Raw genomic sequence first — 71208 nt, 5'->3', positions numbered from 1 at the left:
TAGCTACAATGAACTTGACATAAAGTGGACAGTGGTTAATATTTTTTTATTATGTATTGATGTGTTATAACTGCTTTTGACACACAATGGTTATATATAATTATATTGGGACTACATAGGGAGCTGTATCTGCAGGGAAATGTTATTTTAACATATAAGGTACCATGTCGGTCGGGTACCGACGGAAAATTTCTCAAAACCGCCACCGACTGAGTTAGACCGTTTAAAACTGGTTTATTTCATAGGAATGACCTGATATCCGATCCGACCCACCCGTTGACACACAGAAATTCGGGTTTTTCGGTTTTCGGGCGGGTGACGGGTTGGTGGACACCCCTAGTGGAATCCTAATGCAGAATGGAGTGATGTTTAAGCATATGGTTTCACTAGAAGAATGAACCTGGACATGATTCTCTAAAGAAGGAAGTGGCTTCACCAAGAACTTGACCAAAGTTAGATGAATGTGTTTTCCACATAGTTAAGTTTCTGGTATTAATTTTTGTAGTACTTTTCACTTACTTTATGTCACTCACGGAAATGGGTTCTGAAATCATGTACATTTTTCTGAGTTCAGGTTGGAGTGTTTAACTGACTTGAGAACATTTGGTTTTCTGGGGTGTTTTATGTGTGCTTAAGTAACATATTTAGTTTTGGGGCAGCCAAATTAGTTTAAAGTTCATATTGTTTCTTTTATGTATTATCTCTTATGGTAACTCATTTCCTTCATGAATTGTTATACGGTGGTAGTATGGCTTATATGTTGGCTGCCATTTTCATTTACTGGTTTGATTACATCTGGTACTTGAAATTGACAATGGGTTTGATGTATAATTTTAGGGAACTATTTATGCTATGCACATGGTTCAAATTGCTTTGTTTGTAGTGCTGGAATCTCTTTTCTACAGTAAAAGAAGTGTCTTTGTTGGATGGCAGAAGCTGAAGTTGGAGCTGGATTTCAATTGTATTTGTACTGATTCCAAGAATAAATTAGAGAATTTTGTCAGATTTTTGTAAAATAATTGTGTGATGAACCTGAAATTCCTTTTTTTTTATAGCAAAAATAGCTTTTCAATTGAAGGTCCTAAATATCATAGATAGTTTTTTTTTGGAGTCCTTAAATGAACAAAACTTTGTATTTGTCAACATACATAGTGTACTACCTAAGTTTAATACAATCTACATCTACATGACTGTGAATCAGCTCATCTCCTCCCAGCCTGGACAATGGCACACTCAGAAATTGCTCTCCACGTTTCAAAGGGACCAGGTCCTCTCCATCCTTCAACTCCCCTTGAGCTTGACCCAGGAAAAAGACAAGTTTTGTTGGCCCTATAACTCTGAAGGAATCTACACGGTGAAGGCGGGCTATCAAGTAGCTCACATCATGTCCACCCCCCTCTGCCTAGATGCAGAAGACCCTTTCAACAAGGCAGAGTTCTGGAACCTCCTCTGGAGTATCAAGGTCCCAGAAAAAATATAGGTGTTTCTTTGGAAATGCTCCCTAGATGCACTCCCAGTAAAAGTTGATCTGTATAGGAGGACCCTTGCCTCTGATCCCATATGTGTCCTCTGCAGTCAAAGCCATGAAAGTGTAGCTCATGCGCTCCTCCAATGCTTCTGGACGAGGCCAGTTTGGTATGCATCCAATTTACAGATTAGACCAGGCCAGGATGTCATCAATACCTTCCAAGAATGGTTCATGAGTACTATGGAGAGGTTTAAATTGGACAAGCAGACGCTGGAAGAAAACTTGAGGAGAATAGCATTCACCCTGTGGAATATTTGGAAGGAGAGGAATGAGAGCCTTTTCCAAACCAGAAGACCAGATCCTCGAGCAACGATGATCCGAATCAACTTAGCTTGTGAGGAGCTTACCCATCCTCTGCCTAGGGACCCTGGCTGTTCTGCAGTCCAGGCGAGCGGTTATTCCCGCACTCACTCCTCTAACTTCCATGGAGAGAGGCCTGCTCATCCTGGAACCGTTTTTATCAATGTAGATGCTGCATTCAGAGCACCACCGATGAGAAGTGCCATTGGAATCATCCTTAAGGACTTGTCCAACAGAAGGATCTTCTCCCATGTGATCAAGGTGTTTGCTCCCTCCCCTATCTGTGCAGAATCCCTCGCAATTAGAGAAGCCATGTCCTTGGCCCACAATCTTCACATCGACAACATCCATATTTTGACAGATTGCAAAAAGCTAGTAGATTTAATCTTAAAGGGCAGGAATTCTTGGCCTATCAACCCGATACTCTGGGATATCCAAGCGCTAAGAAGAGAGTTTGCAGATTGTGATTTCAGTTGGATCCCAAGGGAACGAAATCAGGAAGCTCATGGACTGGCTGCTACAGGTGTTGGTTGAGTATCCCCTGCCCTCCGTCGGTGCTTTGTGCAGTTTTTGTTGTACTTGCTCAGTTATGAGCCTTTTTTTTCGCTTCTTCTGCCCCTATAGCTAGTGTACCTAATTTGCTAAACTTGCCCTCAATGTCTCTCTTCTTTGGTTTAGCGTTCAATTAGGATTATGGGCCTGTCCCAACTCTTACTTTGCCTTGTATTGGTTGGGCCTTTGCCCATTTTCTATGAATGGAGTAACAATCATTGACAAAAAAAAAAGATTACTAAGAGAGCAGCAATTTGTATAACAATCCATTGGTATGAGAAAATAAAACACTACTATGATTTAAGTATTTAAATTATATATAGGGTTTAGGTATGCACATATATTATATTTACTTAGTCTTAAATTAGAAAATAAATAACTTCTACGTGAAGGAACATATTATATAAAAATATTTAAATTTAATAGAAATTAATTACAAATTAATAGAAATTAATTTTTATATAACGTTAGTACTTTTTTCATAATTAAAAAAATATTTAAAAAGTAATAATTTAAATATGTTTTTCATAATTTTATAAATTATATTATGAGTAAATATGTGTAAAGGTTGTGTGAATTTTTTTTTTTTGAAATATAAAGGATTATATATTAATAACCACAAAAAAAACCCTTAAGGAGAGAAAACAACCCCAAAAAAAACGAGGCAGCTTGACAGAAAATAAAAAAAGCAATTCAGACCAAGCCAAGAGATACAAGCCAAAAAGAAGACCCTAAGACTATACAAGCATAACCCTATAGGAACAAAATAAATCAAGACATAAAGTGTTCCTCGTAAACCTTTTTCAGACCTCGAATAGCATCAATGTCATTCCCCTCAAACTCAAGCCCCAAGACTTTACCAACAAGCCAGGTCTTTTTCGATCGCGTGAAGTAACGCCCTCCACTAGCTTGATCTGGAGCCTCCGACGCCAAGGGTGTAGAGGCGAGAAGATCCTCTTGAACCTCCTCAAGTACCGAAGGCAGAACAAAAGGTCTCTGACTAGGGGGAAACTTTTTAGGACGCCCCCGCCGGCGAGGTTGCTGAACTGGAGCCTTTGCTGAAGGCCCCTCCTCAAGAGAAGAACTCGCATCTTCCGCACCCCCAACCACAGAAACCAAACTCGAAGAGAGGTGAGACTCCGGCATAACCAGCGGGTCTACCTGAAGCGGCAGAGAAGCTTCATCGACAGCTGCACTAAAACCAGAAGCGACCAACTCAGAAGACTCGACGCTCTCCAAAAGCCCACACCCAAACCTCACACCCGCAGAAGGGGAGGTCCTCGGAAAAACCGAATTCCTTAATCCCACCATCAACGACAGAATAGATGGGGCAACACGAAAACTAAAGCGTAGGTGCGGGACAACAGCGCAATGGAGGCATCTGCTCCACCTTCCAGCCGAGGGACCCTGAAAAAGGAAAGAAAGCAACCCTTTTTCCAAGATCCCCTGCCCCACTGAAAGAACAGCAGAAGGAGACCCACCATTCTGCACTACCACCGCATCTACCGCTTCAGCCGCTACTAACACACCACTAAACCCTCGAGCCTTCCTAGCAGAATCCATGAGCTGACCATCTTGCACTCCATCGCTCCCTTTAATCTCTCTCACATCACTATCCAAACCTGAACCCGAAATCTCTGGAAAGAGGACCAAATCCGGAACTCTAAAATTCTGAGCAGCAAAACTCCCAGTATTTTCAAACATCCTCAACTCATCCTTGGAGAAGGAAAATGAGTTGCTCACCTTTTTAATCCCCAAGACAGTATCACGACAGGACAGAAGGGTAGAAGGAGTGCCTACCTTCCATTGTTGCCCCAACGCAGAGGATCTCTTCCCCTGTTCTGAAATGCTCTGAGAATCAGCCCGATTCTTGACTGAAACAGAATTATCAACCCTAGGAAACCTGGCCATAGAAGCTGATAGATAAGTTTTGCCCAATTTAAGCCCATCGAGCCCCTCAATCGCCTTCAAAGCCTGCTCACGAACCCCATATCTGACGAAGCCAAAGCGCCAATTTCTTCCAACCTTTCTCTGTCGTTGAACAAAGAGGTTGATAACCTTACCATATTTGGAGCAAAGATCACGGAGCTGAAGGTAATCGCTCTTCTCTGCTAACCCATCGATGAACACCGAAAAGCACCTCCTCCTTCTCCTGTGATTACCGTCTGAGCCACCATCAGCATCGCCGTCTAGCTCCCTACCGTCCGCCTCTCCCTCCACGTTGCTGTCGCCGCGGGCCGCCGTCGAGCCCATTCGATTCGCCGCCGCCGTCTTCTCATCACATGGTCCAGAAACCCTAGCAGAGGGGTTCAAACGCATTTGGACGCATCACATGTTCTCTACCTCTTTATTATGATTGTTCTTTTATTTTTCTTAAATTATTTATAATTAAAATAATTATTAATTTATCAAATGCAATAAAAAAAACTTCGTCGTGCAGTGCACGGGTAAAAACACTAGTTGACTTATAAATGGGGACAGAGAGATTAACAATTCCCCCCCCCCCCCCAATTTTTCTCTCTTCAAAAATTAAAAGTAAGAAAAAGTTGAAATTCAATTCAAACATTGTACGGATCAAAAAGTATCAAACATTGCAGCAAATTCCATTTTCTGACCAAATCAACCAGTTCCGACCAATCAAAATCCTCATCTCTGACATCTCTATGTACTGAGAAAATGACGAAGCTTAAACCCTCACCCAATCTCCCAAACCCCCTCCTCCTCAACAGGTTCTTCTCGTTTCACTCTCCAATGGAAACCAACCTCAACGACTTCATCAATCTCAAACTGGTTGAACCCAAATTGATGGAACCCTCTTTCTTCTCGGACGAAGGCTTTCGCTTCCAAGAACATCTGCAATTTCAAGGACTCAACACCTTCGTCTCTCTCAACGCCAACTACCTGATCGAACTCATCAAGGTTTTCTACTGCAATTTGAAGTTGGTGGATGGTGATCTTGTCACCGAAGTGAAGGGAACACCCATCAGGATCACTCCCTCTGACTGGCTCACAGTGACTGGGTTGCGCCACGAAGGGGTCACATTCAGCACTACTTCAGAGATTTCAAACTGGAAGGGGTATGATAGGACCATCGCTGTTAAGGGAATGCTGAAGGACCCATCAGTGGTTCCTGCTTCTAAAATCATGGCTGGGAAGTTAACTGTGGAGGATAGGATGCTGCATTATGTTTTTGCTTGGATTCTGATTCCGAGGGGAAGCAACTATGCTCAGTTGCGGGAGGAGGATGTGTTTGTGATGTGGTTGATGAAGCAGAGACTTCTGATCAACTGGCCCTGTTACATGTCTAACCACATGATGAAGGTCAAGAACCGCCACATGAAGGACCTGCCTTATGCTTTTCTCATCACCAAGTTTTTGGAACATTTCCAAATTGATACAACAAGTGAGGCTGAGGTGGTGCCCAAGGGGTTCAACAAGTTTGCGCGGGGAGCTATGAACCACATGAAGCTCAAGAGAGTTAATGGAGTTTGGGTCACCACTGGTGATCCGGCTGCGGCGGCCGGGGATCTGGTCCAAGCAGCTAGGGAAGATGAGGCTCATGACATGGATGCTGAGGAGACACAGCATCCACTTTCACCTGCTGCTCCTGATGAGGCCCATGGCATTGATGTTGAGGAGACACAGCATCCACCTGCACCTGCTGCTCCGGATGACCGGTTTGATTTGCTGATTGCACAAATGCAGGACTTGAAAAAATTTGTAGGCGAACGCTTTGATCATCTTGATTCCACTATGGCATCCCTGGATGCACGTCTGAAGGTTCTTGAGAATCGCAAACGCTTGGACAATCTTGCTTCCTTCAGTGTCTCTGGATGCACGTATAAAGGCTCTTGAGGATCGTATTCTCAATGCAAATTAGTTTTAGGTTTCATTGAGAGCTTTGGTTGGTTCTGCAGTTAGAAGCCCCATAATCATTTCTATGCAGAAATCACAAAATATAGCTTTTAGGTTGTCGTGGTTTGAATTGTGTGCTTACCACTAATCCATTCTATCCACGTTATGAAACTTTTTTGGTTTGTATTTATTTAGTTTGAGCATTTTGTGGTTAGTTAGTAATTGCTACTTAGTAGTTGGTTGTCTCTATTTTGAATCTTATTGGACAAATTTGGTGGTTGATACAATATTTATGAATAAAAGTGCAAATGTTAATTCCTTGAATTTGCTGCTTAATGTTCTTATATGCGTGTGAATTGTGAAGTTTTGGATGCCTGTGTCATGTGAAGTTATTGAAATCAAATGATAAGAACTTGCAAGTTATTGTGCATTTTGATCATGCAAAAAGTGGAGAAAGTTAAAAGAAATAGGAAAATGTAAATTCTGTTGGTATGAATCTTGAGAAAGATCAAATGAAATGAGATACTGCTGCACATGCTGAAGACATATACTAAGGGGTAGAAATGTTATTTTTGCTTTCTCTATTGCATTGTTAATTAATTCATTGTTTCCATTTCTCATATTGTTTGTAATCAGAATGTGAATAAAAATGCCCATTGAAGGATGAAGATCTGATGATGTAAAACAAAGTAATTGGCAAGATAAAGTTTTAAGGCTTGAAAGAAATTCATAGACAGGAATTTAACATGTCGAAAAATATATGTAACATATTGGCTCATTTAAGAAAATTTAATAAAATGCTATGTTAAAGTTTGTCAGTTATATGCAACCCTATATATTTGTTATTTGTTACTTAGAATTGCAATAGTATATGCAGATAATTTAATTCATAATTATTAGTATCATGACATAATGGGAATTTTACTCATATAACGGGATGACTGTATGAGAAATCTGTTTTCATTTGTATATGTTGGTTAAAACTAACTGATACTGGATGAACATCACTGTCCACTTGTGGACCATCTTATGCCAAACCATCAGAAAGCTTCGTGACAGGAATGTTCTGAGGACTTGAAGATAAAGGTGTCTGAGGCAATGCAAGCCCTTGGCTCAATGTATATATATATCATGAGTCATTTATTAATGCTCAATGAGCTTTCATTGTTTCTGGGGCCATATGGCAGCTCCAGATTTTTTTCAGGATCTTTTTTCCTTCTTGCCGGATTTTTAACTTGTGAGTCAGTAATGAGGGATTCAGTGATTACTTTATAAATTTATTTCAATTTTTAATTGGCAGTAAATGATGTAGTTTATATGGCCATTGACAGTAATTAATGTTTGTTTAGACTTATATTAGTTGAATTGGGATTTTGATGGACATCCCCTTCCATGGTTTAAATTAATTTTTCTCCACATCTGCATCTAATTTGTGTTGGGGAATTAAACCCGAGTGGATTAGCTCTAAACATTTCGGGGGGAAATGCAACCCTAGTTTATAGAAGTTTTCTAATTGTTTATGGATTGCTAAATTATTTTGGGTCTGAAATTATTATTATTTTGCTAAGTGCAACTGATAATATTGACCGATAATTCCCTCATAGGTTATGTTTGGATTGTGGTACATAATGGAACAGAAGGGAATATAATATAATGGAATGGAATGGAACAAAAATCTCATTCCATTGTTTGGTATTTTATGATGGAACATAACAAAGTTACAACTTACAACTTCATTGTTTGGATAATGAAACAGTTCATTTTAGTGTGTAAATATTGAATGTGTATTTATTTATGGTTGATAAAAATGAAGGCACTGCGACATATGCAATTCCTGCAGAGACAGATATTCGGTTTTAGATATAATAGATTATAGACATGATTATTCCCTTGTCACCAAAACAAGTTTGGAGAATATTGTTCAATCATAATCCCTTTCACTTGGATGCAAACCCTGAAGGGATTATGCTTGAATGCACCTTTGTAGAAACTAGAAAGTACTAGGAAGAGGAATGTCTCTGGAGAATTGGTGAGCCTACTACAACTCAAAGTTCCAAGGAATATTGGAGGTGGTCTATTTTGGAAGGAAGATCAACTTTACAATGGAAAGATGTTTGCGTTTCTGGAGAAAGACCTCTTCAATTGAATTTCTGGCGAGTCTAGGTGTGAATGTTACAGGCTGAGATGTGGGTTAAACAAGAGAAGATCTGCCTCCTAATTATACCTGCTTTTTGTGGTGAAAATCATACTAATTAGTAATTATAATATAAAGATCACCCAGAGTCCCAGATACCCCATCAAAGTAATTGGTTTTGCTTTGGGATAAATTGCTAACTTTTGGAATATAGGAAACTATGATCTATGAATAGCACGCTAGTGTCCAAGCAACAAGTCATTCTTCTTCAAAATAATTGACAGCTAGCCTCAAAGCTCCTTTGAAGGTTTAGATCATATCTTTGCTCATTGACCATCATTCTGGCCGAGCTCTACATGTGTGAGTGTGGCTCTCCTATTATCTGACCTTTTCCATTAACTTCACTCACGGGCCATGAGTGAAGTTATCATGGGCATCAAGTTTCATAACGAAGGTTTTATATATGATTGTCCACACAAGATGAGGTTTACAGGGATATTTGGCTGTCAATACACCAGAACTTTACAGAAAAAAGAAAAAAAAAAAAAAAAAAAAAAAAAAAAAAGAGAAATTGTGTGAAGTACTGTTTATACTCATTTGGTGAATGAAAGTTTTACTCTAATTAGGCTCGTCTGCAGATAAACATAGGCACTCAATGGTCTATGATACAATTTACATAAAATCTGGATGAATATCATCTTCTACCCTTTGCTCACCAGTCATGGCCTCTAAGACATTATTACTAGTATTACACAGACCTGAATGATCCTTGAATTTAAAGCCTCCCTTCCATCCAAATTCCAAGCAGTCATTGACATTGTCCTCAGCTAAGTAATCGTTCCATTTGGAGGTACCCTTGGTGATTGCTGGTTTGCATTTCTGAGTCCTCGTAGTGTCTGGTGTCACTTTATTAATTTTCTCTGTATTGCTTTCCGTCAATAATTCAATTCTTCGCTTATCTTTCATTGGCTCCTCTGCATCAATGTGTCCAGATACTGTTAATGCAAATCAACCCATTTATAAAACAAAATTCTTATTTCTTATTATATTTTCTGCTGTTACAACATCACAAAGCAATCTGTAGTCTTAAGCAAGAAAAACACTGGTAAGAATTTATTTATCTTCAGAATCAACACTTAGTCCCTTACCACTCATCCATCTGAACCACAAGTCCAGATTGGCTTTAAGAGAATTGCTGATAACATTAAAAGCATCAGGTTATTTGACTTTGGTTTCTCCCAAAAGCTCAAGTAGATTAAAGTGCATAACAAATTTAACAAGGCAATGATTTTCATTCATTTTTTGTCTCCAGCTAACTACAATTCATAAAACCTGTTTTCTTTGCTGAGAACCGTCAAAACAATTTGAGCTACAAGTTATCCCCACACACACACACACAATAAAGGAATATTCACCTTGATTGTTTGAGAGACATGGCCTTTCGAAAAGCCTGTCTCCTCCTGCAGTTGAATTTTCCACCGATCTACGCTTCTTGGACATACTCTTTGGCAACTCAGTCAGAACCAGTGGTTCAAAATCCTCTCCTGTCCAACACAATGGTGAAAATAAACTAGTAGTACAATTACCCTTTTCTCATCATACAAAGATTATGACCATCCATCTTTAGACCTCTACTTTATCACTATCTTCTCTTCACATCCTTCATGTGTCAAACAAACATTACTCTATACTAGAAAGCATAGTTATCAATAGCGGCGCTATAGCGCTGTCGCGTGGCGTAGCAGACCCCTGCCACGACGGGATCGTGGCCGCGAAATCCCGCTATTTGCGGCCAATAGCGGCCTTCCCTTGTATGGGATTTCATTTTTTGGGGGGGTCATCCGCGGCAGTCCGCAATTGACTACTATGCTAGAAAGGCTTAAACCAGTTTATATCCATTTTTATTTCATAAATGGCCATATCTGTTACACTAGAATTTAACCATAACAAGATCACACACTACAATTCTATAGTATATTGTATAATTGATCTTAAAATAAATCAAGTTCTTGTTCGCCTCCATAATCAAAACCTAATCAATCCAAATTAAACTACTACAAATATCAGTATAATTAGGTTGTTACCTTTCTTATCAAAAGCATGCAATTATTATATAATCATCCATGTGCTTAAACACCTAAATTTAGTTATCACAAATTATAATTCTAGAGTTATACCATGTTGTTGTTGTTCGCCTCCTTTGCCAGCATGATCATCGTCTCGGTCGAGGTACGCGGCCCAATCAGTCCGCTTCTTTTCCTGGCTGGTTGAGAAGTCGTGTTCCGGCGGCGGAGCTAGGGTTTCAGCGACGGTCCACTGGGCGTTCTCATCGAGAGATTTGCGGGACATGTTGAAGGTCTGGACGAATTTGCGGATGTCGCTGGCGAGGTATCCCTGGGCGAAGACTTTGCGAAGGGATTGCTTCTGGTTGCAGACCGCGCAGGTCCATTTGTTGCTGCTCTTCTTCTTCTGCTTCACCTGAAATGCGATTGTCAATGAAACGGGATCAGAAATTCAGAAACGACGCAGATAATGAGAGAGAATGGGAGAGTGTGTGAGAGAGAGAGTGCCTGCATGGTGGAGCATTGGCAGCATTGGAGGGCGATGAAGACAATTGAAGACGACGACATTTGGTCTGCGAATTGCGATGCGATGGAAAGTCTCTGTTATCAGTAGGGAGAAAATAAAAATTGAAAGGGGACGATGGAAATTTCGACAGAAATTTTGAAGGCTTTTCTGTATGGCGCCAAGTTTTGAAATAGTTTGGGTGAAGAATTTCAAATTTTTTAGGTGTAATTTTGGTTTCTAAAATAACATCATCGTTTAATTTTTGGTCTAATTTATTTAGGGTTAATCGTCTACTTGGTCCCTGTCTTTGTCTCATCGTCTGAAATTAGTCCCTCTCCGAAAAATTTGTAAATTTGGGTCCTCTCGTTTGCAATAAGTCTGGAGCTCCGGCGAGTCATGAATAGGCATGCTGACTCAATTAAGTGAGCTGACATAGATTTTAAAAAAAATAAAAAAATTACATGTCAAATAATTTAACCCAATTAACCAAAATAAAACCTTTTAACAAATCAAATCCAAACCTAATTAACAAAATCAATTCCCCCTCCCCAAATTAACCCCAATTCCCCCAAATCTTAAATCACCTATTCAGAAATACACCAATTCCAAACCCTAATTCTTCTGGAACCTTCCTCTTCATCTTTCACCCACCGCCATGGACGCTCTTCTTCTTCTTGAACCTTCCTCTTCATCTCTCATGAACCACTTCTTCACCCCACCACAGCCGCGTCTTCACCTTTCTTCTCCACCCCACCACCGCAATGTTAAAGAGATGGGCAAGGAAGAAGGGCTCACAAGCTGGAAAGAAAGGAAGAGGGGCTTGAGGCCACGGACGACGACGGCGTCTTCTGCAACGACGCCGTTTTCCCGCTCTTCAACCGCGACCGCCTGAAGAACAACCGGAGCAGCACACGACCGCGTTGACACTTCGCCGGAGCCAACGCGGTCCTCTTGTTCTCTCGATTTGCCCTTTGTTCTTGTTTTGCTTCTTCTTCTTCTTTCTTTGTCAATGTCTCTTTGGCGTTGGTGGTATGAAAGGGAAGAAAATGGTTGCTGGGTTGTTGAGGTTGCAGGAGGTGGGGGTGGGTTTCAGGGTGGTGGTGGCGACTGGCGAGTCTGGCTGGGTTTGGGTGGTGGTTTCTCGGTGGCTGGGTATAGGTGGGGTTGGTGGGTTGTTGAGCTTGCTGGAGGTGGGGGTGGGTTTCTGGGTTCGTAGGTGAAGATGAAAAGGGACCTTGATCGAAGAAAGAAGGGACCTGGGTCAAGAGTGAAGTCCCATGAGTTGAGACATGATCCTGGATTCAAAGAAGAAACCCCATCTAAAGGAGAGTATTGATGGATGAAAGAGTAGTGATGTGAAGGGAGTGCAGATGGGGTTTAGTGAATTCTTCTTGCCTGCAGTGAAGATGAAGATGGAAGAACAATATTAGGAATTGTGATTGATTTAGGGTTAGGAATTGAAACTGGAATTGCAGAATATGAAACCTAATTTGGGGAATTTGAATTAATTTGGGGGAATTGATTCTGTTTAGAATTAATTTGGGGAATTGGTTTTGTTAATTAATTTAGGGTTTATTTGGGTAATTAATTTGACATGTAATTTTTAATTTTTTTTTCTCTTTCCACGTAAGCCTCATTTATCTAGTCAGCATGCCTATTCATCACTCGCCGGAGCTCCGGGCTCCGGCGAGGACCTGCTCCAAACTTATTGCAAACGAGAGGACCCAGATTTGCAAATTTTCCGGGGAGGGACTAATTTCAGACGGCGAGACAAAGACAGGGACCAAGTAGACGATTAACCCATTTATTTACGGGTAAATGGTCACATTGGTCCCGGGATGTTCGCACCGACTTCAGAATCGTCCCTGGATGAATTTTATTAGGCTCGCGGTCCCCAGATGTGGCAAAAAATAGTCATATTAGTCTCTGACGTTAAAATCCCCTAACATACGTTAACCCAATTAATAAAAGTCAACATTATCTTTCTAATTTTCTTTCACTTTGGTCCCTTTCTTCTTTCTTCCACCCTCTTCACCCCCTTCTTCCATCATTTTCACCAAAACCCACCCCCCATCTTGCTTCAGAAACCCAGAAAGTTGGGTTTGTGGGTTTACGTTCTGGGTTTCCGACCCTAACAACATTGCCGCCGCATTCTCTTGTTCCCACCGACCACAATCCAGATTTTGTTCTTTCTCTCTACCCGTGAAGCAAATTCAATGTTACTCTAAAAAAAAGCAAAAACAAATTCAAATTTGGTTTGCTACTAAATCCACAGCTTCCTTCAACACAGCCTCCAACACTTCAGGCTTCTCCGCCTCCGCCATGGTCAACCAGTTCCTCCGCCTCTACCTCCCTCAACTGATTCCTCTCACGCTGCAAAACATATATATGGACGAGGTCACCTCCCTGATCTTCAAACCTACAACCCAGATCCTACTCTCAACCGGAGAACTCGCCGGCGACACCGTCACCAGAACCAAAATCAAAACCCGGGCACAAAGCAGAGAGAGAGACATAGAGAGAGCGAGAGACACGCAGATGTGGACGAGGTCCTGCTCGGTGGCTGTGGTTGAGCCTGGGAAGTCGAGGAGAGAGTTGATGCAGAGAATATGTTTTGAAGAGAAAATTAGTTTTGTGGGTGGAGAAGAGAAGAAGCAGATCTGGGTTTTGTGAAGTGAAGAAGCTCAAGGCAGTTTTTGATTTTAATTATTGATTGAGCTCCACATGTTAGGGTGAATTGTAACAGTGAAACAACCCATGCATCGTCTAATATTTTAATGTTACTCACAAACCCAACTTGGGAGAGAATGAGGGTAAATTTGGTGTTAAATCTGAGTTGGGTTTGTGTTAAATCTGGGAGAGAAGGTTTGGGCATGGTTGGTTGAAGAAGGAGAAGAAGAGTGTTGATGATGATGATATGAAAAAAAAGAAAAAAAAAAGGGGAATGGGTTGATGAAGAAGGGGAGGAGTTTTTGGTGAAGATGATGGAAGAAGGGGATGAAGATGAATAAAGTGAAGATGAACAAGATGAAGATGAAGGAAGTGAAGATTGTGGCTTTACGTTCTGGGTTTCTGAAGCATGATGGGGGGTGGGTTTTGGTGAAAATGATGGAAGAAGGGGGTGAAGAGGGTGGAAGAAAGAAGAAAGGGACCAAAGTGAAAGAAAATTAGAAATACAATGTTGACTTTTATTAATTGGGTTAACGGACGTTATGGGATTTTAACGTGAGGGACTAATATGACTATTTTTTTCCACATCTGGGGACTGCGAGTCTAATAAAATTCATCCAGGGACGATTCTGAAGTCGGTGCGAACATCCAGGGACCAATGTGACCATTTACCCATTTATTTACAATGAGCGATTTTAGACTTTTATCTCACACGATTGTTTAATTTTGGTCATGCCATCAATTTGGCCTACATGAGCTGACCAAGTTAGCTTACGTGGTGGCACATATTAATAATGTTGTTCTGACGCTTTTATCAATGAAAATATGAAATGCCAAGTAAGTAAATAAATAAAAATTAGCTCAAATTTAAAATAAAAACATGGAGAACAATCTTGATCGAACTCAGCATCCTTCAAGCCTCTATTAACGAAAAAACTCAGATTCAACAACACAGCAGCACAAAACTCAGATTTCAAAACCCTTTAAAAATAAAATAAATAAATACAAATACAAATTCAAGAACACAACAACACAAATCCCAAATTTCAGTATCATCTTCTTCCACAAGCCTCCTCAACAACAACCAAAAAACATGAGATTCCAGAACCCACTAGCATTATAAAAAATATATATTAAATGAAAAGTTAAGAGATCTAGATATATTTTAAAAGTGTAAGAAAAACACTCAATGTTTTCTCAATTTAATACGGAGGAGGGTAATAGAATGCTCAGGGGAGACTCAGTTCAAAAGTCGTCATATTACATGTATGTTAGGGCGACCCTCTCTAGTTGCCTTTATTGGGTTTTGGAAGGCGGAGGATCCACTGAGACGTTCAGAGCTACCGACTACTTCATTATCCATCAAGCGACCACTCACGAGCGACTCCTTCATTTTACGAGTGACCACTAGTCAGTGACCTCCTCATCTTGTGAGCAATCTTCTCATTCCATTAGCGTCTTTATGGACAACTTCATCACCGCGGGCGATTTCTCCCTTATGTATGTCACCCCACACCTTTTATGTATACTAGTTGTGCATTTGCGATTTATGTATTTTTGTGAGAGTCTTGGGCGACCTCACTTCCTTTTGGGAGGATTATGTATGAGCTATTTTTGGAATGAAACCCAAATTAGGTCTTTAGGGTTAGACACCTCTATAAAAGGGGAGATTACCAATTGTAATAAACATGTTTATGATAATGCCAAAAGGTTTAGGTTTTATCTTCTTTGGAAATTATGAATCTGACTTCTTGGTTCACTAACGTGAACAGGTAAAGTAGGAGAATATGGATCAAAATTCTCTTTCTCAAATAGTGCCTCATTCTATATAGCACCATTAATATTATGTCATGTTAATTTAAAATTACTTATTTTTTGGAAGAGATTATTTGAGTTTATTTGAGAGTATAAGCTCTTATGCTAGTGTTTGAGAGATCTTATACAAACAGCTTATTTTGAGCTTATTTTCATAAACTACTCATAATAGTTTATGAAAAAAAGCTTATACTTATATATAGCTTCGTTTTCGATTTATTTCAAACAAAAAATTAAAATAGCTTATGAGTAAACGCTTATGGCACTTATACCATAAGCGCTTAATTAAACTGTGTATCCAAACGGAGCCTAAATTGGCGTGACACAACTTCAACAAGAAATGAGACACCATTTAGAATATAAAAAAGAATGTTTTTTTTTTTTTTGATAAGCAAAGAAGATATATTGATAAGCACAAGGGGTGCTAACCCAATACAAAGAAGGGAAAAGAAAAACAAATTACATAAAACAAAAGAAATTATCCTCCACTGTGTATAGCAGCCCCCACTTTAATTTCAAAGGACACACATAATGTGCAATCAGGGAGTGAATTATAAACCAGAAACGGTTGCAGCCCCACCCACCCATCAGCAATGAGAAAACATGAAAATGTTAAATAATGGCTAATAGACACAGAACCTTCAAATGAAAAAACCCAAGCACTAGAGAGAGTGTATGCAAGCATTTGGACAATTTTTCCATTCAAAGAATGAGAAGCCAGCACCCTTCATCTTATGACGGATCCAATGCCACGAACGAAATTGGATAACATCCACCAAAGCCTCCTTGTCAAACTCAGCAGATCCAAATATAGTTTCATTTCAGTGTAGCCAAATAGACCAAACGACAGCAAGCCAAACAGAAATCTCACCCATCTTTTGAGTCTGAGTCCGACCATGACAAGGGAAATTCAGCAAATGATCACGAGGAGAGACATGCGAGACATTCGGAATCACGAGCCAAGCACTACATGCATCCCAAACACCACGCAGCAGCGGACATGAGGACATTAGATGAGCAGTAGTTTCGACCTCCACATGACAGAAAGCGCAAGACACATCATCGTGAGCATGTAACACCCCTCTTCTCAATAGTTGTTGTCTATTCTGCAAACGGTCCAACAACAGCCGCCAAGCAAACGCCTTTACATGGGATGGTACCGGAGCAGCCCAAATGAGTTTAAGAGCCTGATCAGCTTCACCTTGATCACAAACCTGCAAAAAAGAGTAAGTACTGTTAACTGTATAAATCCCCTCGTGGTTCAGCGACCACCGCCACTTATCAGACTGGTTTTGCCTGAAGTTGAACACACTCACTTCCTCTCTCATTTTATGGACCCACCCCATCTCCCTCTTACTCAACACCCTCCGCCATCGAAAGTTCCACCTCCATTCCCCATTTGACCAGCCTCCCATCTCTGCTATTGTAGCATATTTTTGTCGAGACAGATTATAGAGTCTATGGAAACGCACATCCAACAATCCATCCCCCGTCCAATTCTCAGTCCAAAACCGTGTAGCATCCCCGTTCCGAACTTCTTTTTGGAGACCAGATTCAAACCAATCGTCGTGATTGTGATCAAGGCAAGCCGCCTTAATATCCCTCCACCAAGATGATTCAGAAGCTTGACCTCTATTCCTATACTTTGCTCGAATAACCCGGCACCACATGCTATTTGGTTCAGTCAAGAAGCGCCACCTCCATTTTCCAAGCAATGCTTTGTTGAAAGAAGACCAATCTTTCAATCCTAACCCACCCAACTCCTTAGGTTTGCATATCCGATCCCAGCTTACCCAAGATATCTTCTGGTCACCCTCTGAGCCTCCCCACAGGAATCTCCGCATTAAATTCCTACACTCCTTCTCAACTCCCACTGGTAACTTAAAATAAGACAGAAAGAACAATGGAAGTGATGACAATACACTCTGAATCAAGCAAATACGACCGGCAAAGGAGATATGCCTGCGTCTCCAAGGTGTCAGCTTTGCTTTCATCTTATAGAGAATTGGATCCCATGTAGAAGAGGCTCGAGCCCTGCTGCCCACCGGAATACCAAGATAAACAAACGGGATGGACATAACCTTACAATGAAGCAATGATGCAAACCTGTTTGTAGTATTCTCATCTACCTCAATTGTTGCCAACTTACTCTTGTGGAAGTTAACTTTCAATCCGGATGCCAACTCAAAGCATCTCAAAATGCACTTCACAACTTTGACATTCTGAACTGTAGCTTCCCCAAGGAAAATAGTATCATCTGCAAACTGGAGAATTGGTACTTCCAATTGATCACTACCGATTTTAAATCCCCTAAAACTGCCCATATGAGTTGCCTGCTTAAGAAGACCATTCAACCCTTCAGCTACTATCAAGAAAAGAAATGACGCAAGAGGATCACCTTGTCTAAGGCCTTTAGCCATTTTGAACTCTGCGATTGGGCTCCCATTAACCAAAACAGATACTGCTGCTGAATCTAGACAACTCTTCACCCATTGCACCCATTTAGGGCTAAAATGCATCCTCTCCATCATATAGATTAGAAAGTCCCATTCCACTGAGTCATATGCCTTTTCATAGTCTACTTTAAACACTAGTGTAGGCTTCTTTAAATACTTCGCCTCATGAAGGATTTCATTTATTATGACCACACTATCTAGCATATTCCTTCCACGAAGAAAAGCAAACTGGTTCTCGTCAATAAGCTTGCCCAAAACCAATCTGATTCTATTTGCAAGAAGCTTGGAGATCACTTTGTAGATACAACCAATCAACGAAATTGGTCTGAAATCATTTAACTGCTGCGGAGACTCAACCTTAGGCACAAGAGCAATGAAAGAAGCATTACACCCTCTAGGCAATAACCCACTGCGCCAAAAATCTGCCATGACTTGAACAAAATCAGTTTCCAACAAATGCCAGAACTTTTGAAAATATATCCTTTGTTTTTTGGTCAATGTGGAAAATATATCCTTAATTTATGTTAAATTAATTTGTGCAATTTGTTAAGCCCAACAAGCCCAACCGGATCAAAGTTATTTCACCATTGCTGTCTACGGCACCGAATCCCCAACTCGCATTTGAAGTAGTGAAGAAACGATTCAAAAACCAGAGAAGAGAAGAGAAGCCATGAGAAGACGAGTCAGAGAGCTTCTGAGCTTCTCGTATTTTCTGCACTCTCCAGGGAAGCGTAACCCACTCTCAAAACCAGCACCACCACCATCACACAATGCTAGTTTTCAAGGCTCCACCAGTACTTTCTCAACATCTTCCAAGTCCCAAAGGGATTCACTGCTTTTGGAACAGTTCAAGCAAAGGAAACTCAAAGGGTCCTCCTCAAAAGACCTAAAGGTGGATACTGCTGTTACTGCTGGTGAGAAGAAGGTGGTCCAAAAGGGTTTGCAGAATGAGAGTGAACCCACAATGGTGGTTGCAAATTTTAAGGAGTTGGGTGTGAGTGAGGAGCTTGTTGAGGTCATGGATGGGATTGGTGAATTTGTTCCTAGTGAGATACAGTGTGTGGTTATTCCAGCTATTTTGGAAGGAAAAAGTGTGCTCTTGAGTTCACCCTCTGATCATGACAGGACTTTGGCCTACTTGTTGCCCCTTATTCAGGTTAGTTTTATTCTCTGCTCTTTTTTATTTCAAGGGTTTTGAGATTGTTGGATATTTTGAGTTTAACATGTCATCCTAGTTCTGTTTATTAGAGACTATCTATTTATGAGCCACTTGCAGATGTTTATTCCTACAAATTTCACGCTCCAAATGTTTAGTCCTAAGCGTGTGTTGCGAAGTCTGCGGCCAAAATAGTCATTTTAAAAGATAGAGCACCCTTCACCCAAAGTTAGTTTTTGAGGTTGAGTAAGATCTTAGCCCAAATTCTAAGAGATACAAAAGATAGTAGAATTTAGGAAATGCAAGCTGGCATTAAATTCCATGGTTTGTTTATTTTTATTTGTTATTTATTTGGTATGGGTTTCACTTTGATAGTAAAACTCGATATGTAATTCATAAGAAAAGATGTCAACTGGTAATGGTGTTCTTAACCATATTTATTCCTGTCAAATGGATGGTTTCTCAGCGTCAAATCCCGAATTCCTTTTGCTTCTTGGTTGTTTAATCTATTTGAACTCTGCTATAGAGCATTGTTTGTATTCTTTAGTAAATCAGAAAAAAAGGATCAGTATCTCAGTATTTAGAAATTTCTCATTTAGTAAATATGAATTTGTCCTTATTTTCAATTTCAAGACATCCAGGCAAGAGAGAACAGGTTTCTATTTGTAGTTGTGTTCCTTCTATGTTCATTGTTTACTGTGAATAATTGGATTAACTCTGTTAACTTGTATAGCTGCTAAGACGGGATAGAGAGTTGCTTAGTTCAAATTCAAAGCATCCTCGAGCCATTGTGCTTTGTGCTTCGGAGGAGAAAGCTGCACAGGTGACTATCATTACTATCTACTATCATCATCTTCTCTGTTTATTTGTGTAGAGTATGCGCCTAGAAATAATGAATTGATTTTGACACTGGCAAATTTTACTTCATTTGCAGTGCTATAATGCTGCACAATACATCATCCATGATGCAGAATTGAAGTCTGCAAAGAACTGTGCTTCAGCGACCAGCGAGCAATCAAATTCCTCAATCGGACTCATGATTGGAACTCCTTGTGAGGTTCTTCAATACATTCAAGAGGGGAATGTTGTTCCTGCTGAATTAAGATACTTGGTTAGTATCACTTATAACATAGTGTCAGAATCTATGTAAAGTCTCTCAGTTTACCTGTCCTTTGGTGCTTCTAGCATTTATCTCATCTGCATTCATGTTTCTTAAATAGGTATTGGATGGCATGGATTGCTTGCTTAATAGTGGCCATAGTCCTGAAATCCATAAAATTCTCAAACCATTACAAGATCATGGATCAACATCTACTGTCAAAAGATTGCAAACTATTTTGGCAATTTCAACCATTGCTGAGGTATGATGACCATTTATGTTGTTTTAGTATTTGGACTGTTGCATAACCGTAATGTACTTATGCCTCCATTTCGGTTTCTGGGTTTATCTTTTGTCATATGGGCAGGTTTTGGGTGAAGAATCCCCCCTTGTAAAGCGTCTAGAGCGTGATCATGCAGGAAATATTTCAGCGATGTCTTTAGAAATGGAGCCAACAGAAGTCTTTGATTTCTCTGAGTCTTTGGAAGCTCTTAGAAAAAAAGTGGCGGAGGCCATGAATTCCCTTTTGAAATAACAGTGCATCTTTTTCTAATGGTGCCTAAAATATGGCTAAAGAAAGTCAAAATAGGTTTTAAGATCTTTCTGATAGCAAGAGAAATGAGTTGATTGTTTTTGTAAATATTTTATATGTGTTCTTTTAATTACAATATTTTCTTTTGTTTGTGACTGGTGTATCGGGAAACTGTGGCAGTCAATTCAAACAGAAGACCTTTTCAGGGGTTAAACTTGTGTCATCATCCTTATGAATAACTAACTATCCTTATGAATAACTAACTTGTGGATCAACACCCTATGAGTAGTGTACAATATTAACAAAGCCAGATTACATTGACCTCCCCTGAGGCTGAGGCTGAGGCTGAGGCTGAGGCTGAGGTTTATCATTGTTGCACTAACATTCTCTCTATTATTTAGCAAGATACCAATCATCCATATTGTATTGGGAATATTGCACTAACCTCCCTTAAGATTTATCTAGGAGTGCAATATAGGTTTGGCCTATTGGGCCAGCTGTTTAACCCACTTTTTTGGTGGGTTGGGTTGGGATATTCAGCCCAACAATCAACTTTGAAACCCACTTTCATATGGGTTTAAGCGGGGGGTTAGCACATGTTTTTTACCTAAAAATTAAATATAATGTATTTTTACATATTGTCAGATATTAAAAAAAAATAAACTTAGGAGACTAGGTTTCATTTTCAACTTTTTAGACCCACTTTCACTTCATCGGTCACGATATACTTCTGTTGTTCTTCTTCACATCACGTCTTACTTTTTCCTGGCTTCCCCTTCAACCTTCTGTGTGACGTGCTTCACCCATCACCTTTGTTGTTCATCTCGTTGCTAGATCCGCCCATGATCGTTGCCGCCTGGCATGCCCGCCTATCATCGCCTCTATTCCTCTCGTCAGCCTCTGCATCCCCATCGCTGCTAATGTTGGCTTGTTGCTTCTTCAGGATATCATTCTTATTCTCTACCTCAACCTTCTTCTTTTTTTTTTTGAAGAGGAAAATTTCTACCCATTTATTAAGAATATTCATATCACCTAATGCAAAGAAAAACCAAGAGAAAGAAACTTGTAAAAAAATTCCATATCACTTTTTCTATGGGTTTATACGGGGCGGGTGCCAGGCCAACACGTGTTTTTTTACTTAAAATTTTAAATATAATATTTTTTTTACAAATGGCCAGATATTAAAAAAATAAACTTAGGAAACTATGTTTCATTTTCAACTTCTGACCCACTTTCACTTTACCAGTAATGATATACTTTTGCGGTTCTTCTTCTTCACTTCATGTTTTCACTTTTTCCTGCCTTCACCTTCCACCTTGTGTGCTGCGCGCTTCACCCAACTTTTGTTGTTCTTCTCATCTCTAGATCCGCCCACGATCTTCGGCACACGGTAGGCCTATCATCGCCTCCATTTGTCTTGTCGGGCCTCTGCATTGACCATCGCCGCCATTGTTGACTTCTTGCTGCTTCTGGATATCATTCTTATTCTCTACCTCAACCTTCTTGTTTTTTTAAGAGAAAATTTTCTACCCATTTATTAAAAATATGCATATCAACTAATGCAAAGAGAAACCAAGAGAAAGAAAACTGTAAAATATTGTTCCATATAACTTTTTCTATGGTTTATGTGCGGCGGGCGCAGGGCCAACACATGTGATTTTTACTTAAAAATTTAAATTTAATATTCTTTCACAAATTGTCAGATAATATAAAAATTAAACTTAGGAGACTAGGTTTGATTTTCAACTTTAAACTCACTTTCACTTCACCGGTCACGATATACTTCCGCGATTCTTCTTCTTCACTTTTTCTTGGCTTCACCTTCCACCATCTGTGCGACACGCTTCACCCATCACTTTTGTCGTTCTTCCCGCCGCTTAGTATGCCCATCATCGTCGCTGCTCGATCCACCTAACATCACCTCTGTTCCTCTCATCGGCCTCTTCATCCCCCATCGTCGCTGATGTTGACTTGTTGCTTCTTTTGGATATCATTCTTATTCTCTACCTCAACCTTCTTACTTTTTTGAAGAGGAAAATTTCTACCAATTTTAAAAAAATATATCTATATCACCTAATTCAAAGAGAAATGAAGAGAAAGAATACTGTAAAAATATTGTTCCATATCATTTTTTCTATTGGTTTTGGCGGGCAGGCGCAGGGCCAACACATGTTTTTTTGTTTCTTAAAAATTTAAATATAATTTTTTTTCACAGAGTGTCACATATTAAAATAATAAACTTAGGAGAACATGTTTCATTTTCAGCTTCAGGCCCAGTTTCACTTCACTAGTCACGATATACTTCTGCGGTTCTTCTTCTTCACTTCACGTCTTCACTTTTTCCTGGCTTCACCTTCCATATTTTGTATCACTTTTTTATTGGTTTAGGTGGGGTAGCCAGCCCGCGCGAGCCACTTCATGTTTTTTTACTTAAAAATTTAAACATAATAACTTTTTATGTACACATGCTCAAATATAAAAAAGATAGACATAGGAGACAGTGTTTCATTTCAACCTTAGACCAACTTTCACTTCACCGGTCACGATATACTTTTGTCGTTCTTTCACTTCACGTCTTCACTTTTTCCTCCATCTTATGTGCAGCGTGCTTCACCCATCACATTTGTTGTTTATCATGTTGCTACATCCGCCCATGATCATTGCCACTTTGTACGGATATCATCGTCTTTGTTCCTCTCGTCGGCCTCTACATCCCCCATCGCCGCTAATGTTGACTTCTTGCTTCTTCAGGATATCATTCTTCTTTACATCAACCTTATTATTTTTTTTAAGAGGAAATTTTCTACCCATTTAATAAAATATCCATATCACATAATGCAAAGAAAAACCAAGAAAAAGAAAACTGGAAAAAAATTGTTCCATATCACTTTTTCTATGAGTATATGCGAGGCGTGCGCCGGGCATATACATGTTTTTTTTTACCTAAAATTTTAAATAAAATATTTTTTCACAGATTAAAAAAAGTAAACTTAGGAGAGGTTTCATTTTCAACTTCTGGCTCACTTTCACTTTACCAGTCACGATACACTTCCGCGGTTCTTCTTCTTCACTTTAGTTTTCACTTTTTCCTAGCTTCACCATCCACCTTCTGTCCGACGCGCTTCACTCATCACCTTGGTCGTTCTTCCCGTCTCTAGATCTGCCCATGCTCGTCGCCGCTCGGTAGGCCTATCATCGCCTTTATTTGTCTTGTTGACCTCAACATTGATCATCGCCGCCATTGTTGACCTTTTGCTGCTTCTGGATATCATTCTTATTCTCTACCTCAACCTTCTTGTTTTCTTTTTTTGAAGAGAAAAATTTCTACACATTTATTAAAAATATCCATATCACCTAATGCAAAGAGAAACCAAGAGAAAAAAAACTCTAAAAAATGGTTCCATATCACTTTTTGTATGGGTTTATGCGGGGCGGGTGCCGGGCCAACATATGTTTTTTTTTTTTTACAAAAATTTAAAGGCTAAAAAGCACTTTTGGCCCTTGATGTTTTAAGTTTGTGCATATTCTGCCCCTACTTTATTTTTGTCGATGTTTTTACCCATCATGTTTTCAAACAGTGCACCGTCAACCCCTCCGTCAGTCAAACGTTAAAAAACTAACGGAATGAGCTGATTTGGTTTTTTTATTAATATTTTTTGGACCTGTCACGTGGAAATTACAAGTGAAATTGGAAAAAGGGGGCATGGGATTCAAACTCCAGACCTGTAAGTAGCAAAACATGCATTTAACCAGTTCAGTTACATACATAATTGATATATACATCAAGCAAATTTAATTTATATCATTTTCTTGATCATCATCAACTTCATATACTCCTTTTGATCTCTCCAATCCACTCAGGAACCTCTCTTGAGAAAGTCTGACTGACGGAGGGGTAGACGGTGCACTGTTTGAAAACATTAGGGGTAGAAACGTCGACAACAATAGAGTAGGGGCAGAATTTGCACAAACTTGAAACATTAGGGGCCAAAAATGTTTTTTAACCAAATTTAAATATAATATTTTTTCACAGATTGTCAGATAATTAAAAAAAACTTAGGAGACTAGGTTTAATTTTCAACTTCAGACCCACTTTCACTTCACCAGTCACGATATACTTCTACGGTTCTTCTTCTTCACTTCACGTCTTCACTTTTTCTTGGCTTCACCTTCCACCCTCTGTGCTGCGTGCTTCACCCTTCACCTTTGTCGTTCTTCCCGTCGCTTAATCTTCCCATCATCGTCGTTGCTCGATCCACCTATCATCGCCCCTGTTCCTCTCGTCGGCCTCCGCATCCCCCATCGCCGCTGATGTTAACTTGTTGCTTCTTCTAGATATCATTCTTATTCTCTTTTTTTTCGGTACTGCGGAAAATCATTCATTCTTATTCTCTACCTCAAGCTTCTTATTTATTTTTTGAAGAGGAAAATTTCTACTCATTTATAAAAAGAAAAAAATCTATAGCACTTAAAGCAAAGAAAAATCAAGAGAAAGAAAACTGTAAAAATATTGTTCCATATTATTTTTTCTATGGGTTTATGCGGGGCGGGTGTCGGGCCAACACATTTTTTTTACCTAAAAATTTAAAAATATATATTTTTCCAAAGATTGTCAGATATTAAAAAAAAATAAACTTAGGAGATGTAAGACCCGGATTTGCAGAACTGGATTTAAAGTTTAATTTCCGACTCACGTGTAGAATCAGTGTAAGCGTGACAGGAGTTTACAGTTTGGGAAAGTTCAATGAAGAAGAAAGTTCAGGAATTGCTTGAGGATAGTACCATAGTTGTTTTAGGAGTTAGTGCGAGCCGTCTGCACACCCGCCTTATGGCGAGAGTGTCCAGAATAGGCTAATTCCGCTCTTAAAGCAATGTTTAAGCGAAATTCTAAATCCTTGGAAAAATAAGAAGTTCTCTTTATTTTTCCTTCGACCAGTGTTTCATTTCGGAACCCTGGACTGTACGCACGATAGGATTCACTTCTCGGAAGTCCGACGACGATAATTTCTTTGCTTTAAAAACCCTAAATTCAATCACTGAATGATGACTTTTTCTATTCGGAGCTTTTAACAAAGTTTCCATCCGCGCTGCCAGATTTATTTCGACGTTTCCAATCTTTCTTCAGAACGAAGTTTTGTCATCCGACCTTCACAGCAAAAAGTAGTTTTTCGGGGCAAATTAACTTACACCGCTTTTGGATCGTTTTTCTCAAATTCATGAAACCTGTTTTGAGTTCTGGAATTCTGTCGCCAGAATCTCGCTTAGAATTCACCGATGAACGTGCTGCAAAAATCTGAATCGCGAAATATTCATTTTCCCGCGATTTCACTCTCCTATAAATAGTAAAAAAATCAAAATATCCCACCCATTCCCATTTTGAGGCCGCGAGCAAGGAGGAGAAAGGAGAGGAGAAGAACTTTGTCGTTTCTCGACCGATCTTCGAGCAGTTTGTCTCTATTTCACGGCATCGAGGTAACTTGCTTGATTCTTACCTTTGATCATTCTTTTTGTCGCGTTTCTTTAGCTATTTCTGTGCTCAAAGTTTCGAGCTTTTCGTAAAACTGTCCGATTTTCTTGATTTTTCTGTTGAACTACCTTCTATGCTTGCCCAACAACCTAGAACACTCGCCGTTGTTCGCTGATTTCGATCGAGTTGTCAAAGATCTGAAAAACTGTGTAAAAACCCTTTTTGCGCACATATTGAAACTTTAATGTCGAAAAGTCATAATCCGACTTAGTGCCTTTAGGATTAGTTGCTACAAATGTCGTTGTGAACGTTCCCATCAAATTTGTTTTCCGAAGTTTTAACTTTGAGTTTTTGAGCTTTAATTTTGGACCAAAATGCCCCTAGCTAGTCGTATTTTGACCCGGTCGTTCTAAAATTTTTCCGACGGTTTCTTTACCCTAGTTTTACCCTAAAACTACCTAGGAATTAATTTAGATCGAAGAAAAAGCGCCGGAACCCTTTTCTCCTTAGGGCCGTGAGCATGTTTGGGGGGGGGGAGGTTTTCGTTTTTTCGATAACTCGTCCTCTCGTGTTCGATTGTTGTACTCTGAAGCTTTAAATGCTTTGTCTATCATTAATTAGTTGTGTTGTGATCGAGCTAATCGATTTTGTATGGATTTCTGCTTTGTTTTCTCCGAGGTTCAGTTGAAGGAACTTTGGGTTCTACGGAGCAGCTTTGTGAGGAGAACCTATACCGCGAGGCTGGAACAACTCGAGGTTAGGGCAACTTACCTATTAGCTAAGATTGCATAATAGGCGTCGATAAATTCGACTTATGTATGATTTTGATATTGGTTATGATGATGATGATGATTTATTGTTATGTTGTTTTCATAACTTATGAGATTCATGTTGTATTAAACTATGCGTATTGACGCGATTTCGGAGCGAAGAATCACTGAATTGATTCCTTTTGATCTTTAGGGTTGAATGAACAACCCTAGGCAAGTCCAAACACGGGGTTTGAGACTTAGCCATTCGTTTGTATACTTAGACTTTCCCCGGGATTTACGTTTGGTGGATTTTTGGCAAACTTAGAAAGAATAGAATCTTGGAAACTAGAGACTTTAGGAAACTTAGACTTCGAGAATTAAACTCATAACTTGACTAATTCAATTCGAAACGTTTTCATTAACGAATAAACCATAGGGAATCTAAATGGGAAAATGATTGCGAAAGACGGGGAAAAGTCGACTTTGTCGTGGGTTCTGGAGAATTGGTGGACATCACGGGGGTGAGCCACGGTGACGAGTGAAAGTCACTAAGTACTCTGGTACTCTTGTTGTTGGAGTTATGTCGTAGGGTCGACATTAAACTCTTGAGTTTTGAATTTGAGAATTAAGCTAAACACTTGCGTTGTGAGGACGATTCGATGTTTGGCTAACCATATTGCATCATGCATACATTCGAGGTTTGTACGATCGAAAGATTGGGCCTCGGTGAAGTTGGGACGGCTTCACGAAGGTTGGGACGGCCTTCATCGAAGAACACATGGATGTATCTTCGGCATAGCGGGCAGAGTGGTACGACCTAGGGTGGTTGAGACTGATCTGACTATGCATGGGTTTGTAAGTGACACCCGAGCGGAAATGGTTAAACACTAGGCCGGTGTTAGAACTGACTCGATGGTGCCCATCCCAATTGAACTATCCGGATCATATTGAATTGCATTTCACGCATACATTCACCCTGACTGGAATTGTATGCTATTTGAATTATCGAAGCATTGTTAGAGCCGATAACATGCTAGGATTATTTTTATATATATATATATATATATATATATATCTATACCCCGATCACATGTTGTATGTATAAATTACTTTATTCCGTGAGTTGACCCTAGCGCCTTGGCTTTGGTTTCATGTTTGTGTTTGGGCGGTCGGCCTACTGCCAGATGTCGATGGCGGACTGGTTTTCGATGGTCTCTCCCTCGGGGGGATCAGGTTTGAGTTGGTTGACCGACATGCCCCCACCGCTTGGGTGATCGACGCTGTGGATCATCGGGCGACGTACCGGGGAAGGGTCATGGAGGACCGTACTGACGAGCGTGGACGTCTGACGAGGGGAGTTCTACGACGCATGGAGCTGAGCTTCAACTTGCCGCCTTCAGTTCGCTGTGGACCGGGTACTGGTCGAGGACCACCTGCACCACCTTCATCTTCATCTGATGACGAGGACCCATCCGAGATCGAGGCTGATGTTGACGCACCTGTCGCGCCACTTCCTGCTACTGTTGTCGATCCTACCGATGTTGCGTCGTCCTCGAGGCTCGTGGAGCCGAAGAGGGAGCCTGTTGTTCCATCTGCCTCTCGCCGTTTTCCGTTTACTCCACCGCACGGCTACCGCGTGGAACCCCTGGTTCGTGTGGTGGAGGAGGATGTCCTTACTGAGGAAGTAGATGTTGAGATGGGCTCGACTAGGGTTGTTCGCAGGACAGTTAGGAAGGAGGTCGTGGACTTGGATACCGAGATGATCACGGTGGACTCTGACTCCGACACCGACGTTGACAGCTACTCGTCGAGCGACGAGGAGGATGAGGAGGAGCTTTGAGCGGTACTGGGAGGGTAGGTCAGGCAGGCGTCATATTTTGTGTAGAGCTCTGATTCGTTTTGCTTTTGGGACAGGGTAGGTTCCCGACGCATGGCTTTTTGTGTGGTTCTCTTACTGAGGGATCACAGTGAGTCAGTCGGACCATAGGGGTCTTTACTTAGGCCATTTTGAGGCTGGCTTTCTCTTGGAGGATTGTATTTATGACTTTTTACTCACACTTCTGGATCTGTACGTATTTGCCTACGGGCACACTACTTTGGAGTCACTGCGAGTGCGCGTGACGTTGGAGTTCAGCTGAGGCTGTGCATGTTTATATGATGTACATCGGTTAGTTTAGTTTGCTGGGTTATGTCTTTATTTTTTTTATTACCATAACTAATTAAAAAAAAAATATATATACCTGTTTTCCGCGTAAAGTTTATTTTTGAGTTAGTAAAGTGACACCTGGAAATCGGGGTGTTACAGGAGACTAGGTTTAATTTTTAACTTCTGACCCACTTTCACTTCACCAGTCACGATATACTTCAACAATTTTTCTTCTTCACTTCATGTTTGCACTTTTTCCTAGCTTCACCTTCCACCTTCTATGTGGCGCGCTTCACCCATCACTTTTGTCGTTCTTCCCATCTCTAGATCCCCCATGATCATCGTTGCTCGGTAGGCCTATCATCACCTTTGTTTGTCTTGTCGACCTCTGCATTGACCATCGCAGCCATTGTTGACTTGTTGCTGCTTCTGGATATCATTCATATTCTCTACCTCAACCTTCTTGTTTTTTATTTGTCGAGAACATTTTCTACCCATTTATTAAAAATATTCATATGGTGAATGCAAAGAGAAAACAAGAGAAAGAAAACTGTAAAAAATTGTTCCATATAACTTTTTCTATGGGTTTATGCGGGGCAGGCGCCAAACTTACACATGTTTTTTTTTAAATATAATATTTTTCACAGATTGTCAGATAATAAAAAAATAAACTTAGGAGACTAGGTTTCATTTTCACTTCATTAGTCACGATATACTTCCGCGATTCTTCTTCTTCACTTGGTGTCTTCACTTTTTCTTGGCTTCACCTTCCACCATTTGTGCGGCGCGCTTCACACATCACCTTTGTCGTTCTTCTCGCCGCTTAATATGCCCATCATCGTCACTGCTCAATCCACCTATCATCACCTTTGTTCCTCTCATCGGCCTCTACATCCCCATCGTCGCTGATGTTGACTTGTTGTTGCTTCTGGATATCATTCTTATTCTCTACCTCAACCTTCTTGTTTTTTTAAGAGAAAAATTTCTACCCATTTATTAAAAATATACATATCACCCAATGCAAAGAGAAAACAAGAGAAAAAATTGTTCCATATCTTTTTTTCTATGGGTTTATGCGGGGCGGGCGCGCAGGCCAACACATGTTTTATTTAAATATAAATATTTTTCACAGATTGTTGATGACCTTATTTTAGTAGTGTTTTTAGGGTCATTTCCTTGAGAGTTTTGGTCTTTTTCTTTGTTTCATGTAGTGTTTCATGCATTCTCATGCATTTTTATCTTTATTTGAGTTTTGGTTTGGTTTTAGTAATTTTGTAGTTTTATAAGGGTCTTTCTTGCATTTCTATAGAGTTTAGGACTTGCATTAGTTTTGCCATGGTTTTGTGAGGACTAAGGTGATTAAAAACCCTTTGAATTTCTTGATATTTCTCCTTGTCTTGATCCTTAAGTGCTTCAGCAGGTAACTCATGAAGAGGGAAGACCAAATGCTTGAAGAATTGATGGAATCATTCATAGGGGGGGGGTTAGAAAAGCCAAAAAGTCACAAGAAACGAGTGTCTGGCGCCCAAGCGCCCATGCCTGGCGCCAGCCTTCCAGATGGGGAATTTCAGCTTCTGCCTTATGGGCGCTCAAGCGCCCCAGGGCAGCCCTTGAGCGCCCCTGCTCGACCATTTTGCCTATAAATAAGGCCTTAGGCCATTTTGTTCAGAACTTATGACTTTTTCTTAGAATTTTACAAAGTATTGAAGCTTAGGAAGTGCTTTTGGGGCTTGAGGAAAGCTTCCACCTTGTATTTTCCAGGTTTTCTTTACATTTCTTGCATGGATTTCCTAGCCATGAGTGGCTAGTTCTCTTTATGCTTTGGGTTTTAAGTGATTTCATGAATCTCTAGTTGTTAATTCCTATTCCTATGCTTGTTCTTGAATCCACTCTGTATTTCAATTCTAGATTGCATGATTAGCTTGGGTGCACTCTTGCTAAAGGCTAAACTATAATCATATCGGAAGATTATTGTGGTTTAGGGACTTGGGTTGAAATTGATCCTTCTAAGCTTGCTTCTAGGAATAGAGTGATGGTTGAGTTTTGGTGGCCTGAATTGCATGATTTAAAACCTCATATAAATGACTAAGTACACAATGAATTGGGCTTAGCTTTTAGTATGAGAGAATTGCTCATGTGAGGAATCAATGAGTGAGTAACTAGGCTAGAACAACAAGGGATTGATTCAAGGTTCCATTTGCATAGGGTAGGTTGATTAGAGAGGATTGGATGAACGTTAACCCAAAGCATCTTTATCAATTGATATTTTCATCTCTTTACTTTTGCTATTTTTGCAAACTCTTTGTTACATACAATCAAATCAAAATCTGAATTTTACTTGCTTTCAAAACTCACAAGCTTCAAGCTTAAACCATAATTCTCACTAACGGTCCCTGTAGATTCGATATTAAAACCCGGAGATATGTGTGCACTTGCAGATTGTCCAACAATTTTCAGTTATTAAAATAATAAATTCATTCATAACTTTTACTTCGCCATGAAGTTTATTACTAATCTAAGAAGAAAATAGATTCTCTTTAAACACCATCATCCAATTAGAATGTGAAGTTGTTTTCAAAGGTTGATGTATTATCTGTGATGGGTCCTTTGCTTCAAGTTTTAGAGGAATGGTGGTGGGGTTTGGAGCTTTTGACTTGTAAGGGAATATGAGTTTTATTTGAGACTCATTGTTGTTTGCTGACTTGGGAGGGCTTTGTTTCCAAGTTCTTTTTTCCTTTAATAAAGTTTCATCTTTTGCTTTCAAAAAAATTAAAATAATAAACTTAGGAGACTAGGTTTCATTTTCAACTTTAGACCCACTTTGACTTCACCAGTCACGATATACTTTCGCGGTTCTTCTTCTTCACTTCACGTCTTCACTTTTTCCTTGCTTCACCTTCCACCTTCTGTGCGGCGCGTTTCACCCATCACCTTTGTCGTTCTTCCCGCCGCTTAATTTGCCCATCATCGTCGCTGCTCGTCTTCTCTATTCCTCTTGTCGGCCTTTGCATCCCCCATCACCGCTGATGTTGACTTGTTTCTTCTTCTGGATATCATTCTCCTCACGTTATTTCTGTTTTTTCTTTTGAAAAAGAAAATTTCTACCTATTTATTAAAGATATCCATATCACCTAATGTAAAGAGAAACCAAGCGAAAGAAAATAGTAAAAAATTATTCAATATTACTTTTTTTTATTATTTTAGGTGGGGCAGCCATCCCACGAGGACCACTACAAGTTTTTTTTTACTTAAAAATTTAAACATAATAACTATTTTTGTACAGATTCTCAGATATAAAAAACAAACTTAGGCGATTAGGTTACAATATACTTTCTTTGTACTTCTTTTTCCTCTACACCTTTCACCTTTTGTGCGACACGCTTTATCCTTCACCTTTGTCGTTCTTCCCGCCGCTTAGTCCGCCCATCATTGTCGCCACTCGACCCACCTATCATCGCCTCTGCTCATCTTGTCAGCCTCCGCATCGCCCATGGCCGCCGTTGTTGACTTGTTAGTGCGTTTGGAAGTATGAAAACGAATATTTTAAAAGATTAAATTCGAAAATGAGGTACATCTTATTTAAGCCTTTAAATGTTAAATATTTAAAATATCTTACCCTTCACCTTTTTTTCTTTCTAATTACTTACCCTTACCCTTCAGCTTTGTGTGCTTATTTCCTAACTTGCTTCATTGTAAATTGTAATGCTCCTCCTGAAAGGATCACTCTATCTGAGCCTAAAACCCTTAAACAGAGTTAAGCGCTGCCACAACACAAGAGCTCCTTCAATGGCGGGAGCTACAGGAAGAACCCTCTTCACACTCTCTCTCTCCTCCAACCTCACCACACGCCTCTCTCGTCATGCCAAGCGCTTCCCATTTCTCACGCCATCGAACCCCATCACCGTTTTGCCACGGTTCAGGCCTCTCTCTTCCATCGCCGCACCAGAAGTTGCGGCGGAACCTGACCAGATGAAGCACTCCATGCTCCTCGAGAGGCTCAGAAGCAGGCACCTCAAGGACAGTGCTAAAACCCCAGAAGCCAAGAATCCCCCAAAGAAGGGTGCTGCGAGGAAATCTGAGGAGGAGGAGAAGAAGAAAGTGGCGGTTGCTGGGAGTTTTGAGGAGTTGGGAATCGGTGATGAGGTTATGGGTTCTGTTAGGGAAATGGGTATTGAAGTTCCCACTGAGATACAGTGTATTGGTGTCCCTGCTGTGTTGGAAGGGAAGAGTGTGGTTTTGGGGTCTCATACTGGATCTGGCAAGACCCTGGCTTACTTGCTTCCCCTTGTTCAGGTACTTCTTCTCCATTGATTTTGAAAATCTCAGAGTTTGTGTTCAAGTAGATGTATTTTTACACTGTATGTATCACTTTTTCTATGTCAAGTCCTGTTCTATTATTAAAATGTACCATACAAATGACATAATGTATATGCTATATTCCATCTTGTTTATGCCAATTGCTTGATTTGTGAGATATTGCTTTACCGATTGGTCTAACTTGTGTGGTTTTTTTTAATATTACTTGTTTCCTACATTACATTCCTTTCATTTATTATGTTATTGAGTTAAATGATTTCATGCTGAGGTAATTTTGTCTATCCATCTATTGGGGGTTGCTGAGAACCTGAGAGACTGTTAATTTGTGGCTGTAGTTGCTAAGACGGGATGAACAATTGAATGGAGTACTGATGAAGCCTAAACGTCCCCGAGCTGTTGTGCTATGTCCTACAAGGGAGTTGTCTGAGCAGGTATTTGGGTGCGCATTTTACTTATGTTTCAGAGACCGCTTCTGCTGTGTTGGATTTGTACAAATTAATATATAATGGTTTTGTAGGTTTTTCGAGTTGCAAAATCAATAAGCCATCATGCAAGATTCAGGTGTACCATGGTAAGTGGTGGTGGTCGTATTCGGCCTCAGGAGGATTCACTTAATCACCCCATTGATATGGTGGTTGGTACTCCTGGCAGGATTCTTCAACACATTGAGGAGGGAAATATGGTATATGGTGACATCAAATACTTGGTTAGTATCCCAACAATTGACAATTTTGACTATGCTATAATGAGCTGCAAGCTTCACTTACTGACATTGGTGATTGGTCTTTGTTTTGAAGGTATTGGATGAGGCAGACACAATGTTTGATAAGGGTTTTGGTCCTGATATACGCAAATTTATTGGCCCATTAAAGCATCGTTCTTCAAAGTCTGAGGGGCTAGGTTTTCAGACTGTCTTGGTCACTGCAACCATGACAAATGTACGCTGATTTGCACCATAATATTGTTGGCTACATGCGAAGTAAATATTAATGGTGTAGAAAATAATTCATAGAATGATTATAGTATTATTATAAATTGTTGGTTGTTTGGATTTTGACGTTAACAATTGGATTCTTCTTTCTTCCTGGTTCATATTAAATGTTAAAGACTTTTTCGGGGTATTTGCAGTGTCTTTATATGCATTACTAGCTGCCTTGCTTTCAACTTTCTGTATGTCTTAAACATTTTCGCACTGATAACAAAGATTTGGTTCTTTTTCTTAACTGTGTACAATTTCTGGTTTATATAAATCCAATGAACAAGTTCCAGGATGATATTTAAAAACTACCAGAGTGTTGACTTCTTTTAGTTTTGCAGGCTGTGCAAAAGCTGGTTGATGAGGAGTTTCAAGGCATTGAACATCTGCGCACATCAACGTTGCATAAAAAGATTTCTACTGCTCGCCATGATTTTATTAAACTTTCAGGTTCTGAGAACAAGCTGGATGCATTACTTCAGGTATACTCCTATAGTTAGCCATCCTCCCTATACATGTCAACCAATGGCTGGTATTTACAGGTTGTTTTGAGATGTGGTGTAGCTCTAGTGGGACCAAGTCTATTAGGGAATTGATTGATCCTGGGGTTGAATTACGCTCAAGTTGCTTTTATACTTTTGCTAGTGGGATAAGTCTAGGTTTCTGTGCTTTGGTGTTGGGATGCGGTGGTCCTGGGCTTGCAATAAAAATACCACTCTTGTTTATGATTCTAGTTTATAATTGTTTGCTATTATGGATTTCTTATAAGACATAACTACCTTGTCAAGTGTTGCCAATTTTTTAGATTTATGACATAATCACTTGCGATACGTACGATACTGATAACCATGGTGTTATAGAATAGATACACATGTATGTAAGAATTAAGATATTTTCATCACTATCAGTATTACGTAGGTGGTTTGGATGTTGTTTTGATTCCTTGGGTTTTTATTCTGTAATTTGTGATCATGTGATGGCAGGTATTAGAGCCAAGTCTAGCAAAGGGGAATAGGGTGATGGTTTTCTGCAATACATTGGATTCAAGCCGTGCTGTGGATCACTATCTTGATGAAAATCTGATTTCTACTGTGAACTACCATGGGGAGGTACCGGCAGAACAAAGGTAATATACTAATTTAAGATTCTTTATCGACTTCATCCACTTGATACTGTTATCTGCTGTTGCAGTGACATTATCTTTGTGCTTTGATGAGTTAGTTAAGGTGCCTGGAAATAGCTGCATGAACTATTGAGATTTTTTGGGATTAGATGGAAAAATAATTGTGTTTGGAAAATATTAAATACATTTTACTAATGAGATTCAATAATTCTGTTACAAAGCACTGACTTCAAACCTTTTCTTGTGCTAAATCTATGGCTTTTAGATGACAACAACACCCTCTACTTTTGGGGCACTACAAGTAACTGTAACTTAGTCAGGAAAACATTCCTAATCTCATAGTAATAATTAATAAATGCTTCTGAAAATTCCTTCTGAGTTTGTTACTGATAAAATCACTTGACCAAAGTGATATCAAACTTAAAATCAAATAATAAACTAGTTGTAATTGGCTTCACAAACAGTGATCTGAACTACAATGTAATTGAACAAAATGAGCACTGCTTTAGAACAGTAGAACGATGGCTAGACAGCTAGCCTAGACACACAGTCGAGAAAACAACAGTTCTGGAAATTGTTGCCGTGGGAAGAGGACTCAAGTACTGGACTACTGGAAGGATGTGTGACCAAAGAAAACAGGCACAACTGAAAAGACACAGTTGGCCAGGAAGATACCTTGGCAAGTGGACAGCATACTTCCGTTTATTGGTTACACGTACTGCGAAGTCCAAAATCTCCGAATAGCTTTTCGTAATTCATAATGAATAATGATCATCATTTGGAAGATTTAATAAACAAAAATTACTTCAAAATTGAATTTCGGAGGAACATGTTAGAAGTTAGAACCCAAAAACTGGCTCTGGCCTGATAATGGTTCAAATTGGCTTGGTCAATGTCTTATATAGGGTACGTATGATAAGAACCTTGGGAGAACCACACCACAAAAGCTAGCTGTTGTAGTTGGAGAGCCCAAGGTCTTATAAACCCCATATTAGAATCCCATACTTCCAATGTGGGACTCAAGTCCCATACCTTGCAATGGGGTCCTAACATCCCACCACGCTCCGCAGCCCCGGCGCCCACGCGGGCTGGCTGTGCACTAGCCCCTTGGCTAGTCCCGGGCGAACACTGCAATGCCGGCGTCACCACCCGCGCCGCTCGTTTGCAGCTCAGAGACAATGGTGGAAGGCTTCAACGTACAATTTTGGGGAACTCACTTTCTATGCACTTACTCTTATTTAGGCAGTACTACTGATTGAATGTCCTTTGTTTTTGAACAATATTAGCTTTAAGGCACATTAATTGTTTAGGGTCAGTCTAAAACGTTGAAGATAAGTCAAATCAGGACCTGAATTCAACATGAAGTCTATTGTATGTGTCATGAACCATCCCAAAAGTTTATACTGTTCAGGGAAGACACATGAATGATTAATATTTCGAAGACGTCCTTTAGCAAGAACTCATTGCCTCATTAGACTTGAAGCATGAACAAGGCATAGGTCCAATTACCTTGTCTTGAAATTCCCCATTATTATTGAAATAATAGGTGCAACAAGGATTGAATTCCAGACCACTTGGTCATAGAGGCTTTGACATCATGTCGTGAACCAACTATTTGAAAATGTGGGTGTGGTCTAACTTGTTTTTAAAAGCTTATGCATGTATTTATTGCATTTATCATTTTGTTAACTACTTTTTTTTCCAGCGTAGATATTATCAATATATATAATATTGGTGTAGATTAAATTATCTATTCGATTATTTCATTTAGAGTTTTAATTTGGTGATTAAGGTTTTCAATTTGGGGGATATTTTATTGTTATTTAGTTTAGGGGTTATTCTAATTTTTTATTATCTTTATCTTAGAGTTTGAATTGTTGTCTGGTTATTTGGCTTTGTTCGGTCTGTCTATAGGCACTAATAGACTTTTAGAGGCTTTTGATGATTCTATGATATGCAACTTGTTTTTCCAGAGTATTTATGTGTAAGTTGAAAGAGTATTCAACACCTAGACAAGTACACTTGGTTAAGAATTTGGTGTTATACAACTTGTTAATTTGGTGATTAATGGTAATTCAAGTGTGATGTCTAGAGTCTCACATTGGTTTAGAATGGGTGAGGTGAAGACAATATAAGAGAGATGTGACCCATTAACCCAATGCCTGAAGGTTTTGGGTAAATATGTGGTGGCCGGTTCTCTCGCTTGTCTTCGGTGTTGGCCCATTGGTGCTGGTTCTCCTTCTCTGGGCTCCTCCTATCTACCCAACACACTTCTCTCTTGGAATACTTTTCATACATCAAAGATATAATCATTTCGAAATTCGAATAACTTGCGCTCTACCATAATTATGACTTTCCTGATACTCAGGTTGATGAATCATGCTAAATTTTTGTTGATTGAACTAAACTTCCTTATAAGACTTAGAGACACATGTATGTGCAGACTGCAGACACTACATTGTTTGCTTGATCGGAAGATGAATAATTTTCAATAAAATGTGTTTTTTTAATGTTCATAGGCAATGTTTGTAATTTATAACATTTCATATGTAAATAATTAATATACAAACAAATGGAGTAAGAGGGGGAAAACCATGCAGATCTTACTGAAAGGATATAGTATGTGCATTCAAGTTGCATGTCAGAAACTTTTAAACCTTGGGTGTCATTTAAGCCAGTGCTACCATGATCTTCTCTGCTCAGATGCTCCATCTCCTGTTATGCTCATTTACCATTAATTTGTATTCTTTTCTTTTAAACCCAGGGTTGAAAATCTCAAAAAATTTAAGAGTGACAATGAAGATTGCCCTACACTGGTTTGCACAGACTTGGCTGCTAGGGGTCTGGACTTGGATGTAGATCATGTTGTCATGTTTGACTTCCCAAGGAATTCTGTGAGCATCATATCTATTATAAAAAAATTATTATGTTACAAAGAACTTATCCTTTCTTAATATTAATCTGTTACTTAACATTGCTTTCACTTTCAATTTCAGATTGACTACCTTCATCGCACAGGTAGAACTGCTCGAATGGGCGCAAAAGGTAACACTTATTCCCCACATTTTAAAATTTTGTCCTTATTCTTGAACTTGAGGACTTTTGCTAATCAAATCTTATTCTCATTGAACTACATGGCTTTTTTTACATCAATGATTAAACATCTCATCTTTTAAAATTTTTTATAAGTTTTTATTCCTGTTAAGTACTACATAAGTTTTTGAATTGTCAATGTCAAAACTTACCATAACGTTAAATTTGAAATTCTTTTAATCAAATTGACAGACACAGCAAATTAATAAACTTAAATTATATTTTTATCTTAGTTCACTTAAATATTTATATCAATTATTTCTCTTAAATTTTAAATTATCACACAATGTACAGAATACTTTGTGGTTCGTATAATGTGTCTATCTGTTTAGCCAAATTGAGAATCCTGTTTTCTCTTCTATTATTTATTTATTTTTGTGAAAAATGTAGCATTAATCAATGTTCTTGCACATACATTTTGCAACTGAACTTCTACTCAAATAATGGTGACCTTGATATTGCTTGAAAATAAGAAGATAATGCGGATTACTCTGTCCTCAATGTGGGAGTACCTGTTTAAAGCATATCACCTATAGTTAAGAAGAGAAATACTAGCAGAACATTTTCTTGAACACACATTATGACTGGTCTATTTCATAAATCATTTTCTTGAACACACATTATGATTGTACCTGTTTAACTAAATCCATCCTGCTTTGTGCCTGACATATCTTAGATTCGAATTACGTATTGGTCATTGCAATTGCGACTTTTAAACATTTGCTGTTGTATTAGGAAGAATAAAATCACTCTTTTCTGTTGCAGGGAAAGTAACAAGTTTGGTTGCTAAAAAGGACTTGAACTTGGCAGCCAAAATAGAGGAGGCAATAAGAAAGAATGAGAGTTTGGAGGGTATCACTAAAGAAAGTGTACGAAAGGACATTACGCGGACCCAAATCACTGAGCTGAGGGGAAAGAACAAAAACTTGGTAAGAGTTTCAAAAGTTAAGGACAAATCTGGTGGCCACGCCAGTTCTGGGAATTCCAGGGCAGGTATGCAATCTGGCAAAGGATCACCACCAGCTAAGTCGGTGAAGAAAGGGATTAACGTATCAAAATCCGGTGACCGTGCCTGTTCTGGGAATGCTGGGTCAGGTGTGAAATCTGGTAAAGGATCACGACCAGCAAAATCTACAAAGAGAGGGATTAACGTATCAAAGCCTGTAAGATCTTCCAGTGGAAATAGCTCAAGTAAAGGTTCTTCAGAGGGTAAGCAAACAAGGAAAAAGACGAGTGCCACCAAATCTACAAATTCTAAACTCAGTGTTGTGGGGTTTAGGGGGCGGAATTCATCATCAAATAACAAGCCATCTTCTTTGTGAAGTGGAGTGGGGTCATATGTACTGAATAAATAGTAAGTAAATGGCTCTTATTTCTGTATTATTAGATAAGATTTTTTCTGCAGCTAGAATAGTGTAATTATTAACATGGTTTTGCCAGGCATTATAGGTGAACAATCCAAGAAAAAATTTATGAGGAAAATACTTTCAAACTAAATATGCATGTTTTTCTTTCCAAAATCGAAAGGGCATTCTACATCTTCTAAAGATTACAGGAGTTTCATACATGGATACAAAAGAGACACTCTTGACAGGCTAACAATGCATGACTTTGGTTTTACTATTATATGCTACGGTATGTTTTGTCTGGTAAATCTGAGACTTCGAGTTGTTGATGGAGCACTTGCTCTGGTGAATCTGGTATGTTCTGCAAGTGAAGAAGCTTGTTGGGTTCTTCACATCCTTATTTCCAGGTTAATAATGGACGTGAAGTTTTAGCAGGGTTTACTACATTGCCATCGGAGTCATATATAATGACACCAGAGAAATCTGGGAGCTGGCACTTCCCACCCATGAGAATGTTCTTCTGCCAAATTGAAGACTCTTGTTGCTCACCTTCACAGATCACAGCTTCATTGTTAAACTCTATCACAGGTTCTTCAACAAAGGCACCATAGCAAGAGCTCCATTGACGCCGCCATTTGCGCGAATGAGAAGCACACATGAGCAAAGCAATGGCACATAGTGTAAGGGTCATAACAGCAAGGCCAATATTTGAAGTGCTTGGCAAAGGGTGAGTCACTGAAAGTGGGCGAGCCATAGGGAAGACAGGTTTGAAAATGGGGTGTGTTACGAACTTGAAGTGGGTATATGGTTATATATATGATGATATGATTCTCAACTAGAAAGTGTAGTTGGTGGTCTTTAAGGATTTGTTAGTATTTGGTTATTGACAATACTTAAACGCGGGTGGTTTTGGTATAACATGAATTTGGAGTGGGAGAGTGTAGGTTAGGTTGGATATTCTAGTCTAACCCTCTTCACTGAATAAAAAACTTTTTCTCGAGATGAAATCTTTTGAAATGGAAAAAGTATATTAAATTTGGGTTTCAAATTAATTGTTACAAATCTAAAATTGTGTGTTGCACCTGATTCACTATGTAGCGTATAGCATGGACCACTAAAATTAGTGGTTCATGCTGCACCAAAGTTAAAAGTTTCACTCTCTGCACCCTACTTGGCATCTGGGCTTGGGGTTGGTTTGCAATTTGGGACTCGAAGCGGAGGTCAAGTGGTGGAAGGCGCGGTGGAGTGGAATGGTCGACCGTCGATGGCATGGAGGCTGGCTGCTTGCTGTGCTTCTCTGTGAGATCGTGAAGGAGATGGTTTGGTAGGTCATCTTGTTATTTCTTAAATCTTGAAAAGTTCAAACTTTTTTCCATTGGAGTCCAATAGCTTGATTTAAGAAATTGTATATCATAAATAGATTTAACACTATTAAACTTAAAACGTGCAAAGGCTTTAATTTGGTTTAATGATCGATCAATTACTGAAGATACATTAGTGCTTAAGAGAATAATTAAGAAAAAGAATACAATTCATAAACACCACAGAAATAGAGTTAAAAATAAATCTCAGGTTTTAGGGGATGTTGCATCCATGATGAATCCTTGCTTACAAATTATTATCTCTTTGAAATGTTAGCATAAAATTGGATAGTAATCTCACAACCTTAGTTTGGCTTTGATCCTTGAACAACTTGGATGACAGAACATACAGTTTGAATCAGTGTCAGCAAAAGCAGCAGCACAGCAGCAGTGGTAGATGCTATTTTCCAAGGAGTGTTGAAGTAGTCATGTTTAAATATTGACATGTATTTGTTCCAAGGATTTGTGTCGAAATGATCATTCAAACCCATGCAGATATTTTTATACTTTGCACCAAAGGATGGCAAAGAAACATTTTTGCGGAGATTTCTAAAAACTGTAACCACTTCTTTAGCATCACCTATCAAATCGACAATAATTTTCTTATCAACCAGTATGTCCACATCTTTCTCAGTCTTGATAAGAAAACCTAGGATCCAAAAATATTGAGACATGTACTTTGCCTCTCGATGGTGACATTGCTCAAATACCAGAATGTTAGTCATGAAAACCTCTGTTATGTCATGCACGCGGAAGTGTGGCATTGTTAACACACCCTCATTAAGATCTATGTCAAGCAAGGATTTGTGCTCGTCTTCACTCGCCTTGAATACCAAACCTGCTTCTGATAACTGAGTCGCGCTGTAAACATGCTGTATTTCCACATCCCTTTCTATTTCAAAATCGAAAGATGAAGGTATAATAAAAGTTCTTAGAATATCAGTTAAATGTTTTGGATGTGAAAATCCTTCAGGTAATATGTTTTGCCGGTTGTATTGTCCAAAATATTGGAAAGTAACACTAAGAAATGAAAAAAATGTCATGTTCATACCAGAGAGATTGTATATGTCATCAAGAACAAAGAAAGGAAGCTGATTCTCGAGGAGTAACAAGTCACTATGAACGTGAACCAGCAACCATGGTTTCAAAAATAAAGGGTCGTTTTCCTCCCAATTCTCGAACATATAACATCTGAGAAAGTGCTCAATAATGAAACAAGCGTCGACAAGGATAATCTTAATGAGTTCATTGCTGTCAAGGTTAAGAGTCATTGCGTAAGAGCTTCGAATTTTGGTTTCACATTCCTCAAGTTTGAGAACTAAATCCTTCACATTGAGGTGCGTTCTGTGAAGGAATCCCTTGAGGTATTTCAGTTTCAGTTCTTCCATTTGCATAAAATAATTTCCCTCCAAACCAGAGCCATGTTGTCTGTGAAATGGGCCAATGCAAACAACTTGAGGAGTGAAGGCTTTTGGATTGAGTTGGCGAATTTCTGGTGGGACTAAATAAATGCATTGTTCTTGGACTGCAGACATTTCTGGAAGAACCACTAGTTCAAGATTTTCACTGAATTCTGTCTTCCAATCATTTAACACTCCCTCCTTTTCCTCGAGTTTGCTCATATCTTGGTGAATAGTTTTGACAAAACAACCTGAAAGCTGGATAAGACATAAACTCCAATCAAATCAACATATATATTGATATCCATTTTGTTCGAACATTGACATTCTTTGGACATGCACATTAGTAACCTTTATAACCACCGCAAGTATTAGCAAGCCGTGTATGGTTTAAGGCAATTGCGCAATTGAGGCAAATGCCTTAGGCTCCTTAATTGCGTTAGGCCCCCCAAAAATTAGTACATATATTGTGTATACTATTAAGTTTTGAGAAACAATGAAAAATCATGTCATATAATTAGGCTATGTTTGGCATGATTAGCTGATAAGTTAGCTGAAAGCTGAAAAGCTAGCTGAAAGCTGATAAGCTAGCTGAAAGCTGATAGCTGAAAGCTGAAAAGCTACGTGATTGAAACAAAAGTGTTTGGTAGAACTAGCTGTTAAACAAGCTGAAATTGTAAAATGACATAAAAGGACATACTTGTATAATTATTTTTATATTACATTACTTTATTTTCACATTAATACCAATATGATATTAATATTAAAATTATTATCACTTTAAATATTTTTATTAGCTACAGTTATATATCATCTTAAAAATATAATATTTATTTTTATTTATTTTTATTAATATAATATTTATAATACTTGTGGTGCGCAGCGGTGTGGCGGGAATGGTGGCGGAAACTGCATACGTAAGTGTGAGGGGAAAATAAGTTTATTGTTTTTATAAATATATAAGGGCAAGGGTAGAATCTTAATAAAATAATAAGGATAAAAAATGAGAATAAATTTAATAAGCTATAAGCTTTAAGCTATAAGCTACCTGAGATAGCTTATAGCTTAAAGCTTTAAGCTACTAAAATAAGCTCCTTCACCAAACACTTTTGAAGAGCTTTTAAGCTAGTCAAATAAGCTTTAAGCTAGTCAAATAAGCTATAAGCTAGCTGAAATGGCATGCCAAACATAGCCTTAAGCAATGCAACATGAGAAGTAGGAAGTGCAAGTTTTTGACCGTTATTAACAAATCCACATTTTCTAAAACACAAATAAATTAAATATCTATTATTTTTACACTATCAAAATTGAAAAATTAATTTGTGTTTACTAACTGTTAGTTTTTTATATGACTTATATATTTAGTCTTGTACAAGTTTGCTCTTAACATAATATTTGTACTCTAAAAAAATGAAAATTTTCATTGTTTCTCCGTTGCCCCTTGAAAAAGTGTTGTAAAACTAATTTTACTAACAACTAACATTTGTCTATAAAAAAACTATTTTATTTATATTTCTTTATTATTTTATTATTTTTATTATTTTAAGAGAAAATGACAAATAGAAAGTATAAAACTAAAAAACTAATATAAAAATTAATAATTTATATGATAAGATTCCTGTCCAAAGAAGACCACTTTAACATTTTGACCTTAGTCTCCAAAATACCTATACACGGTCCTGTTAACAAGGTATGTTGGAAGAGTGACCGACAAAAGTTTACGTGTTTGCTTATAATTTTTGTGTTTTGCTTTATTTTCTCTCTCTCCTTGGAACTAAATTTCATTGATTTTTAATATTTATTTTCTTCTTATAACAAATAGTTACTATTTTAGTAGGCTTTTAAGCGTTTCATCTAGTCATAAATTTTCTTTTTACAATTGCGTGACTTTTTCACTACAATTTCAATTGCTCAGGTCTTTCTACTTTCAAATTTAAATACATAAACAGTCCTAAATATTTAACTTATCAGCTTTTTTTTTTTTTTTTTTACATTGAAAAGATAAGGCTTAAATGCATTTTGTGCCCCTGATGTTTCAGGGGCGTGCAATTGGCACCCCTCTTCTAATTTTGTCGACGTTTGTACCCTCAATGTTTTGAGAAAGTATAGCGAATGCCCCTCCGTCAAATTGACGTTAAGAAACTAACAGAGGGGCTGACGTGGCTTTTCTTTTTTATTTTTCTTTTATTTCCTCAGATGACACGTCATTAAATAAAAATCAGAAACTTCAAAAGGGGTGGGGGAGATTCAAACCCAGGACTTGAAAGTGGCAAAACACACACTTTACCAGTTAAGCTACACAAACAATTAATAATATTACGAACAAAGATTTATTTATACCATGTTTATTCATCAAAATGCAATAAACATAAACCCAGATAGTTCTCACTATTTCATTCCCTTCTTCTTCATCCAAACACCCCACATCCATGAACTGATTTCTTCATCCAGACCCACATCCAGCATTTTCTCCTTCAAAACTTCCATCAATTTTTCTCCAAAAACCCACACTTATGTCTAGCTTCTCTTCTCTCGCACCACCACTCTCTCATCTCCTCTTATTCTGCAAACCCAATTCCTCATCCCCTCTCATCCTCCAGGTTTTTCACTCGCTAAATCCTCTCATTTCTCCCTCTCTGGCTTTCAATTTCAACAACAAACAATCCTCAACTCAAACTTCTTTCGGCAAAAAACCTTAACTTCTCTATTTCATGGAGAAGAAAACCCTAAAATTTCAGATCCTCAATGGGTCCATAGCGAGGCGCGTGTTCCTCCGCTCAATCATGCTCGCCTCTGCCATTACCATGGTTGCTCTGCTTCGAGCCCCATTTGTCTTCGATTTGGGATCCCTGGCTCCCATGAAAATGCCACCGCTGTGAGCTCTGGTTCCTTCTTGTTTCAAACAAGCATCAGGGGCTCCATCGTCCTCTTCGCCTTCTTGTTCCTCTTCTTCTTCCTCCACTATCTTTGGCTTAAGTTTCTCTTCTGGTATTATTTTCCCTTTCTTTTCAATTTGATAATTTTTTGTTGTATTAATGGATTTGATTGCGATTTTGTCTGTAATTGATCCAATTCTTTCTCTTTTTGTTTTCTAATGACATGGTAATTAAGTGGAGAAGAAAAGTTCAATTTCTATTTGTTCTGTGCTAAATTGAGATGCTTTGAACATTTTCGTTAATGGGTGTGGTGTTTGGATGAAGATGAAGGGAATGAAATTGTGAGAATTATCTGGGTTTATGTTTATTGCATTTTAATGAATAAACATGATATAAATAAATCTTTGTTCGTAATATTATTAATTGTTTGTGTAGCTTAACTGGTAAAGTGTGTGTTTTGCCACTTTCAAGTCCTGGGTTCGAATCTCCCCCACCCCTTTTGAAGTTTCTGATTTTTATTTAATGACGTGTCATATGAGGAAATAAAAGAAAAATAAAAAAGAAAAGCCACGTCAGCCCCTTTTTAACGTTACTACCCAACCCATACGGTCCTAAATATTTAACTTATCAGCTAACAATTAATGAAAAAATTGACATTAATCACAATATTTGAGATGATGACATGTTAAAATGGTCTGTGTCATTTTTCACATAAAAATCTGTGATAAGTGTCGGTCTTTTCTTTTGTATCATTTTTTTTAATTTTCCTCTTGTAAAAAAAATGACAAATGTTTGGACCTAATTTTTTTAATTTTAAAAATAAAAAAACTTAATTCAAGCAATTAAAACTGTAGAGAACAAAATCAAATACTCTTATAACTTGGCAAAATACAATTAATTCTTTTTGTCAATATTAAAACTCTAGGACCTATTGTTACTTTCATTTAACATGAGTCAAGTCTAAAAAGCAAACTGAATGAATTATCATGTATCGTTCTAATTAATGTATGGAATTGAAAGATGACGACAACAAAATATAAAACTAAGAGAAGGAGGAGGAAGGAACCTGATGGTCAGTTAGCTAGTAAAGGAATGATCTTTAGTAATTTTTAAATTGAAGCAGATCCCATCTCTGTTGGATTGGTCTATATATTACACTTTTCTGCTTTGGATTGGTTTATTCTATTATGCTTTTCTGCCGTACCAAGTTATACCAAGTCCATCACATGGGAAAAGTATAAGTTATGTTGCTACAAGCCGAAAACCTACCTAATTAAAAAAAAAATTTGGTAAAATTAACTATTGAACAAATTAAAATTATAATATGAAGGATATACTTTTATAATTATTTTTTTATAATTATTTTGTATGCTTTTTACGTTATTATCTAAAAGATATTTTTATATTAATATAGTATTTTTAGATTAAAATTTTTTAAGGTTTTTTTTGTGATAAATATGTTTTTTTTGTTTGATCGTGGCATAATGATGGATTTAGTATGTCTGCGGTGTCTTGTCTCCTGTGAGACCCAAGTTTTTAAGCTTAGAATAAATCGAATAAAATTTCTATTCACGATTAGTTGATGTAACGTGAAGGAAAACCTGAACAAGTTTATTGAATGAAATTAATTTATGAAGGAGAAAGTTCAGGAAAAGACTAAGGATAGTATTAAAGTCGATAAAAGTTATAGCACGATTAGTATTTACTTATAACTAGGACAAGAGCGATAGTAAACAATTAATTTACACTTAAAGACACGATGAAAACTAATTCCAAAAATCTTCAGAGAAATGTTAGAACTTCTCTTATTCGTTTATAAACAAGCGATTCGATACGAAACCCTGGAATGTACGAACGTCAAATTCCAATACTCAGAAGTTTGCCGAAACTAAATCACTGATAGTTCAAGAAACCTAAAATCAACGGACAATGAAGACTTTTTCTATTCGAAACTTCAAACGAAGATTCCACACGCTTACGCCTATTTCTCTTGATATTTCTAATCTTTCTTCAGAACGAAGTTTTCTCATCCGACATCAACCGCAAAAAGTAGTTTTTCGGGTAAAATCGATTTACACCGACTTTGGATCGTTTGCTTTAATTCCAAGAAACCTGTTTGGAGTTCTGGAATCCTGTCGCCAGAACCTATCTTAGAATTCACGGAGGAACGCGCAGGAAAAATCGGAATCGCGAAATTTTCATTTTTCCGCATTTTCCAAAACCTATAAATAGCAAGAAAATGAAATTTTTTGCAAAACCCTTCACCCATTGAACCCAAACCCGCGAGCATTGGAGGAGAAGGAAGAGGAAGTGATTTTCGCCGTTTCTTGCCCGATCGCTGCACCGTTCGTTGCTATTCGAAGACATCGAGGTATAGATACTATCTCTCACTTCTGATCTTCAATTCTGTCGTTTTTCTCTATGTCTTTCTGTGCTCAAAGTTTTGAGCTTTTTGTAAAACTGTCCAAATAACTTGATTTTAGTGTCTAAACATATTCCCTACGTGCCCAAGAGCACTTCTAGCGGATTACATTTTGCCGAATGTCGTCGAAATGCCGCCGAATTCCAATTCTGCTTGAAAAACCCATTTTTAGGCAAAGTTTCGTTCTTTCGGTTTAAAACTCTCGACTTAGCTTAGCGCTAGTAGGATTAGTTGTCATAAACGTCGTTGGTAACGTCCCCATCCAATTTGTTTTTCGAAATTCCCATTTTGAAATTCTGAGCTGAAAATTTTGACCAAAATACCCCTGCGACAGTTTTCGATCCGAAAATTTTTCCGAGCTTTGATTCGTCTTAGTTACGACTAATGATAACGTAGGAACCAAGTTTGATCGAAGAAAAATCGACGCACACAATTGTGATGTGTGGCCGAGAGCTCCTCTTTAGGGGGAGGAAAATTTTGTTTTTCGAAATCTTGTCTTAACGCGTTAGATTGTCGTACTTCGGAGTTTATAATGCTTCGTGTAACCCTAGTACTTATTGTTTGCTGAGTTTCGGACTCATTGTGATTGAATTATGTGATTTTGCTCTAAGGTTCGTTTGAGGAACTTTGTGGAGTCGGAGAGGAAGATTGTGAAGGAAAGTCTGAGGAACACCCTGGAGGAACTACAGGTGAGGGCTACTCACTGAATACTAGATAATGATTTAGGTGTCGACGAATTCGACTTGATTTACTGTTTATGCACTTGATTGTGTTTGACTGGGAAAAATGTTTTCTGAGGCTACGACTGACAATTGATAATCATTTATCGCTTGAATTGTTTTTGAGATTGATTCACATGCTATGTGCTAAATGGTTAATCTAGGATGTGTTGATATATGTGCCATGACTGTTGGATTGTGTTACTTTGATTATGCAAATACACATATATCTGTTGTACGTCAGAGTGAGGAGAACGGGCAGTTATGCCAGAACTTATCATGAGAGTTTGGGAAAGTTTAACGGGACGGACCGAGGTTCGGGCCCTTAATAATTTTATAGTGGATCGAGACCTTCTCTGGGAATTACTTGGGATTATGGGATCCTTTAAACTCATAAGGCTAGAGATAAAACTAAATGGAAATTATTTCACAAGGAAAATTCATAATACATTAAACAACCTCTGAACCCTTTAAAGAATGATAACAATCTCATATGAAAGCTTAGGGTTTGGATATTAGCTTTGGAAAATGAGAAGTGTCGCCGAATCCAAGATTCAGAAAAACTAATAAGTTTCTGAGCATTTTATACTCTTTGCTCGATGAGCAGTTTATTTATTGGACTATCTAAATGATAAGTCAAGGAACTATAAGTTTCCAAGTACATTGTTACTCTTCGCTCGCTGAGCAGTTTTTGACCATCGGAATTAGATGAGTCAGATGACTCGAGAAGTTATCATGAGTGATTGCACTCTTTTTATATTTAATTGTCTTTTGTCGCAGACTCGACTTTTACCTTAGGGTATTCTTTTTAGAGACAATAAGTTAGCTAGAACACGTGACGACGTGACGAGTGAGGTCGGAGACGTTGTTTGGCTAATCACGTTGCATTCATTCACACATTTTGAGGTTAATATACGGCAGGAAGTCGGACCTCGATGGATTCCAAAATGGTCTTAAGACCCGGATTTCCATATAAGAACACTACGGTGATTCTTAGTAGCAGACAGAAATGGCAGACCTACGGGTTCACTGCTGATCTGACTACATTTTGTTTGGTATAAGAGACGGCCGAGCAGAAATGGTCCCACCTTGGCCGGTGTTAGGGCTGACTCGATGGTGCCCATCCCTCCGGATTGCATCTTGCTCCTTAGCATTGCATTCATGCAACATGCATACTGACTTAGCTGCCGAGTGTGATTGATACTTGTTAAACTTACTTGATGCATGTTAATTGTTATTATTGTCATTTATATTCATTGGGAGATATACAATGTTATGATGCTATCGCTAACTATTAAGCCTAAGTAGTGATTCCTTTAACTTTATCTACTGGGTGTATTACTTATGTAATTCTTTGGAGTTGACCCTCGCGCCTTCTGTGTGTGTTTGGGCGGACTACTCCTTTTGTCAGATGTTTATGCCAGATTGGTTCGAGATGGTCGTCCCTTCGGGGGGGACTAGGTTGGAGATGTTGGATCAGGACACCCCGGGCTCATGGGTGGTCGACCCCGCCGGTCACCGAGCTATCTATTCTGGGGCGAATAATGGAGGACCGCGTCGACAGGATGGGAAACTTGACGCATGGAGTTTTGAGACGCTACACCGTCAGCTTCAACTTACCACCAGGTGTGCACTGTGGACCTGGAGTCGTAGTACCACCACCACCGTCGCCTTCGGACGACGAGGACCCCTCGGAGGAGGTGCCTGTGGGAGGGACTTCGTCGGACTCTAGCTCACCCACCGTAGCGGCTGCTGTTGTTTTGGGATCGGGTTCAGTACCCGCAGGACTAGCTGTGGAGACAGATGCAGTCATAGACCTGATCGTCTTGGATTCAGATTAAGACGACGACCATGGTGATGCATAGTTGGGAGTGCTGTGGTGTGCTCCTCCAGTCAGGATTAGGGTAGGAGTAGCGTCGTGGCTCTGATCTTCAGTTTTCTCATTTTGGGGCAGGGTAGGTCCCCGACCTTTAGCTTTTTGTGTGGTTCACTTTATGGTAGTCACAAGGAGTTGGTCGGACTAGGAGGTCTTCGGGCTGTTTTTGGGCTGACCTACTTTCGTTGGAGGACTGTATTCAGAATACTGACCTTATATTTTGTTCTGTACATATTTGCCGACAGGCACTACTTTCCGTCACTGGAGGATTACTCGTGTCGTAGCATGCTACTTACTGTGGGGGTTGTATATATATCTGTATATTAGTCTTGTTTATCTTTCGTCGATACGTCTTTAAATTCGACAAGTCTTTTATTTACTTAAAACAATTATTGAAAAAAAAATATTCACGTTTTTCCGCTTTGTTTTCTTTTTGGTTACTAAAGTGACGCCACCGAAATCGAGGTGTTACATCTCCCATGAGGCGATACACCACACACTTTTAACTTATCTTGTTTTACAATCCTTGTCATTTGCGTGTTTATCTTGTCAATATAGTGAATTGTATTACCTATATACAAGATTTTATCTGTGATTTTTTTACCTTAGCTGATGTTGGTGTTGGTTGTGCAAGTGCCCTCATATCTATTTTCTACTCCAATTGAGAGGATTGAAATAACATGTTCCGTCACCGGCCTACCGCTTCGTTGGGTTCTTTGTTGTGACGTGCTATTGCATTGCGTCCATCTTTGGTACGTACCCCTATTTTAGATATTTATGTAAATCTTTTTTTTTACAACAAAAGATGAATATTATTGATATTAAATGATTCATGAGAACAACCCACTCATGGATAAGTTATTTGAGAACACCAACTAAAGAAAGAAAAAAACACAACTAGCGCTTGTGCCTCATTAAAACCTGGAGTGAAAACAACGTGAAAAATGAGAGAGTTGCACATGTAAGATCAAGATTTGATCAGTGGTTGCATCTCTATATTTTGATGATTACAATTAAGGTTTTTGAGGATGAACAATTATGGTACTCTAACGTTTGTCTTTTATAGTTGTGACAAACAGGTTCTGATTCTGACCCAAGCCGATTCCATCAGAAGATGAAGACCCAAGAGTAACCAAAAGAGAGTTCTAAAGCTCACCATGTTCGCTCAGAACAGTGGCAAATCCTTCAGAAGTTCTGAAGATAGAAGCTCTCAAGAGGTACTGAAGAACCGGATTCAGAAGTTATGAAGACCAGATGTTCCAAAAGGAACGGTCCTGAATTAGAAGACTCAAGTTCTAAAGACCTGCAAGAAGTTGGCTCTGAAGACCCAAGCTATTCTAGCTCTGGCGTTCAGAAGTTCTGAGGAACATGTCCAGAAGCAGAAGTTGCAACGTCAGAGGATCCAAGCTTCCGTCTGACTCTGATCAGAAGCTTCACCAACGTCCATCTGAAGCACTCCAGATCATAAGTCAGCTGGTGAAAGGACAGGTCGCTGTCATAGTACACATCGTACTGTCATAGCCTATCCGCCACCTACCTCGTTCAGCCTAGCAGTCTGATATTACAAGATTGCCACTCCAACGGACAAAACCCTAGCAACGGCTACACCATATGCCTTGGAGTATATAAGGGCTGAACATAGAAGAAAGAAGCTAAGAAACTTTGCTGATATTCTTGAATCCATTCTAACCGATCTCTTAGCAATATTTCTTCATTGTTCTTGAACATCTGAGTTTACTATGAGCTTTTCAGAAGCATTTCTTGTAAACCCAAAACCTTCTACAAACACTTTGTAAAGCTCCTTAAGAGACCAAGTTTGGTCAGATCTTGAGAGGACTGAATCAAGTTTGGTTCAGTGTTTAGCTAGTCTCGAGAGGATCGGTTGGTCAGCTTCTTGAGAGTATACTAGTGAGAAAATTAGTGTACTGTTAGTCACTTTGCAGGTTGCAAGTGCAGTTGTAACATTCATTGATTTTAGTGAATTACCTTCATCAGAAGAAGGAAGAAATCACCTTCACGGGTGGACTGGATTAACTTGAGCTTTTATCTCAAGTGAACCAGGGTAAAATACTTGTGTGCTCTACTTCATATTCTTTAGCACCTAGTTCTTATCTTTAAGTTTGTCAAAACTTAAAAAGGGAAATCTTTTGTTTAAAAACTCTATTCAAACCCCCCCTTTCTAGTGTTTTTCGCACCTTCAGCAGAAACTCACTCGCCAGAGAAGACGGAACTCACCGGAGAAGACGACTGAAGATGCTCAAATCGTCACAGTCGTGGTGTTCTGGGCACTGGAACCTTGTCCACAGGTTATGGTGATGAGTTTGGTAGCAATGGGTGCTGCTATGGAGGTCTGGATTGCGAGGGAAGTCGAGTTACAAGTTGGAGCTCTCGGCGAATTATGGAAAATGCTCGCCGGAGTTGCAGGTTGCTCTCGGTTTTGGGTTTTCCTGGCTCAAAGCTTCATGAAACTTACCCAGATCGAATCCTCACCCTCTCAGGAACTCATTGGACCGAAAAATACACTCCAACACTCAGTAATTTGGGAGAATCGAAGAGGAGAAGTTCTTGAAGCTCTCCTCGGGTTTTCTCACTTTCAGGGCTCTCTGCTCACTCTTGGCTCGCTCTAAGACTTGGAATGGAAATTTGAGGACTTAAGGACTTCAGAATGGTTCATTCTATAAGCTGAAAGCTAGTAATTATGGCTAATCAAGTTTAATCTCTAATCCAAGTTGCACCACCTATGGAATTGCATGCAATCTGATTATCACAAGGTTCCAGGGGCTGCTGCAGGTCTGAACACATCCAGACATCATTCAGGAGGGGTTTATGGGAATTAGAAGTTATCATGGTGCTTACTATTGATGAATAGTAGTGTGTCATCATGGATGAATAGTAACCTAGGGCACGGGTTGGTCAATTATTTTATTCTGTCTTCAAGTTGGGACAAATTGGCTACTATGCTTCATCATTTCTGATTACTAAAGATTCTCTAGTAGTGTATTTCCCCTCTGAATGCTTAATACTAACACACATTGTATACTAGGGTTTGGTTTGTTGGTTCGACTATCGATCGATCTGAGATAGTGTGTCTTCACTATCAAGAGATTCGATCAGAATAGCTTCCTATCCTCATCTACTCGAGTTACTCATCTAAATGGGAGTCATGACGACCATGTCTTTGGTACTTTTGATTGTCGGTTTGATCTAATCGTCACACCGACGTTTTATCATCGCATCGTAAATCGTGCATAAAATTAGGTCACATATATATATATATATATATATATATATATACACAAGCACACACATACACGCATTATATATATATATATTCATATAAATATATCTATCTATTTGTACTTACTTATGGTTAGTCACAGTCCTAGTCCTAGCTCATTCCTAACTCTAGGGTTAAGTCATCGACTAACGGTCATGACCTGATTAGTTAGAGCGTGGGATGTTACATACACTAAATAGAATATCGGGCCTGAAGCTTTTCCACTGTTCATACTGAACATGGTGAACAGAGTTTGTATAATTTCACTACTGGATCAAAACTTGATCTTACAATCTCCCCCTTTTTGATGATGACAAAACTAAGATTTTTGATGAACAATTATTAAACATTAAACTAAATTCACTCAGAGTTTAGAGATATAGAATAATACTTATCCTGATGTGAATAGTTTATCTTGCTTATTCTGAATTCAAGTCACTGCTTGATTCTGAGCTTAGCTCCCCCTGAATCTAATACTTGATGAAAACGTTAGTAAAGTCTAGATTCTGAGCTAAATGATATAAGAGTTCAGAGTGAAAAACTTATGACATAGATGAAAATCGAGTAATCAGAGCGCATAAGTAATCAGAGTCACGGACAAGGTATCAGAGTCTTGGGTATCAGAGTCAACTAGAATCACTTCAGAAGAAGTGAAATGTATTCCTTGTATTTGCCCAGTGACACATCTATGGTCATGAAGATGGAACTCTTAAATTCTCTCAAAAGAGAAAAAATAAATCACACTAACACATCTTACACATCAAAAACTGGGTGTACTCCCCCTTTTTGTCATAAGCAAAAAGCTTGGGGTGTGAAAAACTTAGCTTGAAGTACAAGGTACTACCCCTTAGAGAAGGTCTAAGTTTAAAGAAAATGAAAACTATGCAAGAATCAGAGTTAGGCGAAATAAATAGAAGAGTTAATGCAAGAGAAGAACGTTTACCACTGGTCAAGGGAGTAAAGAGAAGGGTCAGTTACCAAGAATGTAATCTCGAGAAACTGTAGGAGCATTAACTTTCAGAGAGAAAGTGAAGCCTATATAAAGCGTTGGAGAGAGAGGTAAGCTTCACACCTCGAACAATTTTCAGTAAGGAAAAAATGGCATCATACATCGTAGCACTAGAAGAGCTGAGGAAGAAGGCCTTCGAGGAGGACTTATTCCTGAACATCAGGCATCCAGAGGGTACAACGACCATCTCGGAGCTGACACGGACACTGCTGGAGGAGGACCTGCGTCCAGAGTTGAAGAGAGACCTGAGGGAATTTCTTGCCTTCGTGGAGGAGGTGCAAGAACTCAGCCGGCTTGAACTCAAGCTGCTGGAAGAAAAAGAGAGTTTGGAAGAGAAGCTCAAGACTGCAGAAGAGATTCTGGAGAGGGATGAGCTAAAGAACAGGCTCAACAACATCCAGCATGCACTGGAGCGTCTGGAGAAGGATAGGTCAGAGCAGCGCCAGGAGTGCAGAAGAATGAGGAGGGATTCTCCATTCTAGATTCTATGGAAAGAATGTATGATGTAAACATAAAGAGAGTATGAATAAAAAGATTTTTGCAAACACATGTGACAAAAATATATATAGATATGCATAGATAATCACAAACGAACAAAGTAGAATAATTAAATAAAAAGAAACAGAAGTTAACAAAAATAAAACAACGTTAAAGAAAAAGAAAAACGAAGAGATCCTAAAACTAGGGTTTATCAGTTCGACGCAGAAGTTCCATCATCATGTGCTTCATTTCAATTAGCATGGATTCATGAGTGTCAAGACGTTGTTCCATGATGTCGAGTCTGGACGAGCTTGACTGAGTAGAACTAGAAGGAACATTCTGAGCAGCTTGAGGATCTGGAATGGAAGCAGAAGCAGCAGGAGTAAACACTACTGGTGCAAGTGCTTGGCATCTAAGGGCTTCAGCCTCAGCCTCAAGTCGTTCTGCCTCTAATCTGGCTTGTTCAGCTTGAGCTGCTGCTTGACGTGCAGCTTCTTCTGCTTGAGCTTTCTTTCTCTTGGCTTCTTCAATAGCTTCAAGAAGCTTATGTCTCTGTTCTTGTTCATGAAGAGCCACCCTTCGAGCAAACCTTTGCTTTGCAGCCTCAATCCTCTGACTTCCCTCTGCATGCAGGAGCTGCATCATAATTGGAACTTGAGCCACTAGCCAAGTGCCCAGATTGTTCCACTCATCAGCCACACGTTCAACATTCTCACTCAGGTCAGTCTGACCGTGCACATTGCGTAGCATCAAACAGGCTTCATGATAGAAAATATTGATGCACTCAGAGAGAGATATGGGTCGGAGGTGAGTGTAAGGAATTATGGAGAGGTTGGTTTCAGGAGAGGCTGGGTGATTGCTGCTGTGAGCTTCAGAGGCACCTTGTGGAGAGCCAATGTTAAACATTTGAGCATTGGGTTCAGAGGTTCCAAGTTGAGGTTCTGAAGTTTCAACCAGAGGATGAGGTGATCTAACCGAGGATTGGTTAGACACAGATTGTTCTGGTTCAGGTTCTGGTTGAATAGGCTCTTGTTGGTCAGGGGCAGGGTGAGCTTGTTGAGCCAAGGGGTCTGCCTCATGTAAAGGATTGACCAAGATAGGTTCATCTGGGTCAACTAGACGTTCAGGTCTAGGGCCAGGATATCTCCTAGGGCTTGGACAAGTGAGATAATATTCTTCTAAGGTAGACACCTTTTCTTTTCTGACCTCCATGAATTTTCTAATGGATTCAGAGTTATTGGAGGGAGAAGAGTCAGCAACATTGGTTGGGAAGGATACAGGTGTAAGGGCGGTGGAAGAGTCTGTATCCGTGGGTCTGAGAGCCCGACGTTCTGATGCTCTTGGGACAGAGTGATCAGAGGTTCTGGGTCTAGGTTCTGTTTGGGTAGGCTCTGGTTGTTCAAGAATGATGGGTTCAGAAGTTAGTGGGTTGTATGGAATGGTGATGGGAGAGGTTGGTTCATCTGACCTAGAGGGTTGGTTCTGGAGCAAATTCCAGAGAGGTGCTTCAGTAGGAGAAGGTTGAAAAATGAAGACCTTGGGGAATGCGATGAAGAGGTGGTTTGTGCAGCTGGTTGGGATTCAGGAATAGGAGTGAGGGGATTTGAAGAGTGTTTGAGCATGGCAGATATGGGGAGTGCATCAAATAAATTCAAATCATCATCAGAAGCAATTGCAGACTTACTTGAATGTGCTGATGATCTTGTCACTCTGGCAGGAGGTTCAGTCCTTCTGAGCACTTCAGCAGCTGGTTCCACCCGAGTAGGCTTCACCACAATTCTGACCTGCTTCTTCTTCTTCTTAGGAGGACCATCCTCATTATCACCATCATCACCATTATCAGGCTTGCTGGTTTCATCTTGCTTTCTCTTGGATTGACCAGCCTTCTTCTTTTTGATCAGAGGGACATCTGATTCCTCAGAAGATTCTTCTAGGATCATCTTCCTCTGAACTTTCTTCTTGGGAGGAGAAGGAAACTCTGGAGCTGGCGGCAGTCTGCTGAAGAAGTCATCGAGATCAATTTCGAATCCTTGAGCCCTTAGGTCTTCAACATAGCACCTAATGGCGTCAGGATTGTCTGCTTGTGTCCACAGAGGGTAGTCATTCAGAGGCATCCTTCTACTTCTGATCTCAGAAGATGTGTCTTCATGGGCAGGAGCAATCTTCTTCTTGATTAGGCCCATCTTCTTTAGAGAATTTGCCGTGAAGACATCACTGACAATGGTGGTCAGATCCTCTGTGCATCCAGCATTTATCAGATCTTGAATGAGACCACTCTCAATGAAGAGATCAGACAAAAGTCTCCCGAAGGGAATATACTTGATCGCTGACTTGATGGAGGCAGTGGTACGAGACTTCCGGATACATTCCTTCAAGTAGGAGAACAGGAAGTAGGGAAGGCAGATCTTCTTCTGGTCTTGGATGAAGAACAACATCACCTTCTGGTTGAAGTTGATGTAGTCTGGGGAACTGCCCTTTGGTCTCTGGTTTATGCAGTGGAGCAAAATTTTGTGCCAGATCCTGAGCTTGGGATGAAGGTCCATCACCTTGTAATTCGTCTTGCCCGGTTTGTAATTGGTGTACAGGGCCTTGTTGATCTCATCCTTCGTCTTGGGTTTCAGCTTCGATTCCGTGAATTGGAAACGATACCCAAAAGCAGTTTCTGCACCCAGCAAGTTCACGAAGGACTTCTCTGTGATGATGATCTTTCTTCCAAGAATGTGAGATACCACCTGAGTATCATCGCAGTCGGCGTGCTTCCAGAATTCCTTGACCAGTTTATCATACACCGGTCCTCGAAGTCTGTTGAAGTAATTTCCCCAACCTTGAACTTGGACTTCAGGACGAAGATCATACCCATTTGTAGCCAGGTTGTCGAGGTCGAATCTCCATTCTGCCAGGACTTGAAGTTCCTCAGGAGCATATACGCAGTGAACGGCACAGCCCCGTTCTGCAATTGGAATAATCTGCTCTTGAGCTTGACCTAGATCTTGTGTCGGATTCTCAGGGCCCCTTTGACCCGTTGCTAGACCAACTACCATGTGAGGGAACTGGGTTGCATCTGCAGTAGCTCTTCTGGTTTGACTCACCATTTTTTAAGCGGTTGAAGGTTTGAGGTAGAAGATGAAGGTTGAAGGATGAAGAGAGAGCGAGAGAGAAAACGAGGATAAGCGGTCTCGAAATAGCAGAGAGAGAGAGATAGTAAAAACCGGAAGTGAAAGAGATCGTGTGTGTATAGTGGGTTTTGACAAATAACCGTTGTTGATTCAAAAAGCAATTTAAGATCAACGGTTGAAAATTAAAGATAGATAGTAACAGTAAATACACAAATCACACACAGGAGAGAAGCACATCTACACGCAATCATAACAGACTGTCACACGGGCACAAGGAACTATGCATCAGAAATACTGACACACGTGTTGCTGTCTCAGCTTCAGAGTCAGTACCAGTGGGTACACACACTCTGATTGAGTTACCTTCTGGACTAGACATCTTCTGATCAAGAAGTATCATAGTCAGAGGTTCTGATCCATCTTCACTCTGGACAAAAGTCCATGTTTAGATTTTTCAGAAAAAAATTAAATCTATCCTCTGCTAAGGGCTTTGTAAAGACATCTGCCCATTGATGGTCAGTATCAACAAACTTCAGAAGAAGTACGCCCTTCTGTACATAATCTCTAATAAAGTGATACTTTACCTCAATGTGCTTTGCCCTTGAATGCAAGATAGGATTCTTACTCAATGAGAATGCAGCAGTGTTATCACAATAGATTGGGATATTGCTCTCAAGGATCTGATAATCCTCCAGCTGATGTTTCATCCAGAGCATCTGAGTGCTGCATGTTGCTGCTGAGATATATTCTGCCTCTGCAGTTGATAGTGCAATGGTTGATTGCCTCTTGCTTGCCCATGAGACTAGATTGCTTCCCAGAAATTGACAATTTCCAGAAGTACTTTTCTCTCTGTTCTATCTCCAGCATAATCAGCATCACAGTAACCTGAAAGCTTATACTCTGATGTTTTCTTATACATCAAGCCAAGGTTAGTGGTGCCTTTCAGATACCTTAGGATCCTCTTAACAGCAGTTAAGTGGGTTTCCCTTGGATCTGATTGGAAACGAGCACATAAATGAACACTAAATAGTATGTCTGGCCTAGATGCAGTTAAGTATAGAAGTGAACCTATCATGCCACGATAGAGCTTCGGACATACTTTACCACTTTTATCTTCTTTCTCCAGAATGCATGTAGGATGCATTGGAGTCTTGGCCACTGTAGATTCCAGCATATTGAACTTCTTCAAAAGTTCTTTAGTGTACTTGCTCTGATGGATATATGTTCCTTCTGGTGTTTGATCAACTTGTATTCCCAGAAAGTACTTTAATTCTCCCATCATACTCATCTCAAATTCAGCCTGCATCATCTCAGAAAATTCTTTGCATAGAGATTGATTAGCAGAACCAAATATAATATCATCAACATAAATTTGCACAATTAAGATATCATCTTTATAAGTCTTGCAAAAAAGAGTTGTATCTACTTTACCCCTTACAAACTCATTCTCCAGAAGGAATGAGCTAAGTCTCTCATACCATGCTCTGGGAGCTTGCTTCAGACCGTAGAGTGATTTCTTCAATTTGAACACATGGTCTGGTTTCTTCTCATCTTCAAAACCTGGGGGTTGATGAACATAGACTTCCTCTGAAATATAACCATTTAGGAAGGCACTCTTCACGTCCATCTGATGTAGAACTATGTTGTGATTTACTGAAAAAGAAATCAACAGTCTGATTGCCTCCAGTCTTGCTACTGGAGCAAATGTTTCAGTGTAGTCTATTCCTTCCTGCTGGCTGTAGCCTTGAGCAACTAGCCTTGCCTTGTTTCTGACTACATCTCCTTTCTCATTCAGCTTGTTTCTGAATACCCATTTCGTTCCAATAACATGGACACTCTCAGGCTTCTTCACTAAGCTCCAAACATCGTTCTTGGAGAATTGATTCAATTCTTCTTCCATGGCCAGAATCCAATCCTTGTCATGAAGAGCTTCATCTATGGACTTGGGTTCAATTAAGGACACCAATCCTTTCAGACTGAGCAAGGTCTCTTCAGAGGGTCTGAAGGCAGATCTGGTTCTGACTGGTTCGTCTTTGTTGCCCAAAATCAATTCCTTAGGGTGAGCTGCAGTGATTCTGCTCTTCTTCAGAGTTTGTGAGTTAGAGGGACCAGCTTCTTCCTCTAGTTCATCTTCCTCTGGCTCAACTTCCTCTGGAGCTTTGCCTTTGTCAGAAACATTAATGCTTAAATCTGCAAACTTTTCAACTAGCTTTGACTGGTCAGAGTCAAGCTTATCGTCAAATCTAACATGAATAGATTCTTCAATAGTCTTAGCATCAGTATTATAAAATCTAAAACCTTTAGATCTCTCAGAATAACCAAGTAATAGACATTTAGAAGACTTAGCATCAAATTTATGCAATCTATCCTTAGTATTGAGAACATAACAAACACAGCCAAAAGGATGAAAATGAGAAATGTTGGGTTTTATGTTCTTCCACAATTCATAAGGAGTCTTATTCAGAATTGGTCTCACAGAGATTCTGTTCTGAATGTAACATGCTGTATTTACTGCCTCTGCCCAAAAGTGCTTAGCCATGCCAGTTTCTTGGAGCATGGTTCTAGCCATCTCCTGAAGAGTTCTGTTCTTCCTCTCAACAACACCATTTTGTTGAGGAGTTCTGGGACAAGAGAAATCATGTGCAATTCCATAGGAATCAAACAGACTCTCAAACTTGTCATTCTCAAACTCTCCACCATGGTCACTTCTGACACGCACAATCCTACAAGCCTTCTCGTTTTGCACTTGAGCAATGAAGGTAGAGAACACAGCATGAGACTCATCCTTGCGGGTTAGAAACTTTACCCATGTCCAGCGGCTATAGTCATCAACGATAACCATCCCATATCTCTTGCCACCTATAGACTCAGTTTTCACTGGTCCAAAAAGGTCGATATGCAGAAGTTCTAACGGCCTTGAGGTTGAGACAACATTCTTTGCCTTGAAAGGGACTTTTGTGAATTTGCCTTTCTGACATGCTTCACAAAGAGCGTCTGAAGCGAACTTCAGATTGGGTAAGCCCCTGACAAGGTTTAGCTTGCTCAGCTGAGAAATCTTTCTCATACTGGCATGCCCTAACCGTCTATGCCATACCCACTGCTCTTCATTAACAGACAGAAGGCACTTCACATTCTGAGCCTCCAACTCAGATAATCTGATCTTATAAATGTTGTTCTTCCTCTTGCTGTTAAACAGAACAGAGCCATCGATTTGACTTACAGCCCGGCAGGACTTTTGATTGAATATAACATCATAACCCTTGTCAGCTAATTGACTTATAGACAATAAGTTATGTGTTAAGCCGTCTACCAATAACACATTATCAATGCATGGACTACTATCTACACAAATAGTACCAGTACCAACAATTTTACCCTTTTCATTTCCTCCAAAGCCAACTTCGCCTCCAGGCTTAAGTTTCAGTGGAGCTATCAAGGATATCTGCAACATAGATAATCTTGTCCTTAGGTACCCACTTTCTGGGTCCTCTCTTGTTAGTTACCCCAGAGGTTCTGATCACCTTGGGTGTCTCAACATGATATTTTAAAGGAATATTTGCATGATATTTAGTCATAGAGAAGGATCCCTTTTTAAGAGGGTTTTTAGCAACTTTAGCAGGTACAGGATCAGGCAATATGGTACCAGAGGGAACAAAGCATTCATACAAGGATTTAGCTTTAGACACAGAGGGCTCATTTCTAATTGGTTTAGAATAGCCAATGCCATGCATTCCATTTCTGCTTACGCCATAGATCATTGAAGCCATTAAGCTTCTATCCACGCTTTTAGCTAAGAATCTTTGAAAAGACTTTTCATACTTAGATTCATTTCTACAATCAGAGGCATCACAGGCAACAATTTCTTCTAACTTAGCAATCTGGTTCTTAAGCACAGAGTTAGAATTGATCAAGGCATGATTATCATTTTTCAAATCAGAAATAATTTTCTCATGTTCAGAAGGAGTCTTGGAAACAACAGATAAGTTCTTTTTCAGCTTCTTATGCTTAGACAATAAGGAGTTATACTTATCCATAATATCAGACAATGCATGTTTCAGTTCAGAGGTAGAGAAAGAAGCGAATACCTCATTTTCATCGTCTGAGTTAGGATTTCCTTCTGATTCTGAGTCAGAGTCAACAGCTCCCTTTGACTCTGCTTCCTTGTCTTTGACAATAGCCATGAGTCCTTGGACTTCACCATCGGAGTCAACATCCTCTGACTCTGATTCATCAAATGTCACCATCAGACTCTTCTTTGTCTTGAAGTGCTTCTTTGGCTTCTTGTCCTTCTTCAATTTTGGACAGTCACTTTTGTAGTGCCCTGATTCTTTGCACTCAAAGCATGTGACTTCCTTAAGTGAGGACTTCTTCTGACCTGAGGATTCAGACTTTCCTTTTGCCTTTCCAGAGCCTTTGTATTTGCTCTGCCTGTGCTTCCAGATGCGATTGAGTCTCTTGGAGATCAGAGTCAGCTCATCTTCATCAGAATCTTCTGACGCTTCTTCAGATTCCTCTTCTTCAGCTTGAAGAGCTTTTGACTTCTCAACCTTAGCCTTTTCAGATTTAGATTTCAAGGCTATGGACTTTTTCCTCAGATCTTGCATCTCTGAGCGCTTCAGCTCATGGCATTTCAAAATGCTGATGAGTTCTTCTAAACTCATATTCTCAACGTCTCTCGTGAGCTCTATTGAAGTCACTAAAGGCATCCAACTTTCAGGAAGACACCTGATGACCCTTATGACATGATCTTTTGTTGTGTAGCTCTTGTTGAGAGGTCGTATGCCAGCTACAAGCAACTGAAATCTGGAGAACATTTCTTCAATGGACTCATTTGGCTCCATGATGAAGGATTCATACTTTTGGATCAAGGACAATGCCTTTGATTCTTTGACTTTCTTGTTTCCTTCATGAGTCATCTTCAGAGATTCGAAAATGCCTTTCGCAAACTCACGATCTGTAATCTTCTGGTACTCTTCATATGAAATAGCACTTAGAAGAATTGCTCTTGCTTTGTGATGTTGTGAGTACAACTTCTTTTGATCTGCAGTCATCTCTGACCTTGGGATCTTCTTGCCATCTGCATCAACTGGACGCTCGTAGCCATCCACAATAATATCCCAGAGATCTGCATCGAAACCCAGAAAGAAACTTTCCAGTCTATCTTTCCAATATTCGAACCTTTGACCGTCGAACATAGGAGGCTTTGCATTGTAACCATCTCTTTGAGTTTCACTGGTGGTGGCAGCCATTTTTTTTCACACCGGCCCGGATCACTGAACACTGTTAGGTGTGGTAATCAGAACTTGCGCTCTGATACCAATTGAAGGTGTGAAAAACGGTAGAAAGGGGGGGGGGTTTGAATAACGTTTTCAGTATAAAACTTCCACCTTAAAGATTTTGACAAATCTTTCGAGAACTTAAGTGCTAAAGATAAGAGATAGAAAAGCACACAAGGATTTTATCCTGGTTCACTTGATAAATCACTCAAGCTACTCCAGTCCACCCGTTAAGGTGATTTCTTCCTTCTTAGAATGAAGGCAATCCACTAATCAGGTAAGAGTTACAACTGCACTTGAAACCTACAAGTGACTAACAATTACACTGACTTAGCTCACACTAAGATTCACTCTCTTAGTCTTCTCTAGGATCCGATCAGCCTTGATCTCCTAAAGGAACTAAACAAACTGTTTATCAAAGAATTGTTTACAAGAGATTTGCTTCTAAAAAGCTAATAGTAAACTCAATGAATTTCAGATGAAAGAAAGCTTAGAAGAATTTAAGTTTGTCTTGCGCGTATATGAATGCTTCTAGCCGTTTCTTTCAGTCTTCAGCCTCTTTATATACTCCAAGGATTAGGGTTGAGCGTTGCATGGGAAATGCTACCGTTGGAGGGCAGTTCTGGAAAATCCAGCTTCTGCTGTGTCTGAGACTGTTAGGTAGGTCGTCAGGAAGGTACAGTTGCTTTTGTACTTGGATAGCGACTTGACCTTTAAACCTAGGAGACTTCTGATTAGGGGAATGCTTCATATTGGAACTTGTGAAGCCGGTTGATCAGAGTCAGAGGGAAAGCCCAGATCCTCTGACCATTATTTCTTCTGATTCTGAACTCAGAGGGAAGAACATGGTCTTCAGAGTATCTTGCTTCTGGACAACAGAATTTCACTAATCAGCTTCTAGATCTTCAGAGTCTTCTACACCATCAGAATATCTGAGCCTTCAGTGTTTCTTGGTTATCAGACTTTCTGGATCTTCAGAACTTCTAGTGACTGAGTCCACATCAGAGTTTGTATAACTTCAGAACTTCTGAAGCTTTTCCACTGTTCATACTGAACATGGTGAATGCGAAAGCGTTGCTTGGGTTGCTCTTTATACACAGTGCTTCTGATTTGTTTGAGATTGAGTTGAGGTCAGAGCCTGTAAATAGCACACTCAGAAGAACACGTTAGAGTACCACAATTGTTCATATCAAAAGGTTAACTTGTAATCATCAAAACATAGAGTTGTACTACTGGATCAAAACTTGATCTTACGATATGAACATCCTTGGGTTTCTTGACAAGATTTCAAACATCATTCTTGGTGAATTGATTCAATTCTTCTTCCATAGCCAGAATCCAATCTTTGTCTTGAAGAGCTTGATCAATAGAAGTTGGTTCAATAAAAGAGACCAAACCCTTTAAGCTTAGAAGAGTCTCTTCAGAAGGTTTGAAAGCCGATCTGGTTCTGACTGGTTCATCTTTGTTTCCCAGAATCAATTCTTCAGGATGAGAAGCTATGACTTTGTTCTTCTTCTGACGAGGTGGGTCAGAAGTTGTAGCAACATCTTCTGATATAGTTGCTTCTGATTCAGCAACTTCTGAATCTTGGTCTTTATCTGAAATGGTTATGCTCATATCTGCAAACTTTTCAGCTAGCTTTTACTTGTAAGAGTCAAGCTTGTCATCAAATCTAGCGTGAATAGATTCTTCAATAGTTTTAGATTCAATATTATAAATTCTATAACTCTTAGAATGTTCAGAATATCCCAGTAGATAGCATTTTAAAGACTTACAATCAAATTTATGCAATTTATCCCTAGTATTCAACATATAGCAGATGCAACCAAAAAAATAAAAATAAGAAATGTTGGGCTTTGTATTCTTCCACAATTGATAAAGAGTCTTATTCAGAATTGGTCTTATGGAGATTCTGTTCTGAATATAACACGTTGTGTTTACTGCCTCGACCCAAAAGTGCTTTGCCATGTCAGTTTCTTGGATCATGGTTCTAGCCATCTCTTGAAGGGTCCTGTTCTTCCTTTCCACTACTCCATTCTGCTGAGGAGGTCTTGGGCAAGAGAAATCATGTGATATCCCATAGGTATCAAAGTGGTTCTTAAAATCCTCATTCTCAAATTCTCCACCATGATCACTTCTGACACGGACAATCCTGCAACCCTTCTCGTTTGGCACTTGGGCAATAAAGGTAGAGAACACAGAATGCAACTCACCCTTGCGTCTTAAGAATTTTACCCATGTCCAGCAGCTATAGTCATCAACAATGACCATCCCATATTTCTTACCACCTATAGACTCAGTTTTCACCGGTCCAAATAGGTCAATATGCAGAAGTTCCAACGACGTTGAGGTGGAAACAACATTCTTTGCCTTGAACGAGACTTTTGTAAATTTGCCTATCTGACATGCTTTTCAAAGAGCATCTGAAGAAAATTTCAGAGTGGGTAAGCCCCTGACAAGGTCAAGCTTACTTAGGTGAGAAATCTTTCTCATGCTAGCATGCCCTAACCGTCTATGCCATACCCATTGCTCCTCATTAACAAAAATAACGAACTTTACTTTCTGAGTTTCCAACTCAGATAATCTGATCTTATAGATGTTGTTCCGCCTCTTGTTGTTAAACAGAACAGAGCCATTAATCTGACTTACAGCCCTACAAGACTTTTGATTGAAAATAATGTCATAACCCTTGTCAGCTAATTGACTTATTGACAATAAATTATGGATCAAACTGTCAACTAAGAGAACATTATCAATGCATGGACTCTTACCAACACCTATGGTTCCAGAACCAACAATCTTACTCTTCTCGTTGCCACCAAAACCAATTTCACCTCCAGGTCTAAGTTTTAGGTCTTGGAACATACGCTTTTCTCCCGTCATGTGTCGCGAGCATCCACTGTCCAGATACCATGGTTGGTGTTTAAGTGGAGCTATCAAGGATATCTGCAACATATACAATCTTTTCCTTAGGTACCCACTTTTTGGGTCCTTTCTTGTTAGTTACCTTAGAAGTTCTGATAACTTCGGGTCTTTTAACAGGATAATGCAAAGGAATCTGAGCATGATATTTTGACATAGAGAATGTTGCATTCTTAATAGGTAAGGCAACTTCATAAGGTAAGGGTTCAGGTATAATGGTGCCAGAAGGAACAAAATGTTCATAAAGAGATTTAGGTTTAGGCATAGGAGGCTCATTTCTACTGGGTCTAGAATAGTCAATACCATTCATTCCATTTCTGCTAATGCCATAGATCATTGAAGCCATTAAGCTTCTATCTACACTTTTAGCTAGGAACCTCTGAAAAGATTTTTCATATTTGGTTTCATTCTTATCATCAGAAGTACTAGATGCAATAACTTCTTCTAACTTAGAAATTTGATTTTTAAGAACAGAGTTAGAATTAAGCAAAGATAAGTTGTTTTCATTTAATTCTGAAATGGTTTTCTCATTTTTAGTTGAGACTTCAGAAGCAGTAAGAAAATCCCTTTTCAACTTTTTATACTTAGTCAGAAGAGAATCATGTTTACTCATAATTTCAGCTAAAGCAGATTTAAGTTCAATCAATGAAAAGGATGCGAATACCTCATTTTCATCTTCAGAGTCTGACTCAGCTTCTGTTGTTGGATCAACATCTGACTCAGCTTTTGACTCTGCTTCCTTGTCTTTGACAATGGCCATGAGTCCTTCAACAACTTCACCATCAGAGTCCACATCTTCTGAGTCTGATTCATCAAAAGTTACCATGAGACCTTTCTTAGCTTTGAAATGCTTCTTAGGCTTCTTGTCTTTCTTCAGCTTAGGGCAATCAATCTTGTAGTGTCCTTGGTCCTTGCATTCAAAGCATGTAACCTCTTTTGGTGATGGCTTGCGTTGACCAGATGTAGACTCTTGTTTTCCTTTTGGCTTTTGATGATCCTTTGTACTTGCTTTGCCTGTGCTTCCAAAGGTGATTAATTCTTTTAGAAATCAATGAGAGCTCATATTCATCAGAATCTTCAGAGGATTCTTCTGAAACTTGTTTAGCTTGAAGTGCCTTGGCCTATTTAGATTTTGACTTCAGAGCTATGAATTTCTGCTTCTTCTGAATCACGTGGTCAACACGATTTATCTCATGACTCTTCAGAATGCTGATAAGTTCTTCCAAACTTATCTTGTTGATATCCCTAGACAACTTCAGGGAAGTTACCAAGGGCATCCACTTCTCAGGAAGGCCTCTAAGGATCCTTTTTTCATGGTCAGCAGTGGTGTAGCCTTTGTCGAGCACTCTAATTCCAACAATGATCATTTGGAATCTGGAAAACATATCACTAACTGATTCATCAGGTTCCATCATGAAGGCTTGGTACTTTTTGATTAAGGACAACACTTTTGTCTCTTTTACTTCCTCGTTTCCTTCATGAGACATCTTCAAAGAATCAAAGATAGCCTTTGCAGAATCACATTAGTGATCTTCTCATATTCTTCATATGAGATAGCATTCAGCAAGATGGTTCTTGCTCTATGATGATCTTTGAACATCTTCTTTTGAAGATCATTCATCTTCTCTCTTGGAATCTTCACTCCAGCTTCATCAACTGGATGTGTATAGCCATCAATAACATGATCCTAGAGATCAGCATCAAAGCCAAGAAAGAAACTTTCAATTCTATCTTTCCAATAATCAAACTTTTAGCACTGTAGTGATCTTTCTGAGTATTGTTGGTGGTGGTCGCCATTTGAGTTTTTCACACCGGCCCGAGTTAAAAGTTTTAGGCTACAGTTTACAGATTGTGGGGGAGCGCACGTGGAATTTTCTCAAAAAACTACCCCAGTTTGCTAAATAAAATATTTTCCACCCCTTTTTGCTAAATAATTTTTTTTTTCACATTATTCAGAAAAAAATCCCAATTGAAGATATGAAAAACACTAGAAAGGGGGGGGGGGGTTTAAATAGGGTTTTGATGATTTAAGGCTTTCCCTCTAAGATTTTGATAAATCTTTTCGGTAAAAAGAACACAGGGTGCAAGAGATAAGGATAGAAAAAAGCACACAAGGATTTTATCCTGGTTCACTTGATAAATCACTTAAGCTAATCCAGTCCACTCGTTAAGGTGATTTCTTCCTTCTTAGAATGAAGCCAATCCACTATTCAAAGATTGTTACAATTGCACTAGCACACCTTGCTCAGTGACTAACAAATCTAAGAACTAGCAACACTAAGACAACCTTGTCTTAGTCTTCTCAAGGAAATACAAACAAAGTTTGTAAAAGGTTTGGTTTACAAAGAGATGCTTCTAGAACAAGCAAAGGTAAACACAATAAGAAAAATGAAGAAATATTTCTAAGGTAATCGCTTGAAGGTTTTCACTTGTATTGGACAATAGTTTCTTAGCCAATTTCTTCTATCTTCAGCCATTAAGTTCTCCAAGGTTTAGGGTTTGTATCCGTAGAAGGAATCCATCCGTTGGAGGGCAATTCTAGAATTTCCAGAACCTGCTGTGGCTGAACATAGTAGGTAAGACGGTCATAATAGTACACTTGCTTTTGTACTATTGACAATAACATTGCCTTAGCCTAGTTGACTCCTGATCTTTGGCGACGCTTCATGTTGGAACTTGTGAAGCAATGTGATCCGAGTCAGAAGGAAGCTTGGATCCCCTAACCTTCAGAACTTCTGCTTCTGGACTGTTCACTTTGAACTTTTGGTCTTCAGAATTTGAAGTACTTTGGTCTTGGAAGCCAGCTTACTCTTGGACTACAGAATCTTCAAGTCTCAGCTTCTGGACCGTTCATTCAGAACTTCTGGTCTTCGGAACTTCAGTGCTTGAGTCTTTCAGAGTCAACATCAGAGCTTTAATCTTTAGAACATCTGAAGCATTTACTACCGTCAAGAAGAACGTACTGATTGCAGAAGCGTTTCATTGGTTACTCTTAGGTCTTCAACTTCTGATATATATGTTTTTGAATCAGAATAAGAACCCGTTTGTCACACACTTAAAAAGACAAACGTTAGAGTACCCTAATTATTCATACACAATAATAAACTTGTTATCATCAAAACATAGAGTTGTACCACATGACAAAATTTTGGTCTTCCAATTATGAAATTTGGCAGCCTTCATATTACAAATAAAGAAAGACAATCAATTTAGTAAACCCTTATTCTACCCAAATCAAATCCTTTATCCTACTTTAGAAATTAAATAGTCTAAGTCAAAAAGAAACTCACAATCAGGAAAAAAAAAAGCAAAACAAAAAGTTCACAGTTATGTCTAGATATCTAGTCTTAAATCCACTTAATAACTCATGTTCTTGCTTCATCCATCTTCTAACTCCTAACACTGAACCCCACTACTCCACAATCACTTGCAGCAACTAAAGCAAAAAGGTATAGTGGAGGTGCCTTGAAGTTGAAACATGGCCCATGGCATCAACAAAGGTTTTTTATGCTGCAAATAATAGAACTAATAGTCAAAGTAATTACACAATCACAAAACCATGAAACACATGCAAGGTTTCGGTAGACTAAAACCGAATGAAATGCAACCCAGAATTTGAGTGACAATTTCACATTGTCTGGTTGAGTGGAAGAATGGGTGTCATGGTTGAGTGTATAAAGCAGTACAGAGTAAATACCTTTTTGTTTGTAACTATTTAAAAAAGAAGCCTAATGTAGGTTGGGGACTGGCATTTATACCTAACCATTACATTTTATTATCACACAATTAAATCTATGCGAACCACATTAGTAAATAACGGTGCACATGACACTTGAATTACATGGAGCAACTCTTACTGTATACCCGCGCAACACCGAATAAAATCCGCTATCTACAGTACCGCACAGTAACCTCGAGCCTTCCCTTGATGTAGTTGTTATTGATTCAGTAAAAAAAAACGAAAAAAAAGAAGAAAAAGCAAAAAGAAAAAAAAAAGAGAGAGAATAAAATGAACAAAATGGAAAAAAAGAAAGCCAAGAGGAACAAAATGAATGAAAGGATTGAAGTATGGAATTGGATGAAGAATTGCAATTCTTATGTTGTTGTATTGGGTTGATTTTAACTTGCTTATTACTTATTCCCCATTGATCCTCCATTTCCTTTGATTTTAGCTACTTATCCCATATTTTATCCTACTTTGTCCTTGACTCCATTTCAACCTTTAAAAGTCCTTTTTTTATCTTTATCTGCATGTGTTTTGATTGTTGATGTTAGCGGCTTGTCAAGCCTATGATAGTGTTTGTTTCTCATGAAGTGTATTGAGCGTAAACACAAACCTTAAACACTTGAGTATATACACTTTGAGAGCATAACTTGTGAGGTTCTATCATCTTTTTTCTCACCTCTTGGTTTAATTGGTTACTTAATTTGCATGCTTGGATGTTTGGATGATATTCATGGATCTCTTTCTGTGAGACCCAAGTTTTTAAGCTTAGAATAAATCGAATAAAATTGGTATTCACGATTAGTTTGATGTAACGTGAAGGAAAACCTGAACAAGTATTTATCGAATGGAATAAATTTGTGAA

At 39.1% G+C, this 71208-nt stretch overlaps 6 protein-coding genes across 7 annotated transcripts; 3 read left to right on the top strand and 3 right to left on the bottom strand.

Moving 5' to 3' along the window:
- The first annotated feature begins 4962 nt into the window (after nt 1-4962).
- Nucleotides 4963-6559, top strand: LOC130738046 (uncharacterized). Its single transcript, XM_057589949.1, has one exon. It carries the CDS (start codon nt 5057-5059, stop codon nt 6233-6235), a length of 1179 nt encoding a protein of 392 aa, XP_057445932.1. The 5' UTR covers nt 4963-5056; the 3' UTR covers nt 6236-6559.
- A 2115-nt stretch (nt 6560-8674) lies between these two features.
- On the bottom strand, nt 8675-11112 carry LOC130735392 (uncharacterized). Its single transcript, XM_057587404.1, has 4 exons — nt 10940-11112; nt 10547-10847; nt 9785-9913; nt 8675-9343 (listed from the first exon to the last, which is right to left on the bottom strand). Exons 1-4 carry the CDS (start codon nt 10997-10999, stop codon nt 9042-9044), a joined length of 792 nt encoding a protein of 263 aa, XP_057443387.1. The 5' UTR covers nt 11000-11112; the 3' UTR covers nt 8675-9041.
- Nucleotides 11113-18374: 7262 nt separating this feature from the next.
- On the top strand, nt 18375-20904 carry LOC130735391 (DEAD-box ATP-dependent RNA helicase 39-like). Its single transcript, XM_057587403.1, has 5 exons — nt 18375-19034; nt 19768-19857; nt 19969-20145; nt 20255-20395; nt 20501-20904. The coding sequence occupies exons 1-5, from the start codon at nt 18549-18551 to the stop codon at nt 20666-20668; spliced, it is 1062 nt and encodes a 353-aa protein (XP_057443386.1). The 5' UTR covers nt 18375-18548; the 3' UTR covers nt 20669-20904.
- An 11793-nt stretch (nt 20905-32697) lies between these two features.
- LOC130738043 (DEAD-box ATP-dependent RNA helicase 39-like) lies at nt 32698-40077 on the top strand. Of its 2 annotated transcripts, XM_057589946.1 has the most exons (10): nt 32698-33323; nt 33683-33778; nt 33865-34053; nt 34145-34285; nt 34665-34805; nt 35307-35449; nt 38211-38340; nt 38443-38491; nt 39305-39893; nt 39980-40077. In XM_057589946.1, the coding sequence occupies exons 1-9, from the start codon at nt 32733-32735 to the stop codon at nt 39859-39861; spliced, it is 2037 nt and encodes a 678-aa protein (XP_057445929.1). In that variant the 5' UTR covers nt 32698-32732; the 3' UTR covers nt 39862-39893; nt 39980-40077. The 2 variants fall into 2 exon arrangements, with proteins under 2 accessions (XP_057445929.1, XP_057445928.1); XM_057589945.1 differs by having other exon boundaries at nt 39305-40077.
- Nucleotides 40025-40824, bottom strand: LOC130738045 (uncharacterized). Its single transcript, XM_057589948.1, has one exon. The coding sequence runs from the start codon at nt 40637-40639 to the stop codon at nt 40283-40285; it is 357 nt and encodes a 118-aa protein (XP_057445931.1). The 5' UTR covers nt 40640-40824; the 3' UTR covers nt 40025-40282.
- A 408-nt stretch (nt 40825-41232) lies between these two features.
- On the bottom strand, nt 41233-46643 carry LOC130738044 (UPF0481 protein At3g47200-like). The gene is made up of 2 exons (XM_057589947.1): nt 46589-46643; nt 41233-42904 (listed from the first exon to the last, which is right to left on the bottom strand). Exon 2 carries the CDS (start codon nt 42866-42868, stop codon nt 41552-41554), a length of 1317 nt encoding a protein of 438 aa, XP_057445930.1. The 5' UTR covers nt 42869-42904; nt 46589-46643; the 3' UTR covers nt 41233-41551.
- Between the last annotated feature and the right edge of the window lie 24565 nt (nt 46644-71208).

This window comes from Lotus japonicus, chromosome 2 (assembly GCF_012489685.1).
Source record: "Lotus japonicus ecotype B-129 chromosome 2, LjGifu_v1.2".
NCBI lineage: Eukaryota > Viridiplantae > Streptophyta > Magnoliopsida > Fabales > Fabaceae > Lotus > Lotus japonicus.
This window is presented reverse-complemented; position numbering and strand designations above follow the sequence as displayed.

Coding starts and splice junctions, on each gene's coding strand:
- LOC130735392 (XM_057587404.1), bottom strand. CDS start 10,999: ATGTCGTCGTCTTCAATTGTCTTCATCGCCCTCCAATGCTGCCAATGC. Junction 10,848..10,939: donor GCCAATGCTCCACCATGCAG/GCACTCTCTCTC, acceptor ATCGCATTTCAG/GTGAAGCAGAAGAAGAAGAG. Junction 9,914..10,546: donor AGGCGAACAACAACAACATG/GTATAACTCTAG, acceptor TGTGTTGGACAG/GAGAGGATTTTGAACCACTG.
- LOC130738046 (XM_057589949.1), top strand. CDS start 5,057: ATGACGAAGCTTAAACCCTCACCCAATCTCCCAAACCCCCTCCTCCTC.
- LOC130735391 (XM_057587403.1), top strand. CDS start 18,549: ATGAGAAGACGAGTCAGAGAGCTTCTGAGCTTCTCGTATTTTCTGCAC. Junction 20,146..20,254: donor CTGCTGAATTAAGATACTTG/GTTAGTATCACT, acceptor TTTCTTAAATAG/GTATTGGATGGCATGGATTG. Junction 20,396..20,500: donor CAATTTCAACCATTGCTGAG/GTATGATGACCA, acceptor TCATATGGGCAG/GTTTTGGGTGAAGAATCCCC.
- LOC130738043 (XM_057589946.1), top strand. CDS start 32,733: ATGCTCCTCCTGAAAGGATCACTCTATCTGAGCCTAAAACCCTTAAAC. Junction 34,054..34,144: donor ATGGTGACATCAAATACTTG/GTTAGTATCCCA, acceptor TTTGTTTTGAAG/GTATTGGATGAGGCAGACAC. Junction 34,806..35,306: donor AGCTGGATGCATTACTTCAG/GTATACTCCTAT, acceptor ATGTGATGGCAG/GTATTAGAGCCAAGTCTAGC.
- LOC130738045 (XM_057589948.1), bottom strand. CDS start 40,639: ATGGCTCGCCCACTTTCAGTGACTCACCCTTTGCCAAGCACTTCAAAT.
- LOC130738044 (XM_057589947.1), bottom strand. CDS start 42,868: ATGAGCAAACTCGAGGAAAAGGAGGGAGTGTTAAATGATTGGAAGACA.